At 34.9% G+C, this 72,089-nt stretch overlaps 1 pseudogene; it reads right to left on the bottom strand.

Moving 5' to 3' along the window:
* Positions 1–37,790: 37,790 nt before the first annotated feature.
* Positions 37,791–38,642, bottom strand: LOC101609806 (annotated as a pseudogene).
* Positions 38,643–72,089: the final 33,447 nt, after the last annotated feature.

The following is a 72,089-nucleotide window of genomic DNA, read 5'->3' as shown; positions in this document are numbered from 1 at the left end:
GAACCAAGAAAAGTTAAAATAGTTTGGAAAATGATGGTGTTTCCTCACTTGACATTAGAATATATAGCAAATGTAATCTAGAAAAAGAAGCTTTAGCATAAGTATAACAAAGATTAATTATATAAATGAGATGATTCATAACTGTATTCACACTTATATGGTCAATTAATTTTAGACAAACATGCCAAGGCAATTTCTAGGGAAAATAATTTTTCAAGTAAAGTATAGTGAAGCAACTGGATATCCATATGGAAAATAGGGAACTTCAGACCTTTCCCCAAACAAATCATTAAAATGATTACAAAATGCTCTCCAAGCCTTAGTAAAGAAGCTGAATAAAAGGCATGTTTTAATACAAAACACAAAAGTTTGTGTTGACATTAGGTTAGGCAAATATGATTTATAAAAGCAAATGTTATGTTATGTTACATTTGATATGTTTCACATATCAAAATTAAATAAAAAAAAATCCTTTATCTCTCTGGGCTGGAGAGATGATTTAGTGGTTAAGGCTCTTGCCAGCAAAGCCTAAGGACTTATGTCCTTCTCTCCAGGTCCAATGTTAGCCAGATGCACAATAGTGAGACAAGCTCAAGGTCACACAAGCCCACTATGTCGCACAGGCATCTGGAGTTCAATTACAGTGGCTGAGACCCGGTGCATCAATTTTCTATCTCTCTTCTCAATTAAAAAAAAAAAAAAACTACTAAAAATAAAAACCGTCAATTCTAAAAGATGTCATTAAGAAAATGAGAACATAATAACAGTGAGAATAATTTACACTACGTGGATCAAAATGTATTTGATAATCTCTAATGAGCCAACACTCTATGAAATAGCATGTAGGTCTTTAAAGCAAATGTCAGTAAAAGCATGGTATTTAGGAAATATATTTCTTTAAATCATTTAATAGCATTGTTAGCTGACATATCCATTATTGTTATATTAATATATGATAGTCCAAAATTATTATGCCATGTATACATGGTTTTTACATTCAATTCTCTGGGAGTAACCTCATATCCATGTTTATGTGAAGGTCAGAGAACAACCTTGAATAGAGTTTTTCAGATGTCTTCATCTTTTTTGAGACATACTTTCTCTTTGGCCTGAATCTTACTAGCTAAGATAAAACTGGTTGGCCAGCAGATTGCAGAAGTCAACCAGTCTCTGTATCCCTAATGCTGGTATTAGTACTACATATCAACACTGGAGAATTTTTTGTTTCTGTTTTGTACACACTTTCTGAAATCAGACTTTCATACATGCACTGCAAGAACTTCACCAACTGAGCTCTCTCCAGGTTCTATATTCATATAAACCTATGTACTGTTTTGAGAAACATTAGGAAGAAAAGATGAAGGAGAATGAGAAGAAGATGGAGGAGGAGAAGGGAGAAAAAGAAAGCACAGGTATGGGTATGCCAGGATCCCCTGCCACTACAAACAAACTTCAAAAGCATGCAATACATGTGCATCTGTCTTTAAGTAGATGCTGGGGTATCAAACGTGGGTGGCAGACTTTATAAGCACATACTTTTAACCACAATCTCCTCAGCCCCCTCTATATTCATTCCTTTAATTAGAAATTAGAGTGCATTATCCCTATTTCTTATTCTCTCCTTAACAATTTTTGGAGCAAGCTATTTTCAATCACTGTGAATTGGATCTGCACTTTACATTTACTATAATACATACAGTATAGTTTCACAAATATGCTTTTCTTGGGGGTAAATTGTTGAAATGAGTAATTAAATCAAAGTGAATTTCTATCAGTTGAAAGGAAAATGGATGAAAACTATGTTTTTCACTTTTTTAGTCAGTGCTTAAAGGAATAAATGAAAAATCCCAGGCTATTATTTCTTCACATTTTCATATGTATACAATGAGATAATTAATAAAATTTAAGGATGCTTAATCAAGGTTTAGTCTGCAACATATCCACATGATATGCATGAATGTGTGTGAAGACAGCCCATCTTTTGTAAATTTGTCCCATTATGGGCCAGAATATGTTGACAACCTGAAAACAGATGGGTCAGGGTCACAAAATATAATTCCACTTATTCTGGATTATGTGTAAAGAGCAGAGGTATTAAATCAGCTCCAGTGTCCTAAGATTTTTGACTCTTGTTGGATCATTATGAAAGAGTTCTTTTAAAATTAATTAGTACACATATATATTTTTTAATTAATTATTTATTTATTTGAGAGCGACAGACACAGAGAGAAAGACAGATAGAGGGAGAGAGAGAGAATGGGCACGCCAGGGCTTCCAGCCTCTGCAAACGAACTCCAGATGCGTATGCCCCCTTGTGCATATGGCTAACATGGGACCTGGGGAACCGAGCCTCGAACCGGGGTCCTTAGGCTTCACAGGCAAGCGCTTAACCGCTAAGCAATCTCTCCAGCCCAAAGTACACATATATTTTAATAACAATAATTATAGGCCTCTGGTTCAGTTGAGGGTGGAATTGGATTTGAAATCATACCACTTTGCCTAAGTTATACATTCATATCATTTCTCACTTTTTCATGTTACATGCCATACTTCTCAATATTGACATTTTTATTCTCAGTCACACCATAACCTAAGTCAGAGATAAATTTTATTCAGAAGCACATTTCTATCAGATTTGCATTCCAAAGACCATTTCATTTGACCTCGTGAAAGTCAGATATTTAGTGTTTATCTTGGGGTTCCTGGACATAACTGAAGTATATCTGGAGCAATCACACAGGACAGTTCATTGGAATTTTTAAATACAGAAGTACATTTAAAGCATTTGCTCCACATTTGTTCATATTGTGGCATACAGCTTTAGGTTCACTGAGATGAACTTTCACACAAAGCACAGTTATGGAGAAAGGGATTTATTGAGTATTAAAATAAGGGGGAAGTTTCATAATGGCAGAAGAAGCTGGCCTGCTCTTACAGGACCAGTCAGAGAGAGAGAGACGCCACCGGACCAAAAGCCACACTGCACAGCATGCTTTAGGAACTCCAGCTAGGCACAGTTTGTATGTTTTTAGATTGGAATCTTAAACCCAACATCACATCACATCTTAGGGCTGGACCAGAAGATCCACCCACTGACACCACTTCCAGCCAGGTGGCTGCAGATGTAAACTACAAACTAATAAAGCATTGCATATATTGGGGCCCATGTATTCAAACCACCACATTTTGCACCTGGCCTCCAACAGATTCAAAATCATGGCACATGTAAATTGTATTTAGTTCAATTTTAAAGGCCCCCGTAGTCTTGACCAACTTAAGATAGTTAGTTCTGTAAAATCAAACAAGTTAAACACTTTTAGCATATAAAGACAAAGAGCAAACAATTTTAAGTGGTATAAGGCATAGCAAGGAGAGACTAAAACAATGCAAACTCAACCACCATCAAACAAACATCAAACTTCTGCAGTTAAAGTACAATATAACCAGAGACTGATAGTCTCTAGATTTTCCAATTCTGCCCTCCAGCTGGGCAGAGTAGCCAGGGAACATTTCCATCCAAGGCCAACAGTGTATTACATGGTAGCCCTTTTACAGTCCTGCTATATCCAAAACATCTTCAGATTGCCATGCAAGCCACAGTCTATCCTCCAAATGCTTTTCCAACCTATCAGGGTCATTATGCCTTGTCTTGTAATGCATCTCAGTAGTGGCTCCTAGAATCACGTGTAATTCATGACCACTCCACACATTTATTAGGCTTCCAACACAAATATCAGGTGTGTAGAACACAGTCATATTCTTAATTCTGGGACAAAATAAATTGTACCTGGAAAAGAAAGTTCATTCTCCAGTTAACACTTTATAAAAGAGTTTGCATTTCTAATAGTCTTTTTTTTTCCAGGCATTTTCACCATTGTTTTAATGTAAAATAGATGGGCCAGCTTCCATAAGATTGTTAATGTGTTTGATAATAGCAGCTTCAGTAAACTAAAAACAGTCTCAGTGTCTATAATTTTAACTTGTTTGATGTTTACCAACTTAAAATCTTAAATCTTTCTATTCAATAGTTTTATCCAAGCACATTATATTACAAATTTAACTATGATCAAACTCACTGGGCCTGGGAAGTAGGATGCAGCAAGCCATTATGCCAGTACACTAAATCAAAGTCCTCTATAGTTTTTCATTCCTCTGAGAAATCTCGTAAGCCAAGCATCAAAGTTCAACATTGTCTCCATTTAGCATTCTCAAAACTCTCATCAGAAAAGTCCATAAAACTTGGCTTACCACTCGAGAAGGAAGCTTCAGTTGCAAGCACCAAGTTCCTGCCCATTCTTCCAAAACACCAAAATCCATATGGTCAGATTCACCTCATCCCACTCCTGGTACCAATTTTTGTGGCAGACAGTTAGGTTTACTTAAATGAACTTTCAGACCAAGCACAGTTATGAAGTAAGGGATTTATTGAGGCTTACAGATCCAGAGGAAGTTTCATAATGGCAGAACAAACTTGCCTGCTCTTCTAGGACCCGGGAGAGAGAGAGAGAGAGGGAGGGAGAGAGAGAAGGCCCAAGCCAAAAGGCACACTACATAGCACACTTTAGGAACTCCAGCTAGGTAAATGCTGCAGTCCAGTTTACTTTGCTGGTATAAATCACCTGACCAAGAGCATTTTGTGGGAAAAGAGGTTTGTTTTGGCATATAGGCTCCAGGTGGAAGCTCCACAATGTCAGGGAAAATGATGACATAAGCAGAGGGTGGGCATTACCCCCTGGCCAACATAAGGTGGACAATAGCAACAGGAGAGTGTACAGACATTGGCAAGGGGAAACTGGCTATAACAACCATAAGCCCACCCTCAACAATACTCTGCCGCCATGAAGCATTAATTTCTCTTTGCCATCAGCTGGAGAACCTAAAATCCAGAACACCTAAGTTTATGAGGGACATCTGAATCAAGCCACCACATTCCGCCCCAAACACCATAAACTTATATCCATATATGATGTAAAATACAATGCATTCAGTGCAACTTTAAAAGTCCCCATAGTTTTTATCAATCCCAATGATGTTCAAACATCCCCATAGTCTAAAGTCTTTTAACTATGCCATAATACCAAAAAATCCCCCCAAAACCTATAACGGCACAGAATAAACATTCACAGTGCAAAAGATGGCCTTGGGTATAGCAAAGAAATACTCAAGTAATGCAAGATTTAAACAGGGAAAATGCCAAATTCTGTAGCTCCAAGTCCAACTACTCTAGTTAGTGACAAATCTCCAAGTCCAATAATTCTAACCAGCAACAAGCCTGTGGACTTCCAATTCCGCCCCTCCATCTAGGCTACTCACAGTCCTGGAAAACTTCCCTGGGGCCGGCAGCTTTCCTTAGCAGCCATCTCATGGTCCTAGCATCTCCACTGGGTCTCCACTGCAATCCACAGTTCATCCTCATGGCCCCATGGGTTCTCTATGCAGGCAACCAGCAAACCTGATGAAAGATTATTAGAGCCATAAGTTGGGACATTATGCACAGAGGCCTTGCCTCTTCCCCATAACTGATGGCTACCTCCACAAAGTACAAACCATATTCCCCAACAAGGAGGATTCCTTCAGAGAGGAAAGGACAGGGTGGAGGTTACCGACAGTACTAACATGGCTGTATACACACTGTGTACATAACTTATAAAAAAAATCCCAATTTAAAATATCACACTTTCAATTCAAATCAACCATATATGTGCTTCATGCCTCTTCAGTCTAGAGGCAATCATTTATAGCAGTGAGTATATTTATTTATTTTTACATGTTTGTGTCTGAATTACTTAAACAATATTATCCTGATCCACTATATGATTACATTCCCAAGATGTTTTAATGTATATCTGCCTGACTTATTTTCCATGGTAACTATGTAGTTAGTACCTATGGAATAACATGAAAAGGCTAACCTTTTTTGCAAACATGGTTGAAGAGAAAGTGTACAAAGGCATGAATAAAATTTATGTTAATATGGAATGATAGTATAAGATGAAAGTAATTAAATCAATGCTCTATTTACCAGATTGCATACTTCCTTTTAGTCATAATAGATTGATATATTATAAATTAGAAATTATTCTTCATCTAATTATTTAACTTTCAGAAATTAACATTGGCCTCAATATACTTGTTATTAAAGTATACTGGAGAGTGTGGGGGGAGTCTACTCTGTGTGTTTAATTAGGTATCTTTCATGGACATGGGTGTGGAATTACTACAGAGAAACTTCACAGTGGCTATACAACCCAAGATAATGTTTCCCCTCCCCTAACACCATAATAACCATTTACTGCCATCAGTTCCTCAGGAAGGGGTGGGGACTCATGAATTTCTTCTTTATCTATGATAGACTATTAAGGAGGACGAATTTATGTAGGTCTTATGCTGGTAACCATGCTTATTGCTGCGTACTCAGTGCAACAGATGTTATGTTTGGGAAGTGGCAGCCTACAATATTTCTCCCTTTCTGACTCTTACATTCTTTTGAATCTCTTTCCCATGATGCTTCCTGAAACTTAATTCATGGAGATGGATAATATGATACCCATTTATGGGTGATCAGTCAACCATTACTTATTTTCAGCACATTAATCTGTTATGGGTTTTGGAAATAAGCTCATCAACAAGCCAAAAGAATCTTTTGTGTCCAAAACTGAGAGCAGTGATAATCTCTGGGCATATTCAGAAGGCAATTTGAAGGCATGACATGTACATTTAGCAAAAAACCTATAGTAGTTTCACCACAAGGGCCTATCACTTCTTAACCACTAGCTTTTATCCATGTTTACTGTATCAGGCATGAAGGCACTTCTGTGGTGGGACTCAGAGAATGTCATGCCACTAGTGCCCTTATTTTTTTAATGGGTTAGTAAATAACACAAAGGGTCAACAGTTCAATAAGACTGTTGATGTCTTTTTATTTCCATAGCAGTTTACATATGCCTTTGTAGAATTATGAAAGCTATCCTGCTCAGTGTGATCCTAATTTTCATACCCTGTAAGCAAAGTGGGTGATGTTTTCACTAACTGGTCCTTACCATCCAGTCCTAGTGGGTAAACAGGAAGATTAGTGTCAGTAGCCTATATAGTTTGATAGGCATGGGCATGAAGGCCCATCCTGACCAGAACCTCATGGAGAGGTATTTCTCCCCTGTCCCTCTGATTTTCCTTTAATAGCCATGGCTTCATGGAGCAGCATTATCTAGCCATGTAAAGTTTCTCCATTCCAATTATGTTTTAAAAAAAATATTTTTCATATTGTAGGTTTAAAAATGGCTTTTTTCATACATTCCTAATTTTGATAAATTATTTATTTATTTACTTACTTACTTACTTAGGGAAAGAGAGTAAAAGTGTGTGTGTGAGAGAAAGGGAGAGACAGACAGACAGGTATAGAATTAGTATGGTTGTGCCAGTTCTTTCTGCCACTTCAAACTAACTCCATATGCTTGCATTACTTACTGCATGTGGCTTTATGTGTGTACTGGGGAATCAAACTTGGGTCCATAGGCTTAACTGCTGAGCCATCTCTTTAGCCCAGTTTTGATTAGCTCTCAATCCTCCCATCCCTTTAATTCCATTTTATTTTTCTTATTTGACTTTGGACAAAATATCTTAAATAAAAATTATGGTGCTAAAACTGTTGCTTTAATTCAAATAGAGTATTTTCAGCAAATAAACTTAATGTTCATAACTATTATATTGTAAAATATTTCTTCATGTGTTATCTGATTTATTACAAAGAACAACATATTTATGTGACTTCTATAAAATTGAATGACATAAAATTATTATTTTGTAGATAAAAATATTCTATGCATATAATTCCAAGTGGTAGCATCCATTTTTATATAAAAAAGCTGAAGAAGCTCATGAATCATCAGTGAAGTGATGAAGTTCACACAAGTAGGAAGCTGTAGATATGTAACCTCATATTTTGAATGTCATGTTGAATGCAATTTTCAGTGCATTATAGCTGTCTTCAGTGATGATAAAACTTTCTGAAGATAAAACAGTAAAGACAGCTGAACAATATTTTCAGTCACTGGATGCTTAGTGTTTCATCTTTGATACACTGTAAAATTGCTCTTCTCACTGATTTACTATCCAGTTGGTTTCAGTTGTTGGAAACAGGTAAAAATGTGGAAATAACAATTACCTTTGGGTGCTATGTCAGGGAAAATTAAAACAGACAGGTTAGTAGCAGTAAAAGAATCAGATTCCTGCCTAAGGAAAATAATTGCATTGCTTGAATAAAAGTTAAATTTTATCATAAATATTTGGCACATGAAATCTAGGCTTAAAATACTGTTAAACTTGTTATTTGGTTATCTCATATCAGAAGCTTTTCAGTGGAGCATTTAATGTCTTTAATATTTCATTTTTATTTATTTATTTATTTAGAGAGAAAGAAGCAGAGAAACAGAAAGGCAGAGAGGGAATGGGCATACCAGGGCCTCCAGACACTGCAAACAAACTCCAGATTTATTTGCCACCCTGTGTATCTTGCTTATGTGGGTCGTGGAGAATTGAACCTGGGTCCTCTGGCCCAAACTGTTAATCCATCTGTCAAGCTCTGATTTTTTTTTTAATTATCAGTAAATCAGTCTTAAGTTAAAATATTTCTAATTATATAGCTTCATATATTACTTCATAATAAGAGCTTATTGATGATTAAGAGTTAATATATTTTTTCATGGTGTAATTTCATTTCGTGTGAATTATAAAAGCTAGTATTCATAGATCGTGTACCATAATCTATAGTATTGACTTGTGTGTGCAAACTAAAATATAGCGTTTTATATAATTATATTACAACTATATACAGAACCGTAACACTTTTTAAATGAAATATGAATGAATATTCAATTTCAGATGCATTTGAATATTTAAGAAAAATTGAAACAAGAGGAGATGTGTGTAGTGCATCTATAATGGAACATTTTCTGTCACATTTTTCATTAATGCAAAGACAATTTTGATCACTTTGCTTATTTAAAGAAATCCAACTGAACAAATACATTACTGTATCTTACATACTACATTTAGCATCTGAGGTAGGTCAGTTTAGAAGAAATGGAGTATATTTTAGTTTACGGGTCTAGAAGATCAATGTCAAAAGACATCATATATTGAGGTCATGTTGGAAGATTTCCATGGCAATGAAGCATGGGAACTCCTGGCAGGGGACATGCATTTGTCTATGTGTTCTATTCTCTCTCCTTCTTATAAAACCTGCATTATCCAACAAAAAAACACACTAGTTGGATTATTGCTTTGAATCTTCAGCTCTTCACAAAGGCCTTATGTCTAAGAAACAAATTTCCACCTTTATTTTCATGTTATTTTATTTTCAAGCAGAGAGGCAGACAGAGAGAATGAGGGAATGGGCATGTCAGGGTCTCTAGCCACTGCAAACAAACTCCAAATGCATGTACAACTTTATGCATAGGGATTTATATGGGTATTGGGGAATCAAGCTCAGATCATTAGGGTTTATATGCAAGTGCCTCAACTAGTGAGTTCTCTCTCCAAACCCAAGTTTTAAGCTTTTCAGTACTTCCTAATAAGGGGTTAATATTCAACTCATGAAACTATCAGGGAAATATTTTTAGTCATACCTAAATTGAGGCCATTTTCTACTATACATTTAGAACATACCCTCTCCTGTGCTCAAAGTACCTTCTAGTGACACCTTCATTGAGCACTTCATTTAACCAAAAAGTCTCAAATTATCTACTACAATTCATATATTGAATGCAAACATTTTGATACATGTGTTCATTTTCTTCATCCTGTAATGGCTCACACCAGCATTTGTTTTACTTGTCTATGAACTGCTCTAATTCTTAAAGCTTTGATCGCATTTTATCTTAGTTTTATTTCATAGCATGTAAAATTACAGGGTATTTTTTACTCAAAATGGTCTTTGATATACTTACTGCTCTGGCTGCTAAGAAGAATTTTAGTTGTAGGTTATTATCTATCAGTGACAAGGACTTCTACGCATTTCATAAATTTTTAAATTTCTAAAGTATTTTGACAACTTTTTATAATATCTTTTCATCATGTCTAACCCCATTCCCTTCTCTTGTCTCCATCCTTTTCCTGCTGAATCACATCTCATCTAGCCCCACTTCTACCTTTATTTAGAGAAAGAGAGAGAGAGATCTGCTGGGTTTAATTAAGGTTGTTAGCATGAGCATTGGTTGGGGTTATTTACTGGAGCTTAAGCTAACATTTACCAGTGACTATACCCTTGAAGAAGGTGTCTCATGGTTCCATAGCAACCTTTAACTACCATAGCTAGCTGCTCAAGGAGGGTGGGGTTTCATGAGCTCTTTCTCCATTCATCATGGAATATTTATGGGATCAGTCTTGTTCTTATGTTTGGCTGGTAATATCAGCCTTTGTAAGTTGATGAATGCAGTGGCTAGACTGTGTCCAGCTATAGCATTTCATAGAAGTCCTGCCCATTCTGTACTGCTTGCATTCTGCAAGCTCCTGGCCATGGAGTCAACAAATGCTCTAGTGTCATCATCAGTTTCTTACTTAGAGTTTTAATACTTTTTGCTTCCTTGGTTAAGTTTATAAAAATGTATAAATTACTTTACAAAATACTTTATCTCATCATCTTATCTTATTTTTTCTAAATTATTTTGGTTTTGACAATAGATCATTTTCCCTGAATACATCCTGAGCATGTTTGTTATTATATATAAAGGCTACTGATTTTCAAGTGTTAAATCTATGTTCTGCCAATTTGCTTAAATCATATATAAGCTGTAAAAGTTTTCAGAGGATGACTTTCAAGTATTAATGTATAAAATCTTACTATATTCCCAAAAATATCATTTTGACTTCTTCTTTTCATATTTGTATCTCTTTCATTTGTTTTTTTTTTGTCCAGTTACTCAAGATACCCAGTACTCTATTAAATGAAATTATAAAAACTATACCATTTATCCTATTTGTAATTTTAGTGGTAATGCTTTTTTTTTTAGTTTTTTCAATTACCTAAAAATATGCATCAATATTTTCTCAAATACTCATTTTCCTACTTTCTTATTTCTCTATTTTTTCTATTATCTAAATGTTTTCCTAGCATTGTCTATTAATTTAGTTTTACACTGTATGAAGATATATCTTATTTACTATAAGAAATATTTTGAAACTATTTTATTTCAAGGAATTAATTTTCATGCTTTATCATTTATTTGACTCATAGATTTTTCTTTTGGTCTATAAAATTTTATTTCTTATGTGTCAGAAACTAAATTTTACTTAATTGGTAATTCTATGCTTTGGTTGAGGCTATATACACAGAATTCTTTATATGGAAATTGAATGATCTGCCATATTTGAAAAATAGACTAAAACAATAATTTCAATAGTTCATTTTCCTCTATTGCTATAGATTTAAAGAACAATAACATAATATTTTATTGGGGTATGTTAGAAAGTTACTTGTATTCTTTTTTTTTTTTTTTTGGTTTTTCAAGGTAGGGTCTCACTCTGGCCCAGGCTGACCTGGAATTCACTATGGACTCTCAGGGTGGCCTTGAACTCACAGCAATCCTCCTACCTCTGCCTCCCAAGTGCTGGGATTAAAGGCGTGCGCCACCACGCCCAGCTCTTGTATTCTTAATTGACTAAAATTCTTAAAATTTATTTATAATTAACCCATCATTTCAGAAATTAGAAACATTATTCCCATGATTTAGATGTGTTATGTAAATATTGATTGGTAAAGACAAGGTGAGAATTAGCTAAAGTTATGATGATTTCAGAGTAGAAAGTTAGGAGTCAGCATGTTTACATACAAATCAAGTTATATACTTAGGATTTGTGTATATAACTGTATCTAAATTATCTTTATACAAAGTAAATAATAAACAAATTGTTTAGATTTTAAGAATAATATCCAAAGCCATGTGATTTTAGCCCTCACTCAGAAACCTATCACAGTAGGTTGATGAGGTAGCACATAAGAGATTGACACATGCAAAGTTTGAAAGCTTGGCCTCCAGTCTTTATTGCCCAAGGAGGATAACACAGGAGAAGAATCAAAAAATCATTGCAAGGAAAAGGAAAAAAAAGGCAAAATTTTTCAGATAATCTAAGAGAATTTCACGTTCTTTTTCACGCATAGTACTTTTCCCAACTCATGGGACATGCAGGTTTGACAAATACTATGAAAAATCCTCACAGTGGATAAGAGAAAAAGAAACTCACCAAAGCTGGAAGTTAGAGGCTGTTTGTTTAAAAAAAAAAAAAAAAAAAAAAGTAAAAATAAGAGATTCCACTTATCCCTAACATTATAAAGTTTTGTGGCAGCTCAGCTAAGGATTTAATAAGTCTTACTGCCTTTGCCTTTTTCTAATGAAACAATTTCTCTAATTGTTTAAGTATGGGCACTTATAGCTATAAACTCATTCATTATATGGGTGCATTAGCTATGTCCCAGAAGACCTAATATGTTAGACAAATGATTTTCATTCTCTCTCGCCATTGAATTCTAATTTTGTTCCTTTGTTATCTGAGATAAAAGGGACAAACAATTTTTTAAAACTATATATATTTGTTTTGGAGCTGGAGGGATAGCTTAGCAGTTAAGACACTTGTCTGTAAAGCCAAGTACTCAGGTTCATTTCCCCAGGACCCATGTAAGCCAGATTCACAAGGTGGTACATTCATCTGGAGTCCATTTGCAACATGCTCTCATTAATAAATTTAGAAATTTATTAATGAATTACAAATATATTTAATAGTAAATAATGAATTTACTAATATCATAAATTTAACTTAATAAATTAAACATTAATTATTTTTTAAAATTAAAAAATATATTTATTTTATTTTGTGGCTACAATGTGGATGACTTTAAAGAATTTTTTTGTGTGTTGCTGAGAATTTTTTCTATGTTTGGTGAAATATGCTATAGATATCTGTTCAGTGAAGTTAATCTATAATATAATTTAACTCTGAACTTGCTTATTTTTATTATGGTAAACTTTCTTAATGTGAGAATGTGATACAGCTCTCTCAGTCTTTCTTGAAAGAAAAGTGTGTAATAAATAAACCTTCCTATCATAAAATATGGCCTTCAATGGAATGGGAGCAAGGAAGAGGGGCCATAAGAGAACAACTTGATGGGACTATGATCAGTTTAAAATATGTTGATAAATCAAGTTTTCCAACAAAATTACATAAAATACATAAATAACTTAAAAATACTTGTTAAACATATGAGTATACCTGCTGCCAAAGAATTCTGAAGAAGTTTATTTGTAGTATTCCATGTAAACTTAAAAAGGTTTATGCAAAAGGCATCAAAATATGTTGGAACTAATATGTGAGTTTATATACTAATATCTATTCACTGTTTGATAAATACTATCTTAGTGGTTTGTTATTTTGAGGAACTAAGCTTTAATAAGAATCTTCACATCTTTCTAAGGTTTTTCCTTGTTCAGTATAGATTGTTTGATGCAAGGAGTGAAAACAAAACTTATAACTTAAAAGTAGGACTCAAAATAAAACTTATAACTAACTGAATGTCATAGGTGATGTTCAGAATAGTTTATGTTAATTTTATTTTTTCTGGTAAAGAAAATAAGATAAAGGAATGGATTAAAAATATTGCTGCAATGACATATGAGTCATAATTCTAATCACTAGACATGTGTATTTTTTCACTATAGGTAAAAATATTTGTAGACTTACTCAAAAATTACTAAGATTATATACATAAGTATTCACTGAGAATCCTTAAAAAATATTGATGAATATTTTATTTTTTAAAATACATTTATTATTATTGTTGTCACTACACATAAGCATTCTGGAACAGAACTGCTAATTATCATTTACTTAAGGAAAATGACATGGTTCCCTGGTACTTCAGTTCTTACCTCTACAATGAGAAACTAAAATCCAGATGTTGCCTCACATTTTTGGTTCTGAATTTGGTAACAAGTCACAGCCAAATTAATTTTGTCACTGTATGTGTGATATCTACCTCTGGAAATAATTTGAAATATAGTAAAAAGAATCCATAATTTATATAAGTATTTGCAATATAAATAAATATATCCAAGGGTAAGACAGTGGAGTTAACAACCTTGTTATCCAAGAATGAACCTACAGGATTTCATCACTTCTTCTATTGTAAATGTACAACTAAGGAGAAGGTAATGTCTTCAGAGTTTTCTCACCATATGTTTCCATTAATCTCCTTCCAATAAATTTTGTATATAAGTCCCAAATTTGAAGATTATTTACAGAGTCCTAAGTGCTGAGACAAGAAAGTCATTTCTTTATCATTCTATCAATTTCTTGGGTTACAATTCCATGAGTAAAGACTAGATAGATTTGTTTAATCTCATTAGTGTAATGATGTTCTCGACAATATGTATCATTGCTATTATGAGCAATAGGAAGAATAGTTTGTTTATAATGAACCATCTTTTAAAACTTATTAGTAATTATAAAATAACTTATTGGGACATTATTTCTTTTCCCCCAAAAACAACATTGGGATCTAGGCTGAAATACCTAAGTTGTATCAATAAATCCTCTTTCACAGACACTTTCCCTAACTTTATGTTATTAAGATGCAGATAATTTTATATAATTTAGCTGTGACTTTTATGAAACTTAGCTCTATAGAAGATATACAAGAGCAAAACTTATATTTTTCAGAGGCATTTTCTATCATTCACTTAAGGAATAAATATGCCTAGGTATTTTTTTTCTTGAAACAAAATATACCCCTTTAAAATACATTCTTTAAATATTAAAAAAACTAATATATGCTTGCTTCTAATATTTTAATGATGTTCAATAAGGTTTTCTTATTTCTGTGACTACCCTGTACTCTGTAAGCATTTTTTTATTAGTTATGCACACAGTGTGTATACAGTCATGTTCATACCATCATTAGCCTCCACCCTGCCCCCCCACCCCAAGCCTCCTCATTGGGGAATATGGGTCATGCATTGTGGGGTTAGCCATCAGTTATGGGTAAGAGGCAATTTATCTGTGCATAATAACCCAATGTGTGGCTCTAACAATCTATCTTTCCCCTTTTCTGCAAATTTCCCTGAGCCATGTTGGATTCATAATAGGTCTGCTTCAGTGATGAGGACCTGGGAGCCTCTGTGTCTCTGGATATCTGGTTTGGTAGTTGAGTGTTCTCTGTGTCTGTCTCCTTCACCCTTGTGTTGGTTCCAGGTTCACCAAGAAAGCAGAACTCTTGTTCATTTCCCCAATTACTCTTAGTTTCATATGGGGCCCTTTTGAGGTGTGATGGGTGGTTTTCTCCTTAGGACCTGCATCTATCTGTGAAAGAGAAACAAATTCTCCAATAGAGAGTGAAGTTAGCACCATATAAATGGAAAAAAAAAATTGTTATTTTAGAGTGAAGTTAATAGGTGTAGGCCCTGTTATAGCTTTCAATTGATGGGAGTTTGATAATGGAGAGTGGGCTCATTGGTGGATATGATTCTGAATTGTTTCCCACCTCCAGATGTGTTCTGTTGCTCTGAACAGATCAGTTAGTCAAGTCAAGAGCAGCAGGTTTCCCACCATGACTGTGTGTCACTATTGAACTTGTGTGAGCATTGTATCGGGTTGTTTGTTGCTGAGTAACTTAGACCATAAATTGCTTGGACAGACATTGGTTATTTTCCCCCAGTGACTCATATAGCAATTTCTGGCACTAGATGTGCTATCTGGGGACTGATTCTCTTCCATATTCCAGCCAGGTCACTCCGTGTTCCATACTAAAAGTATATGATGTCTTTAGAAGTAGGGTCTTACCACTAAACTTTGGTGGGTCATAAAGCACTCTGACAGAAATCTGTCTTCTTTTGGGAAAACTTGTAGTTTTCTCTGATAAACAGTTCATTGTGGATGTTGGCCACCTGCTGGTACTGGAAGTTACAGACCAATGCCAAAGAAAACAAGGAAGAAAAAGATAAATTTATAGCTGGGTATGACAGCACATGCCTTAACCCAAGCACTTGGGAGGCAGAGGTAGGAGGATTGTTGAATGTTAGAGGTCACCCTGAGAATACAGAGTAAATTTCAGGTCATCCTGAGCTAGAGTGAGACTCTACCTTAAAAAAAAAAAAAAAAAAAAATATATATATATATATATATATATATATATATACATATATATATATATATAATAAATATATATGTTCTAAAATCAAATGATGATAATAAATTATTTAAGTTTTAATATACATAGTGATGCAATGTCATAAGTTGGCAATGAAAAAAATAATATGCTCTGTTTCCTTTTAGTAGTAATATAATACCAAAGACAGGACATGTTATGACGACATGGTATTGATTTTAGCTCACAATTCTGGTCCAAGCTGGTCATGGTCTTCTTGTGGGAAGAATCTGGAAGTGGCACAGCTGCCATGAATATTTGAAGGATACACTTCCAAAAAACAAATATGACAATAGGATGACAATTTGGGAAGGAGGGCACTTGAAAATAAACTTCATAAATATTTCAGACTGCAAAAACAAAAACAAACAAAAAAATTATCCTCCATAAACCATGTTTCACTAGCTTTCACAGCAGCATAGGCAGTAAATGACAAATGGACAACTAAGCACAGGAGTTTTTAATTAGATTCTCTACAGATGCACTACACCAGAGATAGTTAACATTGATCAAAGTTTACAGGATATGTTCTTTAAGATGTGAACAACTATGGGCACTCTTTATTCTAACAGTCTTCACCAGAACAAAAATGCTTTGAGTAGTAAACTAAGTCCTTGACCATCCTAAAATAATGGCAGAAGAAATACTTTCTTCATGGTCAGGAGCAAATTTTAATTTAATCCAGTAGAAATATTTTGCATACAACTGCTCAATGATGACAATAGAGGAAATAAATAGGAGAAAAGGGAATACAAGGGAATAGTAAAAATTAGTTCTCTGTACTAAATGTCTCTGTCACCACAAAATCCTTATGTTAAAATCCACAATTTAATTGGTTTCCCCATGCATATTTGCTTGTGATATACATGCATTTCTTTATGTATATTTTTTCACATGTCAGTGTGGAACCACTAGGGATCCACAGGTGAACACTGGGTGTCTTCCTCAGTAGCTATGTACCATAAATATAAAAACATGGTCTCTCATTCAAACTCAGTGCTCATCAAAAAGGCTAATCTTACTTGTCAGCTCAGTAGTCACCCCAGGAATCTTTGCCCTTGTCTAATGAGCACTGAGATTACAGGTGGACCTCCACACTCAAAGGAAATTTACATAGTGATCTGTTTCCAGTAAAACACAACAATACACTCTTCTACCAAAAAGGGAGGTGTGCAAGGAAATGTCAAAAACAGCATAGGAGCAAGAGATGCACAAAGCTTCTAACAACCACAGAAACAGCTAGAGCTGGCTCCCAATATTGTGCTAGTCCCAATCACTGAGAAGAGCTATATGCCAAAGCCACAGTAGTAGAACCCAGGTGAGAGAACGCTCCACTCATTTAAGCCTCCTTGTGTAGTCAAAAACCTGAAGCAGAAGATGTTAGGGACAAGCTGAGCAGCTTCTGAGGAAGAGGACCACAGGGATCAAGCTTCTCCAGTACATAAGCCTCCACTGGAAATACTACTTATACCTTCCATGGCAGGGCAGGTTATATATTAGAGTTGACAGATAGTTGGCTTTGCCATTCTTTTTGTTTGTTTTTGAGGTAGGGTTTCATTGCAGCTCAGGCTGACCTGGAATTTACTATGTAATCTCAAGGTGGGCTCCAGCTCAAGGCAATCTCCTACCTCTGCCTCTCTGCTGGGATGAAAGGCATGCTGTATTACACCCAACTTTTGCCATTCTTAAGTAAACTGCATTTTGTGGTTGTGCCTTGTTGCTTCCTGATGTATAATGCCTTTGACTTCTTCTTCTGTCATTCTTGAGGGCAGGGCTTCACTCAGCCCCAGGATGACCTGGAACCTTATATAGACCAGAAATCTCAGCCTCTCTGCTGACAAGTTTAGGATGGGGCAACACACATAGGGCTTTTGAGATTGTTAGATTAACTGTTTTACTCTTTTACTCTTACATAGATATATCATGCTGGTTTTGATTGAGTGAGTATATTACTTCTATGAATTTTAAAATTTTCCTGTATTTTTCTCCAACCAGACTACTAGAAGATTTTCATAGCAGGTAAACTCAGCACCTAGGGACACTTCTGCTGTTACTCGGGGAGTACTATAAGAACCACACCTAGCACTTTCAGCTGATATCTCGAAGATATATAATGTCATATTTACACCTTTTAGAAAACTAGAGATAATTAGAAAACCCAAGCATCAAATTAAACCAAGATGCCAGAAATCTCTGCATTATAATACAAGAAACACAAAAGTTCAAGATAATACAATCCCACCAAAACTTATATGTCAATCAGGAATGACGTACTGTGAAACTGTTTTAGATGAAATGCCTAACAAAGATTTAAAAAGAATGATAGTAACTATGTTCAAACAAATGAGGAAGAATTCAAAGGAATCAAAGAAGATAGTACATTCCTGTAGGAGAACACAGGAAACCAATTTAATGAAACAAAGAGGTCAATATAAGACATGAGTGATGAAATAGAAATACTAAAAATAAATAGAAAAAAATAAAAAATGCTAAAAATAAAAAACACAAGAAGTCAGAAAAAAGTGGTAGAAACTCTCAAAAATATAATAGATGAAGGAGATAGTAGAATATTTAAAGTAGAAGAAGATGTGAAAGATCTACTACCATCTAACAAAAAGAAAGACAAATGAGTAAGAAAGTATGAGTAGGAATTTCAAGATATTTGGGACACTATGAAGAATTTTGGGTCTAGTTGTAGAATAAGAATTTCACTCCAAAGGTTTTGAACCAAATTATAGAGGAAAACTACCCACAAATATGTAAAGCAATATCAATATAGATACAGGAAGAACTTATAATACCAAACAGACAAAACCAGGAAAGTACCTCTCCTCACCATATTATAATTACACTACTAAACACACAAACCAAAGAAAATATATTAAAGACAGTTAGAGAGAAACATTAATTCATGTATAAAGGCAAGCCCATCAGGATAACAGCAGATTACTCAACACAAACCTTAAAAGCCAGAAGATCTTGAAATGATATATTTCAAGTTCTGAAATATAACAATTGTCAACCAAGACTACTTTATCCATCAAAGCTATCCATCCAAATTGGTGGAGAAATAGGAACATTTCACAACACAAACAGGCCTAAGGAATATATATCCACTTGGCCAGGTCTATAGAAAATACTTGAAGGGCTCCTGTACTCTGAAGAAAAAGGAAAGTATACAGATGATGAAACAGGAAAAAAAAAAAAAAAACAGAATTAATAGTCACTATAAGAGAGTAAAGAAAAAATATAAATTACTATAAAACAAGAAGAATGGCAAGAATAAATACATAGCTTTCAATAATACCTCTTAATATCAATGGCCTCTATGCCCCAACCAAAGGGCACAGGCTTGCAGACTGGAATAAAAGGCAGGATCCTTCTATTTGTTGCCTCCAAGAAACTCAATTCTCCATAAAAGTCAGATAGTATCTTAAGATGAAAGGATGGAAAATGCTATTTCAAACAAATGATCCTAGAAAATAAGTAAATGTTTGCTATACTAATATCTGACAAGAGATATTTCAAACCAGCATTAGTTATGGAAGTTAAAAAGGTCACTTTATATTGATTAAAAGAATAATTCAACAGGAGGACATTACTATTACAAACATAAATGCACCTAATGTGTGTGCTTCCACATTCATTAAACACTATTCGACTTAAGGTCACAGATGACACCAAGTACAATTGTAGTTGGTAATTTTAATATCCCACTCTCAGGTCATGCTGGCCCAATAAATAAATAAACAAAACAAAGACATTATCTACAAAACATTCCCTCCAACTGCTGCAGATTATACATTCTTTTCAGTAGCACATGGAACATTTTCTAAAAGAGATGATATAATGACACAAAGCAAATCTTAACAAATACAGGAAATGTGAAATAAGTTCTTATACTCTATATGATCACAATGGGAATAAACTACAAATCAACAAGAAAAACTATATAGCGTACACAAAATCAGGTAAGCTAAATAGTACACTACTGAATGATGAATGGATCATTGCAGAAATAAAAAAGAAAAGAAAAAAATTCATAGAATCAAATGATATTGATAGCATACATGCAAAACCTTTTAGGACACAATAAAGAGGGAAATTTATACCTTTAAGTGCCTATGTTAAGAAACTAAACAGGTCACAATAAACAAACTAATGCTTCACCTTAAGGTCTTTGAAAAAGAAGAAGAAGAAGAAGACAAATGAAAAATTAGTAAACAGGAAGAAATAATAAAGATTAAGGCAGAAAATAATGAAATAGAAACACATGAATTATATATATATATATATATATATATATATATATATATAATTTATTATATATATAGTGAAAAAAGGACTTGATTCTTTGAAAAAATAAACAAGATTTATATACCCTTAATAAATCTCACCAAAAGAAGATCACAAATTAATAAAATTATGATGAGAAAGGCACCATTACAACAGATGCCAAAGAAATTCAGAAAATCATAAGGACATACTTTAAGAACATATACACCACTAAGTATCAAAATCTAAAAGAAATGATTTCTAAGATTTATGTGACATACCAAAATTAAATGAAAATGAGATAAACCATTTAAATGGACCTATAAAAAGTACAAAGATAAAAGCAGTTATATAAAAAATTCTCCCAACTAAAAAATCCATGCCCAAATGGATTCACTGGTGATTTTTACCAGACCATCACAGAAGATCTAGCACCACTGTTTCTCAAACTTTTCCATAAAATAGTAAAGGAAGGAATCCTACCAAACTATTGCCCTGAGCCCTGATACAAAAATCAGACAAAAACCAAAAAGAAGAAGAAGAAGAAGAAGAAGGAGGAGGAGGAGGAGGAGGAGGAGGAGGAGGAGGAGGAGGAGGAGGAGGAGGAGGAGGAGGAGGAGGAGGAGGAGGAGGAGGAGGAGGAGGGGGAGGAGGAGGAAGAGGAGGAGGAGGAGGAGGAGGAGGAGGAGAATGAAAATTACAGATCAATCTCCCTCATGAACATAGATGCAAAAGTTCTCAATATTGGCAAACAGAATCCAAGCATATATCAAAAAGATCATTTACCCTAACAGAGTAGGCTTTATCCCAGAGATATGGGGATGGTTCAACCTAAGTAAATCTATAAATGTAATATACTATATAAGTGGACTGAAGGACAATAATCACATGATCATCTCAATAGATTCATAAAAGTCATTTGACAAAGTCCAACATCACTTCATGATAAAAGCCCTAAGGAAACTGGGAATAGAAGGAACATATCTCAATGTAATAAATGCTATATATGACAAACCTACAGCCAAGATAATACTAAATGGGAAAAACTTGAGTCTTTTCCAGTAAATTAAGGAACAAGACCAGAGTGTTCTCTGTCTTAGTCTTAGCTAGAGTAAGTCCTGAAAGTCTTAGCTATAGCAATAAAGTATAAGAAACACATAAAAGGGATACAAGTTGGAAAGTAAGAGATCAACTTGTCATTAATGGCAGATGATATGGTTCTATACATAAAGGTCCCTAAGGAAACCAGCAAACTGTCAGAGCTAATAAATAATTTTAGCCCTGTAACAGGATACAAAACAAACACACAGAAATCAGAAGCATTCCTATATACTAACAACAAATATGCTGAGGATGAAATAAGGGGATCACTCCCATTCACAATTTCTTCAAAAAGCAGTACCCTTGAATAAACCTAACCAAGTAAGGGAAGGATATCTACTTTAAAACACTTAAGAGAGAAATTGCACAGGACACTGAAAAATGGAAAGAAAGCCCATGTTCTTCGACTGGAAGAATCAATATTGTGAAAATATCAATCTTACCAAAAGCAAACTACACATTTAATGCAATGCCCATCAAAATTCCAATTGCACTTTTCACATAAATAGAAACGACAATCCTAAAATTCACTTGGATGCACAAAAAACCTCAAACAGCCAAAACAATTTGGATCAAAAAAAATAAGACTGGTTGTATCACCATACCTGATTTTAAGCTATATTACAAAGCCATAGTAACAAAAAACAAAATGGCACTCGCACAAAGATAGACCCATAGATCAATTGGAGAAAAATAGGACTCAGATGTAAATCCAGGCAACTACAGCCATCTGATTTTCAAGAAAAGTGCTACAATTACTCATTGGAGAAAAGACAGCCTATTTAACAAATAGTGATGGTAAACTTGGTTATCTATATGTAAAATAATGAAGATAGATCATTTTCTCTCTCCATGCCCCATAATCTAGTCCAAGTGGATCAAAGACCTTACTATCAGACCTGAAGTTCTGAAATTGTTTAAAAAAAAAAGTAGGGGAAACTCTTCAACAGATTGGCATACACAATGACTTTCTGTATATAACACCAGCTGCTCAGCAAATAAAACTTATCAACCACTTGGAACTCATGAAACTTAAAAGCTGTTGTAGAGCAAAGGACACTGTGAATAGAGCAAAGAGGCAACCTACAGAATGGGAAGAAAATCTTTACCAGCTATATATTTGACAGAGGATTAACATCAGTGATCTAAAAAGAACTCAAAAACTAAATAATGCAAAATCAAACAACCAAATTAAAAGTGGGCTATGGAACTAAATAGTTCTCAAAAGAAGAAATACAGATGGCATATAAACATCTAAAAATTGTTCTATATCCTTAGCCATCAGGAAAATGCAAATTACAACTTTTTTGAGATTTCATCTCACTCCCATCAGAATGGCTACCATCATGAAAACAAATGATAATAAATGCTGTCGAGGATATGGAAAAAGAGGAACCCTCCTACAGGTTGTATGGAGATTTCTGAGACAGCTAAAAAGTGATATACCATATCACCCAGCAATACAATGATAGGCATATGTCATAAGGATATTACCCCAGAGATACTTGCTCAATTATTCCTACTGCCACTCTATTCACAATAGCTAGGGAATGGAACCAACCTAGATGTCCCTCAACTGATGAATGGATAATGAAGAATTGGTATATTTATACAATGCAGTTCTATTCAGCAGAAAAGTGAAATTATGAATTGTGCAGGGAAATGGATGGATCTGGAAATTATTATACTAAGTTACCCAGACCCAGAAATCCAAATACTACATGTTCTGCTGTCTCATATGTGGATCCTGTTGCAAATATTCAGACTTTGTGTGTGTTTGAGTAAAACTTGGTTGCAGAGGCCAACAAGCTAGAAAAGGGTTATAAAGAAGGGAGGAGAGGGAAGGACTTGAGTTGGTATTGTATATATGTAATCAGATGAAAATATTATTGGGGTTTGAATGGCCTAAGTAAGGTAAATGGAAGAGATTGAGTAAAAGAAGGGTGGTGGCACAGTTAATCAAAATTCCAGATACTATGAAAAAATACTGAAAACTTAGTTTTTGGGATAATGGTGTACCAAGAAGCCATAAACTGTTACTAGAAAATTTTCAGTGGGATATCTTCCAGTGGGTTTTTGGCCAGGGAGGCCCCTAATGTCCCCAGATATTACAGGTGGTTGCCAAGGCTCTTGATTCACACTGGAATTAGAAGGTAAAACCTTATTGATGAAGACTCCACGTGTTTTGATGGCAAAATCACTGAAAAACCAAGCTGGAGCTTAACTGAATACCTCCTCCCTGAAGACCAACTGATAGAAAGCAGGAAAAAAGCTACACTGCATGGATCCCTAGGGGAGAAAGAAGTCATCAGTGGCACAAACAGTGAACACTGAAAACCTTAAGTTTGGCCAGCCAGGCTAAATTAGCAAATGGAAACAATAGCCGAATATCTGTTATGGAGGAAACCAACAGGTCTCTAATTGGACTGGAGGCCCACTCCATGGGCCAACATGCCTGGTACTGGAAACCTAATCAAAAACCTATGGCAGGGTTGTCATGAGTCCTAGAAGAGTAATGTCTGTCTGGCTAAATGCATATATTATACTCACCAAACTGCCCAGTAAGCACTTTTCTTAATGTTCATATGCATGCATTAATATTACTCTCACTTTTGATAATATAATTGGTACATTTATACAATACAGTTCTATTCAGCAGTAAAGAAGAATGAAATTATGAATTTTACAGGGAAATGGATAGATGTGTAAACAATTATACTAAGTAACCCAGGGCCAGAAAGCCAAATACTATATGGTTTTTTGTATATAATTATGGATGTTGTCAATGAGATGTTTTTAAAATATCATACCTCAGATTATGAGTTCATGCATTCATATAAACCATCAATTGTTGAACAAGGAATAGCCTTCCTCCAGAACCCGATCATGACCAGTCCATGCTCTTAGACCTTCTTCCTTTAGAACTATGTGAAACAAATTACTGTTTTATTCAATTTGTCCCACACTTGTTCCATCTTTATTAAATTGTTACAATAACACATGGAGGCTAGGATATAAGTTTATATACTTAACAAGGTATTGGAAAGGTGGCATAATTTCAAAGGTGATAACCTGAGGCTTTTTGGTAAGAAATTTTGAAAGAGCAACCAGGAGTTGGGTAATGGGGTAATGCACCAAATGCCTGGGAATAAAGAAGAATACTCTGGTAAACCTGGAATACCTCATGCTCAGTTACAGAGAACAGGTAATAATCTGACCAGAGGAATTTGGTAAAACACTCCAACAGGTTAATACATAAAACAGTTAAGTAATTGATTAAAGCTTCTCCAAAAGTTTAATCTATTTTAATGATCAAAATATTATTAAAGTAATTCCTTTTGTAAACAACATAATTATGTCTCTGAAGACTTTAAAATAATAGAATGTAACAAATAAGAATACTACATGTTTCTTATACACATTAGTTCAAACCAGTACTTAATATGCTCAAATAAAATTCTATAATTAGTGAACTAAAAGCAATGCACTGATTTACCAAATAAGTGGATATGCTCAAAAATATGTACATTTTTCTAAATTAAATGGGCCACATTTTAGAAATTTAGATATGTGTTAATGCACAGATGGACAGACAATAGCCCAATTTGGCTAGAGCTTACCTGGAAGGCCCCAGGCCTTCCCAGTGTATTATATCAGAAAATGTCAGACCATAGGGAGAACAGCTATGTGTGCCCTACTGAACTCAGCAATATGGAAAGTGATGAGGGAAAGCATTGCATCAGGCTTCAAAAACCTTAGCCCAGGCCACTTTGGAAACTTGTGGAAAGGAGCAGATGTTAAAGCTAATGCAAGCATCACCTAGTGTGTAACTAAACTGATGATTAATTGCTAAGCCTCCCATCTGTTGGTGAATATGTCTGCTGATTATAATAGCAATTGACAGAAAGGACATTGTGCCCTACAGACAAGATATCAGGAGTGAAGTTTAAACAGAGTTTGTCACAACATTTTCATTTCTAATTGACCACTGTTAGCAGACTAGTAAATATGGACACTTAAACTTAATGTAGATTAGTTAGTCAAGACCCATGGTTCTATATAAAGGAGACTCTACCATATAGTATCTCATAATATAGGACATATAAGCTAAACCTGATACCCCTTTAGGACTCAGTGATTTGGGCACTGTCCCCTACCAACAACTTAATACTGTGAGACTTGTGTTAGTCCTTCAATGTGATGTAAGAAGAAAACAGATTTTCTTCCTCTAATGGTGCATATGCAATAGGAGATGAAGGACACAGACTTCTTTGGGTAATTTAAACCACTGCTCTAAGTGAATTCACATGTTCATTCATCAAATCTTTATGAATTCTATGGAAATACATTATTTTAATACAAACAAATGAATTAAAGCACGTGTACTTAATGATGTTTCTAGAACTGCTAGGTAAATAAATGACATAATCAGACTTCAAGCTCACGTTCTGAGCTTAAAATGAACCCAAACTGAACTGAAGTAAAATGAACCCATACTGGAATATTGAGCTTTTGTCATTAGGAAACCTTACTCCCTGTGTAGTAGACTATCTAACATCAATAGACAGAATTTAATCTTCCTCCAAGTCTGACCTAGTAATGATGCTTCACTAGGTTCATTGGATCTCTATGTGTATTCTAACACCACACAATGTTTAGAGCATACCCGACCAAAGGTTTCATTTAACCTCCAGCTTCGCAATCAGCTGTATGAGTTAGTGTTATAAATAGTCTTACCAATATTACGATCCAAACACAGGAGGACAGATTAGTATATTTTTCAAAACATAGTTCATAGAGTTTTTATAGTGTTTTTCAAATTGCAAATACCCAATGAATTGGAGATTACCCTAAGAGGGGCTATTTGGGAATGGAGCAGGAAAATAATAAAAAAGAAGTAAAACTATGCTCAGAAGAAAGATCAAGAGATCTATTGTACAAGGAGGATTGATGTGAACACAGTATTGTTGACTGTTCATATAGTAAATAATTATTTTTAGTATGAAAATGATGGTTATGTTAAATAATGTTTATGCTAATTTGCTAAATATTGTTGTTCTACTATATATATATATATATATATATATATATATATATATATATATATATCTCAAAACATGTTGTACACAATAAATAAGTACAATGCTATGTGCAATTTTTAAAAACACAGAAAGTTAAAGCGCATTAAGAAACAGCAACAACACTACTGGAATGGGAAAAGCAGAATAAGTATGGCTACTAGAGGGATAAATATGGTCAGCCTACCATATATTCAAACATGCTACAATAAATACTACTATTTTATACCACTAATCTATCATTATAAAATGCTAATATATAAAAAAGCATTTAAAAACTATTTTTATTTTTGACAGCGAGAGAGAGAGAGAGAGAGAGAGAGAGAGGGAGAGGGAAGCAGAGAGAGAGAGAGACAGTGAGAGAGAATGGGCACACCAGAAACTCTAGCCATTGCAAATGAACTGCAGATCCATATGTCATTTTGTGTATCTGGTTTCCACATGTCCTGGAGAATTGAACCTAGGTCCCTTGGATTTGCAGGCAAGTGCTTTAATCATTAAGCCATCTCTACAGCCCTACAAAGAGCTTTTAAATGGATTCAGTGTTCACTATTGTTTGGCCTTTAAATTTTTGTGATGAGCTTTCCTATTAATATTATATCAATATTTGACAAAAATAACATGTAGCTATTCTCAGCTACTTGCATAGAAAATAGGTTACTAGCCACAAACCTTTAATCACAACACTTGGGAGGTAGAGGTAGGAAGATTGTCATGAGTTCAAGGCCACCCTGAGACTGCTTAATAACTTCCAGATCAGCCTAGGCTAGACGGAAACCCTATTTCACACACACACACACACACAAATATATGTATAGTAACTTAACTCTATGATTATATGAATACAAAGACAAACCTGCAGAGGATACTTGAAGAAATACTCCACACAGAATAGTCAACCAACATTCTCATTCTGAAGGGTAGAGAAGCTCAAGAACTAAGTTTTGGAGAACTTAATTTCTGGGAGGAGTTCCCTGCTTGAGTTACTGATAACCACTTTTATTTTGTATTTATTTTATTTTTTATCTGACGTACAGATATTTATGTATCCTTGTGTTCTTTTTTGTGGTAGTTTTGTTTTTGTTTTTGTGCTTCTCTTAAACCTAAGACATTCAAAAGGATTCATACCATGACATACAACATAGGAGATCCAACATTTGGTGGAAAAGCAATGGGCACTTGGTAAGGTGGCATACTCACTGGACCAAGACAGTGAAATACAGAGACATTTGGGACCATATTATTCTCTTTACCACATATGATTTTTGTAAATACCTGCCAACTAACAGTTAAGCTTATTTAACAATTCAGGTCCTAAAAGGGGTATGACCTCCAGAAGAAGTGGAAACAAGCTGGGCATGGTGGCAAATGCCTTCACTGCCAGAATTTGGGAAGCAGAGGTAGGAGGAGCGGTGTGAGTTGAAGGCCACCCTGAGACTTCATAGTGAATTTCAAATCATCCTGGGGTAGGGAGAGACCCTACCACAAAAAAAAAAAAAAAGAAAAGTAGAAATATAGAAATATAGGGAACAACCTGGCACCTTTTTCAAAAATATTTTTTTCTGTTTTATTTATTTATTTGAGATGGACAGAGAGAGAATGAGGCAGAGAGAGAGAGAGAGAGAGAGAGAGAGAGAATGGGCACACCAGGGCCTCCAGCCACTGCAAATGAAGTCCAGATGAGTGCGCCCCCTTGTGCATCTTGATAACGTGGGTCCTGGGGAATCAAGCCCTGAACTGGGGTCCTTAGGCTTCACAGGCAAGCGCTTAACCACTAAGCCATCTCTCCAGCCCAACCCGGCACCTTTTATTGAGTGCTTCTGAAAGAAGTATTTTTGATATTTCTCTATTGTAAATTATTTTACTAAAAGAGAAGCTATACTGGCCATAGAATAGAAAACTTACAAGCTACTGATGCCAAGGTTCATGTCCCATCTAGGAGGCAGCATATTGCATTGGCCTAAGGACAGCAAAGTGCTAGATATCTATCCATCCTGCCCCACTGAGTCTGCTTAGCAGTGCTCTTAGACTTCAAGTACTTCTGTGATCCTTTCCTTTCTCAGCTCACTGAACTTCCTCCCAACAACTAGGTTGTGAACCTAACAAAGGTAATCTATGCCACCAGCTTCTCTCTCCAAGATTACTGCAATTAGAATTTAAGTTAAAAATCAAGTTACTGGGCTGGAGAGATGGCTTAGCAGTTAAGTGCTTGCCTGTGAAGCCAAAGGACCCCAGTTCGAGGCTCGGTTCCCCAGGTCCCACGTTAGCCAGATGCACAAGGGGGCGCACGCGTCTGGAGTTCGTTTGCAGAGGCTGGAGGCCCTGGCGCGCCCATTCTCTCTCTCTCTCTCTCTATCTGTCTTTCTCTCTGTGTCTGTCGCTTTCAAATAAGTAAATTATTTTTTTTTAAATCAAGTTACTTAAAAGTGGTTAAGAAAAATTTTCTAAACTAGATGTTTGCCGGGAGTGGTGGCACACGCCTTTAATCCCAGCACTCGGGAGGCAGAGGTAGGAGGATTGCCGTGAGTTCAAGGCCACCCTGAGACTACAGAGTTAATTCCAGGTCAGCCTGGACCAGAGTGAGACCCTACCTCGAACCCCCCCCCCGAAAAAAAAAAAACCTAGGTGTTTGAACACAGTCATTATACATGTGAAGAGATTTTAAGCTCTGTTAATTGGTAATTATAAAAAATACCATTTATAAATTATGAATGAAAAAATTTTAAAAATGTAGCAATACTCAAAGGTAGCTATGCCATAAAAAAGAGTACACTTAACTTTAATTGTTGAAAAATATCTAGCACAACTAGGATCTTTGGAAAGAAATTTCTTGGTGACGAAAATCCATAGTTACCAAAAACTTATCCAGCTGGCTATAGAAATTATACAAATATATCCTTTTATTATTAGGAGTATCATTAGCATTTTATAATGTGTCTTCTAACTTCTCTTGAAGGTGAATATAAGCAGCAGTCAACTACCTGTAAGCAATATCACTTGGTTCCAAATCAAATAAGTCTACAGTTATTTTTCCAAATTTCATAATTCCTCTTGAAGGTATATTAGAAATGTGGGTACACAAAGATAATATTTATTTTTAATTATTTGCATACATATTTGTGTGCTTGCGCTTATGTGTATATAGGAGCATTACCTTTTTTTCATCACTTTGCCTAAGTGATGAGGAATTGAACTCAGCCCAGAAGAATTTCCCACAACTCTGACTGCTTAGCCATTTCTCTAACCAACTTTAAAAAGTATATTTATTTATTTATTATTTGTGTGTGGGTACATCAAGGTGTCTGTGTTTCACCTTTTGAGAGAGTCTCTTACTGTAGAAACCCCTAAATTCAAATTTCATCCTGCTTTATGAAGGTTCTGGGAATTGAACCCTGCCCCGGCCAGCAGGGAATTGAACAAGGACTCAAGGAGAAGCTAACCTGAATGGGGAGAGGCAAACAAACACAAGAAGGAGACCAAGCTAGGTATTTGTCAAGGTCTTGAAGTTTATTTTTACACAGGGGTTTTTATAGGGCTGTAGGGGGAAGGAGTCATAATCAGGCCAGAGATCACAGGGTTACTGGCTAAATGCAATTTCTTTGTTTCTTCATCAATTACCGGCAGCACCAGGAGAGGCTATCACCCAGGCGTAACGGCTCCTTCATTTCTGGTAATAGATCATTAGATGAGGAAATAGAAACTTTACTTGCTATATGGCGGTTTCTGTCAATATGGCCGAGTTTTGGTTCATAGCTCCCAACAGAACCCAGACCAACAGGCTTAACAAGCTGGCAACTTTAATCATTAAGCCATCTCTGGAATCCTTAGTTAATATATTGTATACATTATATTTAAATGTCACTAAATTTTTTCACAGGTTAGGATTATATGGGTTTCAATGCTTGTTTTTTATATATTTTTATTTAATTATTTATTTGAGATAGAGCAAGAGTCAAGGAAAAAAATGGATGTGCCAGGGCCTCCAGCCTCTACAAAGTTCAAAGGTATGCACTACCTTCTGCATCTAGCTAATGTGGGTCTTTGGGAATCTTACCTGGGTCCATTAGCTTTGTAGGTAAGCACCTTAATCACTAAGCAATCTCTCCAGTCCTAAATGTTTATCTTAAAATGAATGACTCAGCATATTTGTAATAAAATAGCAGAGCATAACTCAAAGTCCTTGTTGATGCCATCAAAAATATTTCTCAGTAAAAATAATCAGAATTTCAAAGTTCTTGAACAACTATACTTTCTTTGTAATCACGTTCACCAAGAGATTTTGTAGTGTGAAACCATACAAGGTTGTTATAACTTTTGAAACAGCCAATTTCACAATATTTTAAAGTACTTATTCAGTTAAGTAAATAGGGTAAAAGTGCAACATAGGTAAAATATTCAAAATTCTGTCAAAAATAAAATAAAATAAAATTTTGTCAGCATTATTATAAATATCAAAATATCTAGTCATAAATCAGATCTACCTATATTCATTCCTAGAATGTATCTATACTGTCTTCAAGTTCCTCTTAGTTCACTGACTCCATCATTTCAATGATTCCTTTACCTACTTCTAGTATCATTGTGCTGTGTGAGTTTGAAGGTCATAGTTGGCTCATACGATTTAAACAAGTTTGGCATGATTTATTAATTTTGCAGCACCTATTTGTGTATGTCTTTGTTATCTTGTGTTGCTGGTTGCTTTTCTATGGAATATAAGATGCTCAAAGAAAAATGGTTTCTCTAATATTTTTCATTGCCTTGTTCATAAGTGTGTAAAATGTGATCTAACACATTCTGAAGGCTCAGTCAACATTCCCTGAATAGATAGAAATTCAGTGAGTAAGTCAACGAATAGGCAATTTATATTTTTAACAATTATTGGGGGCTATAGAGATGGTTCAGTGAAAATCCTAAGGACCCAGGTTCGATTCCACAGAACCCACGTAAGCCAGATGCACATGGTAACACATGTGTAGATTCATTTGCAGTGGATAGACGCCCTGGTGTGTCCATTCTCTCTCTCTATCTCTCTAGAATATTTATTCTAGAAATAGAAATAGAATATTTTTAAAAAGTTAAAAAGTAAATAAATAAAATATAATATTTAAAAAAAAAACATTGGGAATTTATTTGATATTTTGATTGCCTTTGAGCATCCAAAGTTCCTATTAATTGCTGTCCATTTCTAATATAGCCTCAAAAATACTACAAAAGAAACCACTATGTTGTAAAGTTATTTTTATTTTTATGCCATATTGTTGATATGCTTTTCTAGTGTGCTGAAGATACCTGTTTGTTTTTAGCACAGTAATTTTTTTTTAGCACAGTAATTTTAGGACTGTTATAATATTGATATGTTATACAGGAAACATGAGTTTCAAAAAAAAAAAAAAGCAGGTTAAAGGAGTATTTGAAGACAAAACCAGCTCTACAGAAAATACTTGATAGAATCCTCCATGCTGAACAAAAGGAAAAGCACATATATAAGGAACCTAGAAAAAACAAGCTATACTCAAATACCAGTTAACAGAAGAGAGCACAGGTAGAACCAGTAACACACACACACACACAAAAATGGCAAACATAAATACACACCTTTCAATAATATCTCTTAATATCAACAGTCTCAATGCCCCAACGAAAAGACATAGATTTGCAGACTGGGTCAAAAAGCAGGATCCTACAATTTGTTGTCTCCAAGAAACTCACCTTTCTACAAAGGATAGACATTATCTTAGGGTGAAAGGTTGGAAGACGGTGTTTCAAGCAAATGGGCCTAGAAAACAAGCAGGGGTTGCTATCCTAATATCAGACAGGGTAGACTTTAGTCCGACGTTAGTCAAGAAAGATAAGGAAGGTCACTTTATATTGATTAAGGGCACACTCCAACAGGAGGACATTACAATCCTAAACATATATGCACCTAACATGGGGGCTCCCAAATTCGTCAAACAAACACTATTAGAACTAAGGTCACAGATAACACCAAACACAGTGGTGGTGGGTGACTTTAACACCCCACTCTCATCAATTGACAGGTCATCCAGGAAAAGAATAAACAGAGAGGCATCTGGACTAAATGAGGTCATAGAAGGAATGGACCTAACAGATATATACAGGACATTTCATCCAAAGGCTGCAGAATATACATTCTTTTCAGCAGCACATGGAACATTCTCTAAAATAGACCATATATTAGGACACAAAGCAAATCTTAACAAATTCAGGAAAATTGAAATAATTCCTTGCATTCTATCTGACCACAATGGAATTAAACTATAAATCAGTAGCAAGAAAGGCTATAGAGCATACACAAAATCATGGAAACTAAACAATACACTACTAAATGATGAGTGGGTCAATGAAGAAATCAAAAAGGAAATCAAAAAATTTATAGAGTCAAATGATAATGAGAACACAACCTACCAAAATCTCTGGGACACAATGAAGGCAGTTCTAAGAGGTAAATTAATAGCCTTAAGTGCCTATATTAAGAAATTAGAAAGGTCACAAGTAAACGACCTAATGCTTCGCCTTAAAGCCTTGGAAAAAGAAGAACAAGGCAAACCAAAAATTAGTAGACGGGAAGAAATAATAAAGATTAGGGCAGAAATTAATGAAATAGAAACAAAAAGAACAATCCAAAGAATTAATGAAACAAAGAGTTGGTTCTTTGAAAGGATAAACAAGATTGATAAACCCTTAGCAAATCTGACCAAAAGAAAGAGAGAAGAGACACAAATTAATAAAATCAGAGATGAACAAGGTAACATCACAACAGATTCCAGAGAAATTCAAAAAATTATAGGGACATACTATAAAAGCATATACTCCACAAAGTATGAAAATCTGAAAGAAATGGATGATTTCCTTGATCTATATGACCTACCTAAATTAAATCAAAATGAGATTAATCACTTAAATAGACCTATAACAAACATGGAGATCCGAACAGTTATCAATAATCTCCCAACTAAAAAAAGCCCAGGCCCGGATGGATTCACTGCTGAATTTTACCAGACTTTTAAGGAAGAGCTAACACCATTGCTTCTTAAGCTTTTCCAGGAAATAGAAAAAGAAGGAATTCTACCAAACTCCTTCTATGAGGCCAGCATCACCCTGATACCAAAACCAGGCAAAGATAGAACAAAAAAAGAAAATTACAGACCAATCTCCCTCATGAACATAGATGCAAAAATTCTCAACAAAATATTGGCAAACAGAATACAAGAGTACATCAAAAATATCATTCACCCTGACCAAGTAGGCTTTATCTCAGAGATGCAGGGATGGTTCAACATACACAAATCTATAAATGTAATACATTATATAAACAGGTTGAAGGACAAAAATCACATGATCATCTCATTAGATGCAGAGAAAGCATTTGACAAAATCCAACATCCCTTCATGATAAAAGTCCTACAGAGACTGGGAATAGAAGGAACATATCTCAATATAATAAAGGCTATTTATGACAAGCCTACAGCCAACATATTACTAAATGGGGAAAAACTGGAAGCTTTTCCACTAAAATCAGGAACAAGACAAGGGTGTCCACTGTCCCCACTTCTATTTAATATAGTTTTGGAAGTCTTAGCCATAGCAATAAGGCAAGAGACACACATAAAAGGGATACAAATTGGAAAGGAAGAAATCAAGTTATCATTATTTGCAGATGACATGATTCTATACATAAAGGACCCTAAAGACTCTACTAGCAAGCTGTTAGAGCTGATCAAAACCTACAGCAATGTAGCAGGATACAAAATAAATACACAGAAATCAGTAGCCTTCATATATGCTAACAACAAACACACAGAGGATGAAATCAGAGAATCACTCCCATTCACAATTGCATCAAAAAAAATAAAATACCTTGGAATAAACCTAACCAAGGAAGTACAGAATCTCTACAATGAGAACTTTAAAACACTCAAGCGAGAAATTGCAGAAGACACTAGAAAGTGGAGAAACATCCCTTGTTTCTGGATAGGAAGAATCAATATCGTGAAAATGGCAATCTTACATAAAGCAATCTACACATTTAATGCAATCCCTATCAAAATTCCAAAGGCCTTCTTCATGGAAATAGAAAAAACAATCCAAAAATTCATTTGGAATCACAAAAAACCTAGAATATCTAAAATAATAGTGAGCAACAAAAAAGAGATTGGTGGTATCACCATACCTGATTTTAACCTATACTACAGAGCCATAGTAACAAAAACAGCATGGTTCTGGCACAAAAACAGACATGTAGATCAGTGGAACAGAATAGAGGACCCAGATGTAAGCCCAAGTAGCTATAGCCACCTGATATTCGATAAAAATGCCAGAAATACTCATTGGAGAAGAGACAGCCTCTTCAGCAAATGGTGTTTTGAAAACTGGATAAATACCTGCAGAAGGATGAAAATAGATTCTTCTCTCTCGCCATGCACAAGAATTAAGTCCAAATGGATTAAAGACCTTAACATCAGACCTGAAACTCTGAAAGTGCTAGAGGAAAAAGTAGGGGAAACCCTTCAACATATTGGTCTTGGCAAAGACTTTCTGAATACAACCCCAATTGCTCAGGCAACAAAACCACAGATTAACCACTGGGACCTAATGAAATTACAGAGATTTTGCACCGCAAAGGACACAGTGAAAAAAGCAAAGAGGCAACCTACAGAATGGGAAAAAATCTTCGCCAGCTATATATCTGATAGAGGATTAATATCTAGGATATACAAAGAACTCAAAAAGTTAAATAATAAGGAATCAAACAAGCCAATCATAAAATGGGCTATGGAGCTAAATAGAGAGTTCTCAAAGGAAGAAATACGAATGGCATCTAAGCATCTAAAAAAATGTTCTACGTCACTAGTCATCAGGGAAATGCAGATTAAAACTACATTGAGATTCCATCTCACTCCTGTCAGATTGGCCACCATCATGAAAACAAATGATCATAAATGTTGGCGGGGATGTGGAAAAAAAGGAATCCTTCTGCACTGCTGGTGGGAATGCAATCTGGTCCAGCCATTGTGGAAATCAGTGTGGAGGTTCCTAAAACAGCTAGAGATTGATCTACCATATGACCCAGCTATAGCGCTTCTAGGCATATATCCAAAGGACTCATCTCATTTCCTTAGAAGTACATGCTCAACCATGTTTATTGCTGCTCAATTTATAATAGCTGGGAAATGGAACCAGCCTAGATGTCCCTCAACAGATGAGTGGATAATGAAGATGTGGTACATTTATACAATGGAGTTCTACTCAGCGGTAAAGAAAAATGAAGTTATGAAATTTGCAGAAAAATGGATGGACCTGGAAAGTATTATACTAAGTCAGGTAACCCAGGCCCAGAAAGCCAAGCGCCACATGTTCTCTCTCATATGTGGATCCTAGCTACAGATGACTGGGCTTCTGCGTGAGAATGAAAATACTTAGTAGCAGAGGCCAGTAAGTTGAAAAGGAGACATAAAGGGTGGAGAAAGGAAGGGAGGAGGATACTTAATAGGTTGATATTGTATATATGTAATTACAATGATTGTAATGGGGAGGTAATATGATGGAGAATGGAATTTCAAACGGGAAAGTGTGGGGGTGGGGAGGGAGGGAATTACCATGGGATATATTTTATAATCATGGAAAATGTTAATAAAAATTAAAAAAAAATAAAAAAAAAAGATCATGACACCAAAATAAAAGAGAGACTGATTGAGATGAGGAATGGATGTGTTGGAGAATGGAATTTCAAAGGGGAAAAGTGGGGGGGGGGGGAGGGTATTACCATGGGATATTTTTTTTTTCCCATGGGATATTTTTTATAAACATGGAAAATGCTTAATAAAATTGAGAAAAATAAAAAAAAATGGAACATGATAAGAAAAAAATATTCTTTAATTCGAAGAATAATTAAAAGTCCCAAAATGTATATCAGAAATAGAGATAATTGTATATATTTATAATTTTAAGACTTGGTTTCATTTATAAACCTTTAATAAAAATTAATATTGAAACATTTTATTTTTAATGATTATGGAAAGTTAGTGTGAATAAAAATGCTGCATTCGTCCAAACAATTTAGCCTGAAAAACACAAAGGGTTACTCTGATAGGCAAAACATCATAAATATATTTTCTGAAATTTTAATAGGTGCAAAAGATTTTGATCCATATCTCCAATTTATTGTTTTATTTGTTGTGTGTGGTATTTGAGAATGATCCAGAGCTTCATACATACTAAGCATATGTTCTACCACTGTACTCCATCCTCAGCTTCACAATAACTTTTCATAGTTTATTTTCTCTTTGTAGCAAAGATTATACTCGCATGAGAATCACATCTATGGCTTTAACTCTACAGCCCAGGCTGTATTGTGATTTAGAACAAATGTATCATGCTACAGATTTATGATCTTAAATATTTTTCTAATTAGAATAATTTTAAAACAGCAAACTATATTGTCAGTGAGTAATATATAAGATATTTTGTGAGATGGAGGGATGGCTTAGCCGTTAATGTGCTTGCCTGCAAAGTCAAAGGACCCAGGTTCAAATCCTCAGGACCCACATAAACCAGATGCACAGGGTTGTGGCCTATGCCTCTGGAGTTGGTTTGCAGGTGGTGGAAGCCCTGGCTCACCCATTCTCTCTCTCCTGCTCTCTCTCTCTCTCTCTCTCTGCCTGAAACAAACAAATAAATAAATAATTTAAAAGATATTTTGTGATTAATACCTTGATGAGAATTATACCACTAAGAATAATCTATGATGAATAATTATTTTAAATGCTATGGTAGCATCCCTTTATCACAATATATCATAATTTTCCCTGTTTTTGGACATTAGGTGGTTTTTATCTTTACCTGTTCTAAACAAAAGTACTCATAAACAGATGTGCTAGTTGTTGATATAGTGTGGTGGTTTGAGTAGGTGGTCCCCAATACATTCAGGGTTGTATTAGCTTGTAGTTTGGAACTGCAGCCACCTGCTGCTGATGGTGTCCCTGGGTTGATCTTAGGGAGCAGATCTAATGTGTGGTGGTTGATTCAGTTTTATGATTTTATCACAAAAGCTTTCTAATTCTTAACCAAGTTTCCCAGGTTTTGTGAACTGGTATACATAAACATTTCACATCATTCAAAACATTTATTCATCTGCCATGTGTAAATATTTTAACAACAGAATCATAGTTAAAAGGCAGAAAAGACTTTTTCAGTTTCTTAGGTGAACATTCCAAAACTGGGGTAAATTCTGACTCTTCAGTCTTTTCTTTTTTTTTTCTTTTTATGGTCACTTTGGTAACCACTGGAGTCACTGGCTTGGAAATCAGGGTCCTGTTCCTCCTGGTGCCTTTTCTTGCTCTGCGACTCTTCCGCCCAGAGGTCGTTCACTAATAGTTTGGTCCACATCTTCCTTTGGGGTGACATCTGCAAAACCTGCTAGCTCTATGGCACCATCATCTGCCTCAGAGATTTCTGGGTGCTTCGTTTTCTTCTTTTTCTTTGGCTCTTGCTCTGAGAGGTAATTTACATGATCACTAGTATGTAGGTCCATCTCTTCCCGTAGGATGACATCTGAGAGTTCTGTGGCACCACCCTCTGTCTCAGAAGTTTCTGAGTCTTTCTTTTTCTTCTTTTTCTTATTCTTCTTTGGCTTTTGTTCCAAGACACCGTTCACACTAGCAGTCGTCTGTAGGTCCACTTCTTCCTGTGGGGTGACTGCCAAATCCGTGAGCTCTGTGGTGCTACCATCTGCTTCAAAGGCTTCTGGATCTTTCTTCACCTTCTTTTTCTTCTTTGAAACTTGCAACAATTTCCTCAATGCCAATATCTACTACATCTTTAGAAGCTTTATAGCTCTTGGAATGTAAACTTGTAATATTCAGTTTTCCTCGAATGCAAAATACTCCAGCAGCATCAGAATCTAAACGCAATACTTCAAATTCCAGTTCATCACCCACATTTATCTCCAAAGTTTGCCACTGCTCATATGACACCTGCATTTCTCTTCATTTTCTTCAAAATATTAATACTTAAATAAAAAATACTCTAGCAATTTTATAATATATACACATGGGAACCATCAGGCTCTCAAGAGTGCACAGAAAATGGAAAACCGCTGAGCCATCTCTTCAGCCCATTTATGTGTTTTGATTTACAACCAATCTTGCTGTCATAAAATACTATCTATTTTCAACATTTTATTTTCATTTGTCCAGTTATTAGTGATGTTAAACATTTTTCATAAGCCTATTTATGTGCATTATTTTGGTAAAATGATTAAGAACTCTATAGGTTTAGCACATTCTTTACTACAGTAACAATGACATTGATTACAGGATTTAACAAAACAGAACTAAAACTGGTAAGCAGCCAGAACAACTGACTGGGCCAAGCAGTCTGGAACAATAAGAACAATGCAAAGGCTATTAACACTCGAGTGTGAAATGATCTAAAATGCTATAGACATCACATAGTATGGAATTATAATTAAAATGCACACACACACCATGGTAATAGCTTAGATTGAATGTAAAAACATGTATCTATAGCAACTGATTTGCAATAATGGTAGGCACACTCACTGGGGAAGTGTCAGTCTTTTTAAAAAATAGCACTGGATGTTTGGATATTCACATACAAAAGAATGAAAATAGATACTTATCACTTGCTATTTGCAAAAACCAATACAAAACAAAATGGAGGACATTTTTTGCCTTTTCATTTTCTAGGAGAGAGAGAGAGAGAGAGAGAGAGAGAGAGAGAGAGAGAGAGAGAGAGAGAGAGAATGGGCATGTCAGGGCCTGTAGCCACTGAGATAGAACTCCAGATGCCTGCACCATTTTGTGTATCTAGCTTTACGTGGATAATGGGGAATCAAACCTGGGTCCTTAGGCTTTGAAGGCAAGTGCATTAACTGCTAAGCCATCTCTCCAGCCCCTGAAAGACTTTAAATGTGAGATAAGAAAATTCTGGGAGAAAAATCACTATGGCTATTTCTATAATAACTTTTACTTACTACAACGTGGTAAAGTTGGTTCAGGATATTGGAAGCCTAAACCTGTGCTTGGGCAAGACCCTAAAAGCATGAAGACAAAAGCTAATGTATATGCCTCATTTATTTCTCTTTTATTGAGCTGTTGCCCATAGTTCACAAAACTTTTGCATTATCATTGTTTTTTATTTTTATTTTTTATTTTTTATTTTATTTATTTATTTGAGAGCGACAGACACAGAGTGAAAGACAGATAGAGGGAGAGAGAGAGAATGGGTGCGCCAGGGCTTCCAGCCTCTGCAAACGAACTCCAGATGCGTGCGCCCCCTTGTGCATCTGGCTAACGTGGGACCTGGGGAACCGAGCCTCGAACCGGGGTCCTTAGGCTTCACAGGCAAGCGCTTAACAGCTAAGCCATCTCTCCAGCCCCATTGTTTTATTTTTATTTTTAATTTTTATTTGTGAGAAGAAAAGAAAAGAGAAAGAGAAGCATGGGTTTGCCAAAATGAACTCTATAAGCCATTATGTGCATCTGGATTTAAGAAGGTTACTAGGGGCTAAAATTCAGGCATCAGGCCTTGTAAATAAATGCCTTTGAGCCTGGCATGGGAGGCAGAGTAGGAGGATCACCCTGAGTTGAAGACGACCCTGAGATTACATAGGGAATTCCAGGTCAGCCTGGACAAGCGCGAAACCCTTACTTAAACAACAACAACAAAAATTGCCTTTAGTCACTGAGCTGTCTCCAGTTCATGCATTGTCTTAAGATAGCTCTTCACTTCTGCTTACAAATTTAAAATATATCTCCTTGTAAACCAATTAATATTTTCTCCCATTATCAAGCTTTTATAGATGTTAACATTCTGTATACACACACTGGCTAAATTCTCAATTTTGAAACCAGTCTATTAAAATATTTGTTTTGATATTCTTTTTATCTACATAGTAACAACACTGAATTGTCTGCTAAGTTTACACTTTCAAGGAACACTTCTATAGTTTTTTACTAAATTATCTGCTATCATTTATTATAGCTATGTACAAATTGAACTATTGATTTCTATTTGTTCAATATAATGATTTTATTAGTATTTAATATCACATTTAATTGATATTTGTATTTGCTACTAATAAATTATATATTCTAAGCTATCTCTTAGTGTATATTTATAATAAATACATTTTATGAATTTCTTTATCCATTCCTGAAGATATACTCACATAAATAAGATGCCTGCTTCTTAATAGTTGTTTGTATTTCATTTACACATGTATGTTAACTACACATACCAAATAAATAAAGCATTTATAGGCAAGTGTTATGCTAACTTTTCCAGGGAGATGTAAACAAACATCTTTTTACCAACATAGAGCAAAGAAATAAGGACAAATACTGGGCATGGTGGTATATGCCTCTAATCCAGCACTAGGGAGGCACAGGATTGCCTTGAGTTTGAAGCCACCCTGAGACTTCATAGTGAATTCCAGGTAAGCCTGGGTTAGAGCAGGATGCTATCTTGGAAAGCTAAAAAAACAACAAAACAAAGCAACAACAAAAGAAATAAAGACCAAAGATAGATCCCACCCAACTTTTGTTTTGTGAACAAAGGAGTACATTAGATGGTAGCTGTATATCTTGGAACATGGCTGACTCACTGAAAACCCACAGCAGCCGAGGTAAGGTTTCATCACAGCTGCATTCTGAAAACAACTGTATTACCTGCAGGCAGCAGTTCTTACTCCTTCTCTAACCTTAGAGAAGGGCTTTGTGAATCTGAAATTAGGAACGTTCTGAGAATTCTCAGTTGTTCACAGCCTCGGTGTTGTTACTTCCCACTTCCCATTTGGAACTTCTAAAGGAGCTGCCCTCTAAGAAGGAATATTCCAACTCCACCTTCCTCTCAATCTTGCATTATTTCTGCCTCCCTGTTCTGCTGTTTCGTGAGCCTTAGAAGCATGATACAAATGTCTGTCTATGATGAAACATTGAGCTAGTATCCAACAGCAACAATCATATAGTCTCAGGAGTTTGACCTGTTATGAGTCTCTACAGTATACTTCCCATGAAATAAAAATATTTTTTCCTCCTTGACTGATTGAGACTGGCAGAAGCAGTAATCTATGGTCATAAGCACAAATGTTTATACAATCTGACAGGAACATCACATCCACTTAACACCCTCCCCACACACACACACACACAAACAAAGAAAAACAAAACCAAAAAAAAAAAAAAAAAATTGCTTCCCCACTGGGGTCGTAGACATACATGCCCAACCATGGGTTGTTGCAGAAAATTTGTATGGTAGTCATTTGCATATTATTCTTCTTTAGTCACACAGCCAGATGATATAACTTAGCTTATAAAACGCGCATAATTAGAAACATAATACATTTTAAAACTACAATAACTGTTAAGGTCAGTGATATTCCAAATTAAAGATAGAAGGCATACACAACCCTTGGTGACATGGTTTGGATCTGAAAGGCCTTCCAAATGTTCATGTTCTGAATAGTAGATCTCCAGTTGGCAGCAGATTTCTGAATATCTAGTAATTTGTTGAAGCTGCCCTACCTGTTGGGAGTAGAGGTCACTATGGAAGGGCCTTTTAACCTGACTCCCTTTTGAATAGCCAAGAACAGAGGCTATTGCCTGTTAGAACGACATTTACAATGCCACTCAGCAGTTATGGATAGGTAATCTGTGGACGCCACAGGAGGGGCAGGGTGGTGGGACGGGGAAACAGACTGATCCCTGGGGCCCATTAGTGAAAGGCCCACCACCACCCATGACCCAGCTGCACCACGTAGCAGGGGCAATTTTGTTGGTACCTGCTGGGCAAGGAAATCTTTGAACATGATAGCTTGGGCCCTGGCTTTGGCCTCTGCCAGCTTCTTGGTTCAGTGTAATTCAGATTCACAATACACTCCCAATGCTGTACTCTCCCTGCCTGACAGATTAAAGACTGAAACTTTCTGTAATGGTGAGTCAAAGTCTTTCCTATTCTGAGCCGTTTCTGTCAAGTATTGGGGTCACAGTAATAGAAAGTAACAATACACTTTGGCAGGTGTAAAAGGAGAGGGCTGCTATAGAAGACAGCCACGAGAGAAAGGCTTTAAAAATTCCAAATGAAGAAAGTGATTAAATGGCTCAAAGTTTTCCTTAAATGAGGTGAAAATTAGTATTTTCTCACTAGAATGAAAAAATGTGAAAATAATTCTGGACCTTGATTAAGGAAAATATATATAATGGCCTTAGAGCGATTTTTTAAAATAAATTTTAAAAAGGATTAAATAGGGGTCAGAATACAGAAAATAATTTCAAGACTTTTGTGACATCAAACTGGATCCAAATTTTACTCTCAGTAAAATTTGAGTAATGAGGCAGAATTTCATGTCAATGAAAACAGCCAAGAGAAGGCAGAAAATGTCATTTTAAGTGAAGGGGTGGCATAATTAGTGTAACATTATCTTTCAGAAGATATCAGGGAGGACACATCCCCTGCTCACCACGGAGAGGGGTTGGCCTCGGGTAGGAAGAAGGAAAGATTCATTGCAGAAACAGAGAGGAAGAATAACAATGATAAAAAGGAGAAGGAAAAGTTACAGATGCACTGAGGCTGGAAAACTAGAGGAAAATGTGTTTATGGAAGCATAGCACACTTAAGTCAGTACTTCTTGATGCATATGAGCAACAGAGCAGTTTGTCACAAATGGATTTACAATGAATGTGAAACATATGTCAGGAAACCTTTCATTATACAGAGATCCATAAACATCTGGGAGGGCCCACACAACAAAGTGTGAAGTGGGACTCCTCCGACCCCTCTGGGAAGCGATGTAAACATATTCTTGGAAATCAAAAAGTTTTATGAAAGAAGAAGTTTGATGAATTACTTGGTATTTAGTTTTTTAACCAACATTTTCTCTTTTTATGATTTTTTTCTCCCTGTGGCTTTGAAGAAAGATGTATTTCTTCCATCTGTTATTTTCCATTTTGTATACTATAGAGCAAGCTAAAGAATGCATCCAAAAAAAAAAGTAGAGACTATTTTTACAAATACAAAAACTATTTAAACATAATTACTGACAAGCACATAAATCTACACTCAAGTGCTTAGTTTATAAATTAAGTAGGGTCAATGGTTTTCTTTCTTTGTTCAACAGAAAAACAACTAATTTTCAGTATGCAACCTTTATCAATTTCAGTACATAGATACCTGAACATATATGGTAATATTTTTAATAAAATGATTCAGAAACCCTGCCACTGACATAGTATTTTTTTATTAATTTCAATCTACAACAATGAATATAGAGAAAAGTGAAGCGCATGATATAGAAACTAAGAACAAGTATTAACTAGCTTTCAAAACAGGTATCAATTGTATGAGATTTTATTTCTTGGTTCTATTTTCATTCAACTGTATCAAGTACTATTTATGTGGGTCCTACAAGTAATTGTATTTGGGTTTATAAAATTCTAGAAGTTACCATATATATTTTTTTAAAAGTGCTTTCTGGGCCTGGAGAGATGGCTTAGCAGTTAAAGTGCTTGCCTGCAAAGACTAAGAACTCAGGTTCAATTCCACAGAACCCACGTAAGCCAGAAACACATGGCAGCACATACATGTGGAATTCATTTGCAGTGGCTAGAGGCCCTGTTTTGACCATTGTCCCCTCTCTCTCCTTCTCTCTCTCTCTCTCTCTCTCTCTTAATAAAAATTAATTAAAAAAGTGTTTTCCATCAAAATATTAGTAAGACACATTTTTATTTTTTGTGTATTTTTTTATATAAATAATTTGCTTTTTATGAGAGAGAGAGCATGTGATGGCAAGGCCTCCAACCACTGCAAATGAACATCAGATGGATGTGCCATCTTGTACATCCGGTTTACATGAGAACTGGGGAATCAAATGTGGGTCCTTAGGCTTTGTAGGCAAGTGCCTTAACAACTAAGATAGTTCTTCAGCCCTGTTTGTATAGTACTTGTCAGTATATACAGGCTACTAAAATTTAAGAAACAATATATATTTATTATATCATTCTGATAAAAGTGGGCAATTTTGTAAGAATTATTCACATATATGTGTACCTATGCATACTTTATTGTTCTACACACAGAGAGAATACACAGAGAGTGTTTTAATATATCCTCATTCTGCCCATAAGCTTATGGATCTCCTGCCTCCACTTTCCCAGTTTTGGGATGACAAATATGTGTGCAATTCATAAGCAATAGTATTGCTTTTACAGTTGGATTTGTTGAACATTTGGATTATTTCTAATCTTCATCTCTTACAAGTTTAGTATCTATCAGTCTTTTAATTATACAGTCATGTAATTTTATGTGCAAATAATATATACAATGTAATTTCCTATAAGATACAAAAAGAGAATGGTTAGCCCATATTCTTATCACATGTATGAGTTTATAACAAATAAGTTAAGTGGAATTTTCCCCCAGCCATCTGTGAGAACTCTAATTTGTTTTCTCCAGGTGCTAGATCAAAACTTCATGCAATGTTCTTAATTTTAGCCTTTTACTATATGTATAATAGTGTCTCAAGTGATATCATGTAGCATTTTCTTAGTGATTGATGATGACATTCAGACAGATATATAGATAGAGAGAGAGAGAGAGAGAAGAAAAAGAGACAGAGTGAGGGAATTACTCTATAGCTTAGGGTGGTATCCAACTTGTGACAATCCTGGTACCTTAACTTCTAGAATATTGGGATTATAGGTATATACCACCATACCTGGCAATATCATATAGTTGATTTATTTCTAATGCATAGTGATTATTCTTTGAAGATTGTACTTAAATCTTTGGATTATTTTCACAATTATAACTTTTTAAACATAAAATATTAAAAATGATATGAATATAAAATAACCAATATTTAACAATAATCTTGAGATTCTAAGTTGAAAATGCCTTTTTATCTTCTGTTCAAATTTGCCAGCTTCTTTAACATGTACAAGATTTGTGTTTTCTTATTTTGAACTTAGCTGACAAGAAGACTTTCACCCTGAAATGTTTACAGAAATGTAAACACACAGAACACAACTTGAAAAAAAAATCTACGCATGATAAAATACTTCAAAAAGAAACATTAATTTCCTGACCAATATAAAAGGCAAAAAGAAGAGAAAAAAAGAAAAAAACAGTTTTGCATTGCAAAACTTTAACTCGTAGTGAAACCAACTGCTAAAACCTTTCAGCTATCTTAAAAAGAGTCAAACCCATCAAGGCTTGCTCATAAACAGTTTGAAAGTTTGCAAGAAATCCTATAACTCACTTTGGCTCATGTATGTTGATAAAAATCCTATATGGAAGAGATCAATGTAAGCCAGAGAGACTTGTTGTGCAAAGAATATGCTTGAAATAGTATTATTTTTGAAGGCGGTAAGATGGCACAGCCTTTCTGATTTTCTGAGTTTCACATTCATGGTATTTCAGTGGTTATCTGTTTTAACACTTCACCTGCCTACACATGCTGCCTCTGGTGCCTGGCAAAGATCTGTAACTATATTGAGAATAAGGACTATTTTCATAATCACAAATATTCTTGAACATGGAAAATCATAATGAGAATGTAATTGTCTATGATAAGCAGGTTACACTTTAAGTTGCTCTTGCCTGAAAAGCCTCAGCATCCAGATTCTATTCTTCAGTATACATGTAAGCCAGATGTGTAAGATGGTGCCTGCATCTAGAGTAAAATTTCTTTTTTTTTAATTGTAATTAATTTTTTTTCTTTCACAATTTTTATTAACATTTTCCATGATTATAAAAAATATCCCATGGTAATACACTCCCTATCCCCCCGCACTTTCCCCTTTGAAATTCCATTCTCCATTATGTTACCTCCCAATCTCAATGATTGTATTTACACATATACAATACCAACCTATTAAGTACCCTCCTCACTTCCTTTCTCTTCCCTTTATATCTCCTTTTTAACTTACTAGCCTCTGCTACTAAGTATTTTCCTTCTCACACAGAAGCCCAATCTTCTGTAGCTAGGATCCACATATGAGGGAGAACATGTGGCGCTTGGCTTTCTGGGCCTGGGTTACCTCACTTAGTATAATCCTTTCTAGACCCATCCATTTTTCAGCAGATTTCGTAACTTCATTTTTCTTTACCACTGAGTAGAACTCCATTGTATAAACGTGCCACATCTTCATTATCCACTCATCAGTTGAGGGACATCTAGGCTGGTTCCATTTCCCAGCTATTATAAATTGCAACAATAAACATGGTTGAGCACATACTTCTAAGGAAATGAGATGAGTTCTTAGGATATATGCCTAGGAGTGCTATAGCTAGGTCATATGGTAGATCAATCTTTAGCTGTTTTAGGAACCTCCACACTGATTTCCACAATGGCTGGACCAGATTGCATTCCCACCAGCAGTATAGAAGGGTTCCTCTTTTTCCACATCCCCGCCAACATTTATGATCATTTGTTTTCATGATGGTTGATGGTGGCTAATCTGACAGGAGTGAGATGGAATCTCCATGTAATTTTAATCTGCATTTCCCTGATGACTAGTGACATACAGCATTTTTTAGATGTTTATATGCCATTCATATTTCTTCCTTTGAGAATGCTCTATTTATCTCCTAGCCCATTTTTTGATTGGCTTGTTTGATTCCTTATTATTTAACTTTTTGAGTTCTTTGTATATCCTAGATATTCATCTTCTATCAGATATATTGCTGGCTAAAAGTTTTTCCCATTCTGTAGGTTGCCTCTTTGCTTTTTTCACTGTGTCCTTTGCAGTGCAAAATCTTTGTAATTTCATGAGGTCCCAGTGATTAATCTGTGGTTTTATTGCCTGAGCAATTGGGATTGTATTCACAAAGACTTTGCCAAGACCAATATGTTAAAGGGTCTCCCCTACTTTTTCCATTAGCAGTTTCAGAGTTTCAGGTCTAATGTTAAGGTCTTTAATCCATTTGGACTTAATTCTTGTACATGGAAAGAGAGAAGAGTCTATTTTCATCCTTCTACAGATATATATCCAGTTTTCCCAACACCATTTGCTGAAGAGGCTGTCTTTTCTCCAATGAGTATTTTTGGCATTTTTATCGAATATCAGGTGGCTATAGCTACCTGGACTTACATCTGGGTCCTCTATTCTGTTCCACTGATCTACATGTCTGTTTTTATTCCAGTACCATGCTGTTTTTGCTACTATGCCTATGTAGTATAGGTTAAAATCAGATATGGTAATATCACCAGCCTTATTTTTGTGCTCAGTATTATTCTAGATATTCTAGGGTTTGTTTTTTTTTTTTTTTTGATTCCAAATGAATTTTTGGATTTTTTTTTTTTTCTTTATTTCCATGAAGAATGCCTTTGGAATTTTGATAGGAATTGCATTAAATGTGTAGATTAAGATTGCTATTTTCACAATATTGATTCTTCCAATCCAGGAACAAGGCATGTTTCTCCAATTTCTAGTGTCTTCTGCAATTTCCCGCTTGAGTATTTTAAAATTCTCATTGTAGAGATTCTTTACTTCCTTGGTTAGATTAATTCCAAGGTACTTTATTAATTTTTTTAATGCAATTGTGAATGGGAGTGATTCTCTGACTTTATCCTCTGTGTGTTTGTTGTTAGCATATATGAAGGCTACTGATTTCTGTGTATTTATTTTGTATCCTGCTACATGGCTGTAGGTTTTGATCAGCTCTAACAGTTTGCTAGTAGAGTCTTTAGGGTCCTTTATGTATAGAATCATGTCATCTGCAAATAATGATAACTTGACCTCTTCCTTTCCAACTTGTATCCCTTTTATCTGTGTATCTTGCCTTATTGCTATGGATAAGACTTCCAAACCTATATTAGATAAAAGTGGGGACAGTGGACACTGTCTTGTTCCTGATTTTAGTGGAAAAGCTTCCAGTTTTTCCCCATTTAGTAATATATTGGCTGTAGGCTTGTCATAAACAGCTTTTATTATACGGAGATATGTTCCTTCTATTCCCTGTCTCTGTAGGACTTTTATCATGAAGGGATGTTGGATTTTGTCAAATGATTTATCTGCATCTAATGAGATCATCATGTGATTTTTGTCTTTCAACCCATTTATATAATGTATTGCATTTATAGATTTGCGTATATTGAACCATCCCTGCATCTCTGGGATAAAGCCTACTTGGTCAGGGTGAATGATCTTTTTGATATATTCTTGTATTCTGTTTGCCAATATTTTGTAGAGAATTTTTGCATTTATGTTCATGAGGGGGATTGGTCAATAATTTTCTTTTTTTATTCTATCTTTGCCTGGTTTTGGTATCAGGGTGATGCTGGCTTCATAGAAGGAGTTTTGTAGAATTCCTTCTTTTTGTATTTCCTGGAAAAGCTTAAGAAGCAATGGTGTTAGCTCTTCCTTAAAGGTCTGGTAAAATTCAGCAGTTAATCCACCTGGTCTGGGGCTTTTTTTATTTGGTAGAATATTGATAACTGTTCGGATCTCCATGCTTTTTATAGGTCTATGTAAGTGATTAATCTCATCTTGATTTCATTTAGGTAGGTCATATAAATCAAGGAAATCATCCATTTCTTTCAGATTTTCATACCTTGTGGAGTATATGCTTTTATAGTATATCCCTATGAATTTTTGAATTTCTCTGGAATCTGTTGTGATGTTATTTTGTTCATCTCTAATTTTATCAATTTGTGTCTCTTCTCTCTTTCTTTTGGTCAGATTTGCTGAGGGTTTATCAATCTTGTTTTTTCCTTTCTAAGAACCAACTCTTTGTTTCATTAATTTTTTGGATTTTTTTTGCTCCTCTTTCATTAATTTCTGCCCTAATCTTTATTATTTGTTCCCATCTACTTATTTTTGGTTTGCCTTGTTCTTCTTTTTCCAAGGCTTTAAGGTGAAGCATTAGGTCGTTTACTTGCGACCTTTCTAATTTCTTAATATAGGTACTTATGGCTATATATTTACCTCTTAGAACTGCCTTCATTGTGTCCCAGAAATTTTGGTATGTTGTGTTCTCATTATCATTTGACTCTATAAGTTGATTTCCTTCTTGATTTCTGCATTGACCCATTCATCATTTAGTAGTGTATTGTTTAGTTTCCATGATTTTGTGTATGCTCTATAGCCTTTCTTGCTACTGATTTGTAGTTTAATTCCACTGTGGTCAGATAGAATGCAAGGAATTATTTCAATTTTCCTGAATTTGTTAAGATTTGCTTTGTGTCCTAATATATGGTCTATTTTATAGAATGTTCTATGTGCTGCTGAAAAGAATGTATATTTTGCAGCATTTGGATGAAATGTCCTGTATATATCTGTTAGGCCCATTCCTTCTATGACCTCATTTAGTCCAGATGTCTCTCTGTTTATTTTTTCCTGGGATGACCTGTCAACTGATGACAGAGGGGTATTAAAGTCACCTACCACCACTGTGTTTGGTGTTATCTGTGACCTTAGTTCTAATAGTGTTTGATGAATTTGGGAGCCCCCATGTTAGGTGCATATATTGTAATGTCCTTGTGTTGGAGTGTGCCCTTAATCAATAAAAAGTGACCTTCCTTATCTTTCTTGACCAACGTTGGACTGAAGTCTACTTTGTCAGATATTAGGATAGCAACCCCTGCTTGTTTTCTAGGCCCATTTGCTTGAAATACCTTTTTCCAACCTTTTACCCTAAGATAACATCTATCCTTTGTAGAAAGGTGAGTTTCTTGGAGCAAACAAATTGTAGAATACTGTTTTGTAAGCCAGTCTGCAAACCTATGTCTTTTGGTTGGGGCCTTGAGGCTGTTGATATTAAGAGATATTATTGAAAGGTGTGTATTTCTGTTTGCCGTTTTTGTTGTTCCATTTCTCCCTTTTCTCTCTTGTGTTACCTAGTATTTGAGTATTGCTTGTTTTTTTCCAGGTTCCTTATACGTGTGCTTTTCCTTTTCTTCAGCATGGAGAATCCTATCAAGTATTTTCTGTAGAGCTGGTTTTGTCTTCAAATACTCCTTTAACCTGCTTTTGTCATGGAATGTCCTTATTTCTCAGTCTATTTGAATGGATAGCTTTGCAAGATAAAGTAACCTTGGTTGACAGTTGTTATCTTTCAGAACTTGGAATACATCACTCCATGCCCTTCTGGCTTTTAAAGTTTTTGTTGAATAATCTGTTGTATTCCTGATGGGCTTGCCTTTGTAGGTAACTTGATTTTTCTCTAACTGCTTTCAATATTTTTTTCTTGGTTTGTGTGTTTGGTAGTTTGATTAAAATATGACGAGGTGAGGTTCTTTACAGGTTTTATCTGGCTGGGGTTCCAAAGGCTTTCTGTATCTGCATTGGCACTTCTTTCCCAATTTGGGGGAAGTTTTCTTCTATGATTTTGTTGAAGATGCCTACTATGCCTTTGGAGTGGAATTCTTCTCCTTCTACTATGCCCTGAATTCTTATATTTGATCTTTCCATAGTGTCCCGAACATCTTGAAATTTCCACTCATACTTTTCTATAAGTTTGTCGTTCTTTTCCTTGGACCGTATTAGTTCTGCCAGCTGGTCTTCTAGATTAGATATTCTGTCCTCTCCTTCATCTATTCTACTGGTTAGTGTTTCTATAGAGTTTTTTATTTCATTAACTGTGTTCTTCATTGCTAGTAATTCTAACTGTTTTTTTCTTTATTATTTCTATTTTCTTATTTATGTCTTGTATTGCCTTCTTTATTTCATGAAATTGGTGTCCTGCGTCTTCTTTGATTTTCTCTTTGATTCCTTCTTTGATTCCTTTGACTTGTTCTTTGACTTCTTTGAACATATTTTCAATCATTCTTTTGAAATCTTCCTCAGGTCTTTCCTCTAACTCATTCTCACTGGAGGTCATTTCTGATTCATTAATACTGTTAGGTGGATTTTTATTGTCTTGCTTTTTAGTGTTTCTTGAGTTATAATGTATATATTTTTGCATCTTGGATTAAGTTAATGCTTGGATTTTCTTGGTAACTGGGTATTCTTAGCTGTATCAATTGATTTGATGTTATATATCTTCAGGGTAGGAGCTTAAGGTGTTAGGTGTGGCTCTTAAGGCTCTTGGAGTATCTACAAAGGTGTTCCTAGGGGTTGAGTTTACCTGATATGTGGAACCTTGGTTTGATTCCCTAGGATCCACATAAGTCATAAGCACAAGGGGATGCATGTGTCTGAAGTTCATTTGTAGTGGTTGGAGGCCCTGGTGGGTCCATTCTAATTCTCCCTCTCTCTGCCTTTTTCTCTCTCTCAATAAATAAATGCAAGTAAAGTATGAAAAGAAAAAGAAAATAAAAACTATATACTACATCTTAGTTATCCATTCATCTAATGATGGACATCTGGGTTGATTCCACCTCTTAGCTATTATGAATTGAGCAGCTATAAACATCATTGAACAAATCTCTCTGGAAAGTGGTGTAGAGCTTTTTGGGTACATGTGGTATATCTACATGATGGAACTCTACATGGCAGTAAGGAAAAATGACACAATGAAATTTGAAGAAAAATTGTTGAATCTGGAACAGATCATTCACAGTGAACTAGGTAGTCACAGAACGATAATGCCACATAGTCTCACTCAGCTACAGGTCCTAACCTGAATCTACCCAAGATGCTGGCATACCTAGCAAGCATCTGAAGGACCAGAAAATAAGGTGGGCAGGGAGGGAGGGGAGGATGAGGGAAGGGGTGGAGGACACAAAACTGGACCCAAATGGCAGTGGTACCATAAAATTCTATGTTCTAAAAGGCAGACCAAATGTTTGAACCTTTAGAAGGCCCTTAGAACAAAATTCTGAATCACACGACCCTGGAGAGCTATGATGAAGACTGACCTTAATCATCTGTTTCTGTTTCTCTCCCTCTCTTCCTCCCTTCCTCCCTCCCTCCTTCCATCTCTTCTCTCTCTCTCTCTTTCTCTTTTATATCACTTATCTTTTACTTCCCTCTTTTCTTTAGTGCTGATCTGTAACACCCAGTACCAGCAGGTGGTTATCATTCACAATGAGCTTTTGATCAGAGAGAACTACAAGGTTTCCCAAAAGAAGACAGATTTCTGTCAGAGTACTTGATGACTCACCAAAGGTTAGTGGTAAGACCCTACTGCTGAAGACACCATATGCTGTCAGCACATAACATGGAATGACATGGCTGGAAGCTAAAAGAGAGTCATTCCCAGACAGTGCATCTAGTGACAGAAGGTGCTACATGAGCGATTTGAGGAAAATGGCCAATATCTGTCCAAGCAATACATGTTCTAACCTACATAGCAGCAAACAACTTGACTTGATGCTCACACAAGTGCAATAGTGATGAACAGCCATGGTGGGAAACCAACTTCTCTTGATTTGGCTAACTGATCTGCTCAGTGGGACAGAACCCATAGCTGCAGCTGGGAAACAAGTCAGAACCATATCTGAACATGAGCCTGCTCTCCATTACCTAGTTCCCACCAATTGTGGGCTAAAGGAAGGCCTATAGATATTAAGTTATCTCTAAAAAGTAATGGTTAACCCATTTATCTGGTGGTAACTTTACTCTCTGTAGGACAATCTGCTTTCTTTTCTTTTTTCTTTTTTTTTTTTTTTTTTTTTTTCAGATAGACTCAGTTCCTAAGGAGAGAACCACCTCATCATACCTCAAAAGGGCCCCAGCTGAAACTACAAATAATTGAGAAACAAGTAGGAGTGTTGTTTTCTTGGTGAACCTGGTACCAGCACAATGGTGAAGGAGATAGACAAAGAGAACAATCAATTCCTACCAAACAAGATATCCAGAGACACAGAGGCTCCCAAGTCCTTATTACTGAAGCAGACCTAAAATGAACCCAACATGGCTCAGGGAAAATTGCAGAAGAGAGGGTGGAAACTTATTGGGTCATACACAGGGACATTTCCTCCTGTCCATAACTGATGGCTAACCCCAAAATGCATGACCCATATACCCCAACAAGGAGCGTCCCTGTGGAGGTGGGAGGACATGAAGGATGCTAACAATGGTACCAACTTGACTGTATTCACTAAGTGCAAAACTAATTAAAAATATTAAAAAAAAATGAAATATAATTCTTTCAATTATCAAATTGAGGCATTTTAAATTCTGAACGAGGTATCAGTGTGGTATGAGGAAAGCCATTGCTGCATGAGATTAATCTTGAAATATGCCTCCACCTTGATGGGATCTCTTTGTGTAAAGTTCGCCTTTGCCCATAATTACAATAAGAAAAAATTTAAGAAGTTTATAAATTCTGATTTTATGAAACATGCTAAATAAAATGCAATTTAAAAATAATCTGTACTTTTTAATTTTAATTTTTAAATTTAATTTTCTAAAACAAATGATTAAATTTTGAAATCACCTATGTGGTCTATCTTATATTCCTCTTTTTCTTTTTATATTTTCTAGATATGTATGATCAGAATAGCACATGTGCTACCATGTGCACATGTCGAGATAGAGGACAGCCCATGCTATCATCCTTACCTTCTACCTTCTTTTAAGTATGAACTTTGGCTCTATGTTTGTTTACTTCTGCCTCTTCCAGGAGTGCTAGTCCATGAGATTCCACTGTTCTCCTGCCTCTGCCTCCCAATTCAGCATAGACATGCTGGTTTTACAAAGCCTTGTTTTAAAACACATGCAGCTTTTCATATGTCCTGGGGATCAGAACTCAGATACTGTTTGTGCAGCAAGCACTTTATCCACTGAACCATTGCTCCAAACTTATATTTCTTTTCTGTGAAGCTCTTCTATGTATTCAATGGACAGAATACTATTTGCTCCATTTTATATGTATTGTTTTTACAATTGTATTTATAAATTAATTTTGAATATCAATATTGAAAATGGGTAAGAAATTTTCTCCCTATACCTACTAAGATTCAATTGCTGTCAAACAGTGACTGACCAGAATCACAGCTTGTTGACAGTTTGTTGATGCCATTTGAACAGTAAGATGAAGCTTGGGTTAATATAGGTTTGCCTGTTTTCTAGCCCAGCAAATTAATTTTGGGGTAGCTTTTGATTTAATGAGCTATGTAAAATGGCAGCTGAATCCCATTGTATCACTTTTCCCTTTCAACTGATATTTAATTTCTTCCTATTTGCTATTCAGATTTATTTTTTTACATGGATATACACATGTATGTATTTTATAATAAAGTCTATTATTAGAGTGTCAAATTGTTTGCATTCCTCTATGTATACTCAAATACATATCTTAATTTGCATAAAAGATGAGCATATTACCAAATTGATAAGGTCTAAAACATCAAAATACTAAAATATTAAATTGCCTATTATGATTATTTAAGCAATGTAGAGAAATGTCAGTAATTTATTATTAATTAAAATAACTTTTAACGTTGGTGTTAGTAAACAAAACTTTATATATTCCTGGTTTGAATCAATTAAAACATATTTAGAGGTATTTCTGCAGAAAAGTAAATTGCAGAAGTTTTGCTTCTTTTTTTTCTGGTTCTTTGTTGGGATATATTATTACAGTGGATTTACAAATCCATTTTGCTAGACATTTAATGTTTTATTATTTTTCAATGTGTTTAAGGTCATAAAATTAAGTAAAGATTTAGTATTATGTTTTTAATAATTATCTACTCCACTTTTTACACAATACTAAATTAAACTTATCTTGATGGGTTAATACTAAATGCTGCTACTATTTCTGTAGTATTATTAATAAGAATACAGGTTTACCTTGAATATTAATTGACTGCATACCAAAATTAAATTTTATTTAAATGATTCTTTTGATAGATTTTTTTTTTCCATTTTCCTTAAGACCTATGTAGAACTACACAATAGTTCCATTGCTACGAAGATCTTTAGTAATGGTCAAATCACTATGCAGTAAAGAAATAAAATTAAGAAAACATTAAAAACAGAATGCCAAACCTCTCCATAGATTTAGCAACCCCATCTCATTGCTCACAAATAAAGGCAAGGTAAACTTTGGACATGATATGTTTAGTCTCTAAGTGTGTTGATGATGTCACAGGCGTACTCATAAAATATCCACATGAATGGATTAGACATATGTAGGCTCATTCAATATATCTCATTGCCCTACTTGAAGGGCATAGCCTTAAATTTAGTGAAGATTAACTTCTGGAACTCTCCTACCTAGATCTGGGCAAACTGCTTTTAGGAGTAGACTGTGAGAGGTGCAAGAGCTGTCAGTATCTTAATCCCAGCAGTGGGCTAGCTGTCTGAGGAACAAAGACAGTAAAGGGTTTAGTTTAATTCATTAATCATCCTGCTGCATCTGCTGCCACTACTGTTATGATGTTACTATGTATGTGTCTCTGCATGCATGTATTAATGAGCAATTTTATTGAACAGTGAAAAATCAGTAATACATGAATAAGTAGTACATTATATGAGCAAAGGACAAAGAACTTTTGACTTGGATAATCTTTTACTATTTGTTTAGGGATATAACCTGCTCAACTGTGCTGATCCAGAACACATTTATAAGATCCCAGGAGCAACCACATTATGCCCACCTAGTTCTTTCAAAAGATCTATGGGCCCATAATTACTGACCACATTGACTTCACCACTGTGATCAGCACTTCTTAGCCATGTATTTTTGTTCTGAGTTGAAAGTCCAACAAAGCCATTGAAGATACGAACATCAAGTGTATCTTAAAATAAATCAGAATCTCTAAATTTTTTTTTATCAATATTGGTTATCTGTGGTATTCAGGCCAAAGGTATACCAAACTATGGGTAATGTCATATTGCTTTAAGCCCATGGATTACACAGTTGTAAGATTAATTTTGAAGCAAGTTACAAGTAAGGAATTTAGCATCTCACAGCAATAATATCACAAAACCTGTTTGTAAGGTCTATAAAAAATATTTCTATAGTTCTTTCATATAGCTCATTCAGTTTGTTCTTCAGTTCATCCCCATATTTCATAAAGAAAAAAATATTTTAAAAAGAATTCTAACTACTGATTTGGTTTCTATGTATTTATGTTGAATATTATATGTCTTGTTGGAGAATATCAACAAAATAATTAGAACATAATGTTATGGGAGAAGTGTACCATGAAATAAGTTAGTGATTGCTGTTTAGGAACTTGTTAAATTCTTCTAATTTGAGTTCAACTCAATGTATTTTGTATCTACACATGAATATTAATCACTCATTTTCTCTGTTACATTTCTGAGATATAAAGGATTTTGTTGAGCTTCCATTTATTTTCAGAATTTGTGTTTCACTTTTTATTTGCTACCAAAAACAAATGAATATGTACAATTTTAATATTAAATTTATTCTGAGGCATATTCTATTTCATTAAGTAAATTCTCACTTCATATGATACACCAGAAATCAATGTAAAGAGTGTATAATCTTCAATTCTATTTTCATTTCTCTGGAAGTTAAAATTGCATTGGAGAACTCTTTCCTTAGTATACAGGAAGACACATGAATTCCTTGTCACTAAGGTCTGTCACCAGGACATCTTAAAAAGGGCTATTTTATTGAATGTGTCATCTAAATCACTTTTCCCATCAATTCTGAAGCTATTTGTAGTCAAAAGTAATGAATGTTTCAGCTGTTACTTTGTAGGGTTCAAAGTGATGTATTAGAAAATCAAAGTTAAAGTGCAATGAATAAAAACTTCATTGAACTTCAGATAGCAATATTGCCAAGGCAATTACATCAAAAAGCAGCCCCTTCTTTGATGTTATTAGCAATTGTCAATTTAATTATATTCAATATTACCATGTTGTACAAATATTTGATATTAATATATAGGTCAAAGATAAGCATTTATCAGGAAAGGAAGACTCATTTGTTGGAAGAAGTGAGATAGGGAAGCCTATAGAAGAATTCATTATTCATGCCACAAAGTCTGTGAAATAAAGTAGGTCATGATTCATTCTAGTCATTTATTCCAGTATTAGAGAAGGAAGTAACTCCTATTCAAAAAAAGGAAACTGTTTATCAGCCTTCAATATGAGCAACAAGCAGCCTAATTAAAAGTGCATTATTTGATAAGATGGGAAGGCAAATGCAACTTTATCATAACAATGTACTATTTAAAGTATGAAGAAATAATGTGGAAAATAATATTCAGAACAGTTTTGTAAAAACTTAGTTATATCTACAAAATGTTTGAGATCACTTATCAATTATCTCAGCTTCAAAATATGGTTGATAAAGGGAGTGTTTTTAATTGATATTGACATATTATTTAAAGGCACCAGGTTATATGACTTTGACATAATTTTGACACATGATCACTTGTCTATTTCTGATAGAAATCTATCATATTGTCTTTATGATGAATATTTAAACTTTGTGTTCAACAAATGTTTAGGTGCAGAAGATTTTTGAAGTAAATATGATGGTTCAACTCTACAGAATAATAAATAAAATCAAAATTATATTTTCATAATTACTTCCAACTATTGAGGAATTACAAGGTACTATCATCTACTGGTGAAAAATGTCTCTTAATTTATTTTTGCTAGCTGTGGTTATAATAGGGACTACACAAACAATTTTACTGAAGGCTAATTGAAATTTATTCTCATGGTAATTTGAAGCCAAAATATATGATTTTATATAATAGTATTTAATGTCTTATTTCTTTGAAATACTATTAAACCTGAAACTACAAATAAAATCAGATAAAGCATTGTGTCAACAATAGGACATATCTTTGAAAACTTTGCCAAATGAAGGTCACAACATGTTCTTTAAATCTATATTTAAATCAAATTAGCAAATTGAAACTTTAACTAATATAAGCATAGAGCTCTTTACATAAGTAATGTTTTTGAATGTTGAAAATATGGTTGTATATGATCCTAGTTTCCTTATTATTTGCTTGAATTGAAAATTTTCATAAGTAGCTTTTACATTCAATTATATAATAACCATTTTTGTTATAAAATTAGGGGCTCAATATAAATAATATCATTTCAGTTCAGTATAATTAATTAAAATAAATGTGACTTGAATTCTCCATACTAATACATTAAAATTTAACTGTAGACTATAGCAGTGTCCAGGAATTCATACATTAAAGAACTGAGTAGAGTTGAATAAAGGTCATGAACATTAAATGGTATACAATTCGATTCAATTAACCTTGTTCTTTGATAGGAGGCCTGCATGTAGATATCATAGATATGAAGAGCTTGTCCTCAATACATTGTAGGAGAATAAATATGTGCATACTTAATGAAACACAGATATAAAATATGTACAATTTTTATCAGTTAATGTAAGTCAAATTCACTTTATTTACTATATTTACAGGAAATCAACCTGTTACCAATACATGATGTATAAAAGAATGCCCAAGTCACAGGCTATTTTGCAAGCATCTTTCCTGCTCATAATTACTGTTAGAATATATTTCCAGTGAAATTTTCAGGTATATTTCACCCAAAGTTTTGTGTAAATGGCTTCTTGCTCAGTCTATTTATAATTAAAGTTTTGCTTCTATATGTTTTCTTATTCTTTTCCAGTATATAAAAAGCTTAAAAGTTATTATCCCTACATCACAGGAACTATCCTTATCTGAGTAAAATTAATATATTACCTTTGATTCGTCAGAGAATTGAGATCACAGATTTCAAAGAAAATGTGTTCTGGGCAGAGTTAAACATGTCAGAATGATTTTATTATTTACTGTTACAATAAAGGAGTGTAATTAAATTTCAAGTTTATTAAAATAGAATGCAAGAGGTATTTTAAGTCATAGAAAGATTAATAGTAATATGGGACACTGGAGGGATTGGTGATCAAAGGTGATTATACACATTCACAAAATAGTGTATGAAAATGTATGGTAAGATGAGAAGGGAAGAAAGAGGTTGTATTTTTTTATAAATTGAAAATTTTCTAAATAGAAAATCTCAAGGAATTAAAAGTAAAGTGTAGAATTAAATGACAACGGTGTGTGAAATGTCAATATGTATAAGTCAAATCTAGAAGTGATGAACAATTACAATTTGAAACTCTAAAGACAAAACATTTATATTAGTAAAAATAAAATAAATGTGTAGGTAAAGTATAACAAAATATATATGTTAACAAAACTGATTATGACAAATGACATCTAAGATAAAAATTCATGAGCTGGAGAGATGGCTTAGCAGTTAAGCACTTGCCTGTGAAGACTAAGGACCCCAGTTCAAGGCTCGATTCCCCAGGACCCACATTAGCCAGATACACAAGGGGGCGCACGCATCTGGAGTTCGTTTGCAGTGGCTAGAGGCCCTGGCACACCCATTCTCTCTCTCTATCTGCCTCTTTCTCTCTCTGTCTGTCACTCTCAAATAAATAAATAAATAAAATTCATTGAGTAATGATCTATTTTAATGCATAGACAATTAATTAGTATTAATTTTCCACATCTTTAAGTACAGATTCAAGAAAATATTGACATAAACACTAAGAAAATGTTTTGTTGATATTGGCAAATATATTCTGAAATTTATATGGAAAGTTGCAAAGACTCAAAAAGGAAATCATGGCATATTCACTTTTTTCTTGTTAAAATTTTACTTTTAAAAAATTTATTAGTATTATCATTATTTTTATTATTAGGGGTAGAATTGGCATTCTAGGGCCTCCAGCTACTGCAAATGTACTCCAGATGCATGAGCCATCACATAAATCTGGCTTACATGAGGTCTGAGTAATTGAACCCGGGTTCTTAGGCTTTGTAGGCAATTACTTTAAAGGCTAAGGTATCTCTCTAGCCAACTTTTCCTTCTTTAAATTTTCATAGAGAATATTGAAAATTAGTCATATTTATATGGGGTTATAATTTTGTGTCCTCTCTCTTATCTCCTCTCTGGATAATTACAGTGGGATGAGGATGCACCATTGGCAGTTTGAGAATCACAACTCTCTTGGTATGTGTGTATGTAGCTCTTGTAACATAAAAATACCAGACAAAAGAAATGACAGAGAACTGTCACTAGCAATCTTTAATATTTTACATAGAGAAAGCAAGCTATGCTGGTATTAATGAAATAATATTCAAATATATCACTGTAACTGAATATGAGACCTAGAAATATCCCCATCAAGAAATGAGTAAGGTAATTGATAGTGAGGCATTCATTTGGCAAATAGAATGTATATTCATATGAGAAAAACATCTAACAGCTTCACAAATTAACTGAAAGTACAGATTTGGCCTAAATGCAGAATATAACAATATTATGATTAATATAATACAAGAACAAAAAAATGGTGACTTTAGGATGGTCAGTGAATTTTTGCCTACAATAACAAAAATACAGTACATAACAAGACAAGTTATACTTCGTTGAAGTTAAGTATGGTCTCTAGTTATGAGAATTTTGATAAAGCTAAAAACAAAACACTAAGTAACACATACATAATATTCTTTTAATAAATGAAAAATTGACTATGAGAAGGAAGTCATTGGGATTTTAAGTTGCCCTTTAAATAAAATGATATACATTTTGAAGTCATCCTGAAAAATTTGTACAGACTACTAAACTCTGAACAGTTTGACTTAACAACAATTAATGTACTGGTATTATTCCGTGCTAAAATAAAATTTTAAGCAATATTCTCACTTACATGAAAGTTCAATGTTAAATAAAATAATATTTATTTAAGCTACTGAAATCTTAGTGGAAACAAATCATTCATATATATACATATGCATGTATGTATATATGTACATATATATGTACATATATTTTAAGAACTCTTCAAAAGTTAATGTATTCTTTTAGTTTTAAAAATGTACACCCAGAACCAGGTGTGGTGGTGCACACCTCTAAACCCAGCACTCAGGAAGCAGAGGTAGGAGGATTGCTATGAGTTTGAGGCCACCCTGAGACCCACATAGTGATTTCCAGGTCAGTCTGGGCTAGAGTGAGACTCTACCTTGAAAAACAAAAACAAAACAAAACAAAGAAAGTACACTCAGCTAGAGAGTTAAATATTTAGGATTCTCATTTTTAAATAATTATTTATTTAGAGAGAGAAAGAGAGAAATCTAGAGGGAGAATGGACACCCTACTGCTGCTGTAAGCGAACTCCCAAAGCATGTGCCACAATGTCCATCTGAATTTTGATGGGTACTTCTTAACATAACCTGGGGTATCAGGCTTTTCAAGCAAGCATCTTTAATAGCTTTTTAAAAAAATACATATTTATTATTTTGTTTGTTTGGGGGGGGGGGCTTAGGTAGAAAGAATGGGCATACCAGGGCTTCCCACCACTGCAATCGATCTCCAGACACAAATGACACACTAAAATAGATATTTAGAATTAAGAAAGACATTGCAATAAGAAGCATCCTTAAGAGAAACAAATGAACACAGAAACTGGTTCAATTGTATAGAAAACCAATGCACTGAATAGCAAAGCAATCGAGAACTGTTATGTGAGATTTTTTTTTTTTAAAAAAGAATTATTCTACACATAATGAGAGAAAATAGCCACATAAATCCATTTGCAATTGGAACTTTTCTGAATTTGACAATATTCCTAAAATACAATTAAGGCCATACTGAGGCATACCAGGGAGACTCACCTATCCCTGGCACCAAGCAAGTGCTAAGCATAGGTAAAAAGTTACAGTCACTGTTAGTTTGCATTTGTTTGTTTTCTTGTTGAGACAATACCCCTAACAAAAGTAACTTAAAGAAAAAAGGGGGGCTGGAGAGATGGCTTAGTGGTTAAGCGCTTGCCTGTGAAGCCTAAGGACCCCGGTTCGAGGCTCGGTTCCCCAGGTCCCACGTTAGCCAGAATGCACAAGGGGGCGCACGCATCTGGAGTTCATTTGCAGTGGCTGGAAGCCCTGGCGTGCCCATTCTCTTTCTGTGTGTGTCTCTCTCTGTCACTCTCAAATAAATAAAAAGAAAAAAATTTTAAAAAAAAAGAAAAAAAAAGAAAAAAGAGTTTATTTTCTTCCAAAATTTGAGAAGATACAGTCCATCATGCCAGAGAATTTATGTTGACAGAAACATGATGAGGCTGGTCACTTTGTGTCCTAATTCACAAAGCAGAGAGAGATAAATGCTCAGCTTGCTTTTCTTCTTTTCCCTTTCATTCAGCCTGCAACCAAAGTCCATAGGATTACACCATCCTGACTAAGGGTAGGCCTTTCTTCCTCTCTCAAATCTCTCTGGAAACATCACTCACCGATTCATCCAAAGGTATGTCCTTTAGAGGATTCTAAATCAGATCACTGACATGAGGATTACCTTTTACAGTCCATTACTTATCAATGTTACTCTCAAGCCTGTCGTTTTTTTAAGCCATAACCACCAAACCTTGGTCTACAAAGGCTCATGAAACTACATTTAGCCAAAATTCAAAGGTCTCCGTAGTCTTATGTAGTCCTAAAGCTGTTCACAATTTCAATGTCTCTTCTGAGACTCAAACTAAAGAGATCACAATGATTCCCTGTAACATTAAACTACAAGTTACAAACTTCAAATAAACAATGGCACAGAGTAAACATTCCCAGTCCAAAATGGAAGAATGGCATCATAGCAAGGAAAGATCGTGTCATAGCTGAAAGCCAATAGGTGAAACAACAAATACTGAAGGTCCACATGCCTCTCCCTTGGGCTCTTGATGGGGTGCCCTGGGCTCCACTAGCCAGGCCAGGCTCTCCAACTGTGCCATCTTAAATAAAGTGTCTCTCCTGGGTTGCCTCCAAACTGTGCCTGAAGCTTTCCTTAGGGCCTGTTATACTTTTCATCTTTTCCAGAATCCTGACTTCCCCATTATGAGCTAGGCTATAAACTCATGTTCCAAATGATATGTTTTTCATCTTTTGGTTCTCTCAATCTGACAAAGCAGAGAGCAGTGGCCCATGCTATAGTCTGGATATTATTCTGTCTTGAAGTTTCCCCCATTAAGCTTAGCCATTGATTTTGAATTCAGCTTCACTCACATCTTCAGAGCTGGTAGGATGCTGTGAGAATAACTATAAGAATGTGACACAAATGACTTCTAGTCTATTTCCCTTTAGAGACTTGTCTCCCATCTGAAAACTCATGAACCAGACATCCACATTCACCATTCTGGGCTTCCAAAATCTCACAAAGTTTTGCCTATTCAACTCTACATACAGCATTGCTCCAACTTCTCCCATGCTTCTCTTACAAACCACTTCCAAATATCTGCAAACCTTAAGGTCAGATTCACAAAGAAATACCCTGCCTATCAGCAACAATGTTCTATACTAGTTATTTTTCTTAAGGGCAACTAAAAGAAGGAAGACATAACTTCATTTTATTTATATTATACTATATTATATTATATTATATTATATTATATTATATTATATTATATTATTGCATTGCATTGCATTGCATTGCATTGCATTGCATTGCATTGCATTGCATTGCATTGCATTGCATTGCATTGCATTTATTTGAGAGAAAAAGAGTCAGATAGAGGGAAACAGAATGGGTGCTTAAGGACCCCTAGCCACTGCAAATGAAGTCTACATGTGCCACCTTGTGCACCATCTGGTTTACGTGGTTACTGGGTAATTGAACCTGGGTCCTTAGGCTTTTAAGGCAAGCACCTTAACTTCTAACCCATCTTTCCAGCTCAGGAAGTGTTAAATTCTGATTACTAGTTGGAGAGATACATACCATTGTTACAGGGAAGGCTTAGAAGCAGATACATGAAAATGCTTGTCATATTACATTGGCAATCAGTAATTGGAAGGGATGGATGCTAAAGCTATGCTGGCTTCCCCTTTTTCCCTTTTAATCCAGTCTGGGATCCCAGTCTATGGTATGGTTCTATCTATGTTGAGAGTGAGTCATCTTTCTAATTTACAACTCTCTGGAAACATTCTCACAGGGATATCCAGAGATGGAAGTGTCCATTGTTGATTCCAAATTCACTCAGGCTGATAATTGCAGTGATTTGACTTGCATTTTCCCCATAAACTCACCCATGTGTTTTGAATGCATGGTCTCCTACTAATGGCAATTTTGGGGAGGGGCTTGCTGAGGATGAGTATTACTGAGGGCAAGCTTTGGGATGTTATAGGTAGTTCCTCCTTGCCATAGCTTAGCTCACTCTTTTGCTACTATTTTCAACCTGAAATGCAAACAGTGATGTCCATCCCCTGCTGCACCATTGCTTGTCCCTGCCATCATGAAGCTTCCTTTGAAGACTGTAAGCCAAAAGTAACTATTCAGTTCAATAAGCTGCTTTTGATCACGTGTTCTGCCCTGCCACCACAAAGGTAACTACAACTGTAATGGGTATTAATCATGACAGTGTAAACAAAAAAATCTTTAAGTTTATATTTTAAGTAATCTCTCTCTGATAATCATATTCTTATAAATAAAATAAGATGCAGAGAATGGGAAAATTAAACTTCCAAATTAGGAGTTACTAGGCTCGCTTTTGCTGCCCAGCAGAAGGGAAGCAAAAGTAATATCAGTGTAACAGCCCAGTAGACTATCATTATGCCAGCTCTGGCAGTCTTGAACACGCCATGAACAAGTACGTTGAAAATTGCAGATGATTGTGCTGGCTCCTAAAGTAGAGTTTCAGTCAATACTGTTCAAAACAGTTTTAACTTTTACACACAATTTTTCCTATCACAAGCTTTCACAAAACATTGCACCTTGACCAGATGATCAGAATTTTTCCTATATGAAGGATATACTATGACTGGTGCAAAGGGAAGAACAAAAATTAAATTTTGGAAGACTATTGGGGTTCATATGCAATCCTGAGTTTTGCCCAACAGAGTAGTTGTCATTGTTCTAACCACCCCACCTGCATTGTGTATGAAGGGTGCCAGAGCTAGGTGAGCTGAATTGTCTAAGGCATACACTCCTGAGCTGCTTCCTATGAGTTTGATCTATGCAGACTTATCACAAGTGGTCTTGTCCTGCTTGCTTTCAGTAGCATGGGCCAAGCTGATAACTCAAAGAAACAATGAGACAAGACAACAGAGAAAGCAGTGGTAGTTAGAAGTAATGGTGTTGGTGATAATACAACCAGAGGAGTGGCAAGTAGACAACTGAACAAGTTTTCTATTTAGCAGTGGCCTCATACCTGAGTATACCAAAGTCATCTTTGACCCAATGCTAAAGGTCCCAAACAGTCTCACTTTTACAGGCTTCCAATACTCAATACTGGGGTTTTGACCTGCACAATGTCATTTAGTACCTAGTTTCAGAATCTTGGCTTCTGACGTCAGGGCTTTAGCCACCAATGTTTCCCAGTGAAAGATCCCTGGGTAGATCTCTCTCCTATACTGACTCCATCACCACCCCCCCATACACACACAGGATTACACGTATGGCAACTGCCCACACCTAAGCGACCCAAGCTACTCCCAACACGCAGTTACTGTGAAGCAGCAGGAGTCCCAAATTACATCCAAGCTCCAAATGCTGAGGGAGCCATATTCCCTGAGTTGTGCTGGCAGAGAAAGCTAGATGATAAAAGGGTTCACACAACTAGTTTTCTAATAGTGAAGCAAGTGACTAGCTCAAGAGCTGCCTGAGCAGAAAGAAGATGGGAGGAAGGGGAGAGACACAAGTGATAACAAGAAGGAGCAAAAAGCTGATGAAGGCCTGTGAGTCCCCACACAAGTGACCCTGAGGATCCTGGCCTTGGCAAGCTGTCAAACCTCCATGGCCAATAGCCTCTGATCCCAGCCTGCAAGCTAGAGCTGAGAGGAGGGATCCACTTGCAGCTGCTCCCACCTGCCTACTCCTGTCACTAACTGCTGTCAAACAGCAAGACAAAGGAGAGCTGCTAAGAAACAGCACCCTCCCAGCTTGCCTATCCATGACTTCCTGACTTCTGTCTAATAGAGCAAAAGAACCCTTAGCCAGATGATTGCTGACAATGTCAAGTGGATAAAAGAAGTCTGCTTTCCTACATTTTTTCCAGTAAAGCACATATCAAAATTTGCAACATTGTTAGAGATTGGTTGTAAATTGAGAAGGGCAGCAGCACCTTGGCTTATGCTATTTTTATGATTCTGCTCATTATCAAGAACTCTTTCTTAAACCTATAGATTGCAAGATATTTTAGGAAATACATTAAGTACAAATTATTTCTCTGGGATCATAGGGCATCAGCCATGAAATGGGTCTTCTTAATTGTTTCATCTGAAATATGAAATAGTTTAAAGGGGAAAATGTTATATATTTTTATAATAGCCTTTGGGATTTGCTATCTTCTTGAACAAAACATTGTGTTTAGCAATTCAGATTAGTACTGCGATAAAAGTAATGTTAACTTTATAATTTGAAAGCGAAATAGATCTTTAATCTTTGGAAATCATCATTATCCATTATATATATGGCAATAATTTTTCAAAATATAATGTATTTAATCCTTGAAACATAAAATTTCTAAGTAACTTTCTAAAGACCTCTTTGCAGTTTGTAAAGTCGGCCTGTTGGAAACTAGAAAAGGTAGTGCATTTTATTTTCTATTTGTGAATAAAATATTTTGATTAACTTTTGTTGTTGGAGATTTAAATAGTGCATGCTCATGGGTTTACAATACTTTTTTCACACTGAGGAGGGTAATTTCAGAAGTGAGGTAAAGTTAGTAAGAGTGTATTATAAATGATTTCTAAAAATACTTGACATTGAAACCTAACAAGAAGTTTATTGCTGAGAGTTGGTGGAGGAGATGCTGGTCAGTGGATATAAACTTCTACCACAGGAAGAAGAGCAAGTTCAGGCAACCCCTCTTCCAATATTGTGAGGGCAGTTTACTACAACATATTTGTATGTGAAAAGTGCAAAGAGAATAGATTTTATGCATATTTTATCACAAAAAATAAAATCCATATGTAGTGAGACAGGCTACTTTTTTATTGACTTCACTACTGCATTGTTCACACACTCCATTATGTTGTAAACTATAATCATACATGACTGTTATCAATTAAAAATAATGTAACAAACTGTTTTAGCTATGGGAAGAGTATTTGCTCAAAGTTCAGAAAAACTGACATAATATTTTTTAAATTGTTTTTATTTATTTGAAAGAGAAAGAGGAAGAGAGAGAAAGATAAAGAAAATGGGCATGCCAGGGCCTCCAGATGCTCCAAACCAACTCCAGATGCATGTGCCACCCTGTGCATTTGGTTTATGTGGGTCTTGGGGAATTGAACCTGGGACCTTTGGCTTTATAAAGGGTAGTGCCTTAACTACTAAGCCATCTCTGCAACCCTAACATAATATTTTGACAAGATCAAATCAGGAAAATCCAGGATCAGTGTTAGAAAATTAAATGTGTATCTGTAATTTGCATGATCAAGATTTTCAAAGAAGCAGCAGCTAGTTAAATATATGCATCACTGCATGATACATTATTTACATTCCTAAGAAATTTACATATTAAATTCCTGGATTTCATGTAAATTTATCTATTCTTACTTTTTGTTTTTCTCTATCTTTAGCAGAGTTAGTTTATGCCATTATTTATGCTATATACTGGATGACTCCCAAGCCATACCCAAGTTAATCAGATAAAATGGTCCAAGAGGACACAGGATTGTCTGCCAGAAAATATTTTGGCTCAGTGGATACACACTATTGACACTGGCCATCTGCCCCAAAGTGAGTGTGAGCTAACACTCCTGTGCATGGAGTCAGCAGATGGCTTCATTTTGTGCCGCTTCAATGGTTGATAGAGTTCAATTTGGTCTGGCAGCGCTGGTTGTGGCTTTTGTTTTGTGATACTATTGAACTTATAAAAGGAGGAAATGTTATTAACAGTTTTGAAGAAATGAATGGTAAGACAATTTTGTGAAAAATATCCTTCAATATTGGAAAAAAAAACTCATACTGTGATAGGTAAAGGAAATGATAAAAGTATAGTCCTTATTGTATACCATGGATGCACTAAATTGAAAACATAACTTAAAATGTGATAGCCTAGTAATTATACTATTTAAGTTAGTAATTATGCATTTTATATTTACTAACATAGATTTATATAATCTTGAACTAATGACTTTTCTACAAAGTTAAAAATCTTTATGTTAATGTGATCTTGTTTGTTTATTATACTCTTGTTATATGAAATAAAAAAATTACTTCATTTAAATTTTGTATCAACTTCACGAAATACAAACAGTTGACATTGAGGTAAAGGTATTTATATAGTCTAAACAATATGATGAAAACTAAACCTTTACCTGAAAGATTGTTAAGCCAGGATTGGCAGCCAAACTCAATCAAGATTTTGTGTTTGAATACTTCACAGTGTATTCTAACACGAGGTTTTAAGAAGAAAAATAAAAGTATGAGAGAGAGAGATTTAGGGAGGCATTGGCTACTTCTATCCTGACCTAACACAATTTCCATACATGTCAGTTTCAACTAAGAAAAATAAGCTTTTGATTTCTGAAATAAGATAAAGAGAGAGCAGTAGAGAATATTTTAGGCAAAAAATCATTACAAATGCATATATTCCAACTCGTAGTATTTAGTGGAAATATATATAAGAAATTAAGTTGTGGTTTGCAAACCAGTTTAGCAACAGACTTAAGTTCCCTTTGATATCATAGCATGAAATTTACATTTTATTTTATTTATTTATTTATTATTATTATTATTTTGGTTTTTCGAGGTAGGGTCTCACTCTAGCCCAGGCTGACCTGGAACTCACTATGTAGTCTCAGGGTGGCCTTGAACTCACAGAGATCCTCCTACCTCTGCCTCCCGAGTGCTGGGATTAAAGGTGTGCGCCATTACGCCCAGCAAATTTTACGTTTTATGATTGATGATCCCAGAAAGAGATTTGGTAAATGGCAATAGATATCCAAACCTAATTCCAGTCTTAATGTTCTTCCCCCCGGGGTGAATTTATCTATAATATATGGCACCAATAATATACTCACATGTATGAACTGAGAGAAGGCTCAGTTGTGCATAGAGTGTGCTTTAGAAAGTAATGGTTGTATGTAGTGTATACACATGTACATAAAGATTAGCATGCAATCATGTGAATATCATCACAGAATGTCAAATGTCCTTCTTTTGCTCATCCATATGTTTCCTTGAGACAGATTTCTTACAGCTGCCAGTTTTCCTTTTCTTTTCTTTCTTTTTTTTTTTTTTTCTTTTTTTCTTTTTTTTTAATCTGCAATACTCTCAATCCCTACATTGACAGGGCTGGGGATATAGGTGTGTGTGTCCACATCCAGCTGCATAGATGGGTACTGGGCAAATCAAACAGTCTTTACCACTGAGTCATCTCCATAGCACCCAAACATTATCTTAATTCTTAAGCAGGTGATATAAATATTGGACATATTTATAAATTAAATTATCAAAGAAATGGAATCTTATCTAAGTACTTTTTAAAATGCACTACTTTATTTTTATTTTCCTCTCAAGTGCCATAGAAGTGGTAGTATTATATAATTATCTACTTTCAGCTTAAGCAGTTTTACTGCATTTAATAACATTCTAATTAGAAGTTGTGAACCAACTTTATTATCAAGTTCATGCTAACTTACACTGATATCACTGCTTCAGTCATACCTCATTTTATTACATTTAACTTCTTTTTAGTTAATTAAGCCCTTTTCTATAATTTCTCTAGCACAACTATCACTTTCTTACCTGCTATAGCTGCCACTTCATTTCCCACATCATTACAATTTCTTGTTGTTGAAGCAGAAACTGTTGTAGCTAAAGAATGGTAAGTCATATACAGATTACTGTGTTTGATAAATGCAGAAAAAGGCTCAGTCAGTATGTCACATAATTTCTTTTTCACTCAGTGGGTTGTTGACATGATATGGACTTTCTGTCAGGAAACATCTATTCTTCAAAATAATTCAATTGCTTGTTTCATTGTAAATATACTGAGAAATGTACTGAAACTTAGATCAAGCAATCATGGTCAATCATTACTATGATGGCATGGCATATGGGACTTATACTCTTAAATTTCTATTCATGATGGGTTTTCATGATTTCAGTAAACGTATATATATATGTATATATATATATATATATATATATATAGAGAGAGAGAGAGAGAGAGAGAGAGAGAGAGAGAGAGAGAGAGAGAGAAAGAGAGAGAGAGAGAGAAATACTGCATAAATTAAATGTCAATGTCCCCTGATTGTTACTTGTAAGAACTAAGGATTATTAAAATGTATATATAAGAAAGTTAAAATATTATATTTTATTTTAATAATATGTATTGTTATGAAAAGCTAAGCTAAATAACAATGCACTAAATATCATGACCAAAATATTTGCAGCATGATATTGTTTAGATAAATAGTTAAATTTTTCTCTCAAATTAATTTTAAAAAGTATCAGCACAGGCATATCATGCTGGTATTATCAACTGTTTCAGCAACAATGAGAGAATTTTTGGAAATCTATGTACATTACAAATAAAAAGTGATTAATTATTCATGTTCTATAATTCTAGCATTATTATATACATAAATTTATGCACATGAATACATACATCTTACTTATTGCTTGAAGTACAGAATAAATATTGCCTATTATTAGGTAGAAATAATAAGTAGATTTATTATTGCATATATGTTTAGCACTAACACTTTCAGACTAACCAGAGGCAGAAAGTATGTTGATATATTCTTATCTGTAATCTTTGGAAGTTATTAACTTTTGAATATTACTGCAAAAATTATTGTACATTTTTCATGTTGCTTTTACTACTCAGAATAACCTAGTAACTTTGAAAAATGTAATGTAAATTATGTTGACACTGTTCAGGCATTACTAAAATATATATTCATACACATACATGCAAACACTTATGTACTCACACCAATCAACTATGCAAGATGTTCAGAAAATTTCGCACATTTTGGTGTAAATATCTCCAGAAGTAAATCTATTATATTAGGGTTAGTGCTCATAATTCTTGTTACATGTGGAACAGTGCCAAATGTTTGATAATTTTTCAAAACCTTCTTCCATATGTCCTGACTTTTTAAAAAATGAATATACTAAATGATCAAATATTATAAAGATTTCCAAGATATAGAACATAGTGCAAATAATTAGATGTTATTCCAAGAATATAAATTGTTTCTATGTTAGATTTTTGACAACCTACTTACTAACTCTTATGAAGAAACTTATCGCAGTAGTGTAACAGCAGTGTGAGTGCTTCCCGTCTGTTTTTTTGAACTTAGAAGACATAGGAAGATGCCTACATACATGCAAACCATCATGATCATACCAATAAGAAATAGAAAACTTATGCATATTACTAATGAAGTTCATAATATAATTAATATCTTCCAGCAAAGAAATTCCAAGTAAGTGTGAGACTTCACTACTAAGTTCTATAGGACATGTGCAGCAAATATATATATAAGTATATATATATAAGTATATATATATTTGCTTATATATATATATATATATATACTTATATATATT

Source organism: Jaculus jaculus, chromosome 3, assembly GCF_020740685.1.
Source record: "Jaculus jaculus isolate mJacJac1 chromosome 3, mJacJac1.mat.Y.cur, whole genome shotgun sequence".
Taxonomy (NCBI): Eukaryota; Metazoa; Chordata; class Mammalia; order Rodentia; family Dipodidae; genus Jaculus; species Jaculus jaculus.
Note: the sequence above shows the minus strand (reverse complement) of the source record. Positions and strands in the feature narration are given on the sequence as shown.